This window comes from Phocoena phocoena, chromosome 1 (genome assembly GCF_963924675.1).
Source record: "Phocoena phocoena chromosome 1, mPhoPho1.1, whole genome shotgun sequence".
In the NCBI taxonomy this organism is placed as follows: domain Eukaryota; kingdom Metazoa; phylum Chordata; class Mammalia; order Artiodactyla; family Phocoenidae; genus Phocoena; species Phocoena phocoena.
The window spans coordinates 68,936,153-69,008,241 of NC_089219.1; the positions used below are offsets into that span (position 1 = coordinate 68,936,153).

At 37.4% G+C, this 72,089-nt stretch overlaps 2 protein-coding genes and 1 pseudogene across 2 annotated transcripts; all 3 read left to right on the plus strand.

Annotated features, from left to right (window-relative positions):
• Nucleotides 1-213: 213 nt before the first annotated feature.
• IFI44L (interferon induced protein 44 like) lies at nucleotides 214-29,416 on the plus strand. Its single transcript, XM_065886571.1, is given in 11 exon segments — nucleotides 214-303; nucleotides 305-639; nucleotides 641-696; nucleotides 1,225-1,273; nucleotides 1,988-2,183; nucleotides 8,748-8,877; nucleotides 8,880-8,899; nucleotides 10,352-10,523; nucleotides 13,854-13,954; nucleotides 14,439-14,449; nucleotides 29,239-29,416. Coding segments are annotated over 11 exon segments (1,338 nt in total).
• On the plus strand, nucleotides 3,561-5,213 carry LOC136131256 (chromodomain Y-like protein pseudogene; annotated as a pseudogene).
• Nucleotides 18,246-24,634, plus strand: LOC136131284 (interferon-induced protein 44-like). The gene is given in 5 exon segments (XM_065888106.1): nucleotides 18,246-18,681; nucleotides 23,087-23,123; nucleotides 23,821-24,016; nucleotides 24,174-24,323; nucleotides 24,626-24,634. Coding segments are annotated over 5 exon segments (828 nt in total).
• Nucleotides 29,417-72,089: the final 42,673 nt, after the last annotated feature.

The following is a 72,089-nucleotide window of genomic DNA, read 5'->3' on the forward strand; positions in this document are numbered from 1 at the left end:
TGCATATATATGTATATGTGTTGTGTATTTTATATATATATATATATATATATATATATATATATATATATATATCTTTATAATCCAAATCCAAATAACATGCTTTAAGTAGGCGAGAGGAAAAAATAACTCACTGGAACTAGTATAGCAGAAACCACAATGCTATACTACTCTCTCAAACTATTAATTTTTTCTCTCACTAGATACAGAACAATGGCAGTGACAACCACACTGACATGGAAGGAGGAAAAGAGTCTGCAAAAGCTGCTTGGAAATGTTTCTTTGAGACTTCTTTATAAGTCTAAGTGTCCACGGAAACAGAATTAGAAATATGCATAATAGGTGCATTCGTCAGGGATCCACTATAACAATGATTTATCATCCCAAGAATATTTTTGGTATCTTTATGCTTGGGCATTATCCTGAAATGTCTGAACGTTTTAGAGAGCCAAATAATTCCTTCTGTTTTTCATTTCAAAAGAATAAAACAATGGAAATGACGGCTGCATTTTTAAATTCAACATCGGAAATTAGCGATGACCAACTGGTATTTCAGTCCTCTATTTCTCCCTATCAGTATTTATCTCTAGATTTATACAATAGAATCATTGTTATACATAAACTTTTAGTGGAAAAATTGACTAAAAACTGACTTAGGCTCCCGATTTTTGGAATGTGAAGTTTTTCAAGTGGAAGGTATGTTAAATTAGATAATCCTACTTTCTGGTTCTACTCTTTGTGTTTGGTAGGTCATAATTAATCTACGTGAACAAGGAAAAAGGAGACAGACAATTGAATTTCATGCCACAAAATTTTTTATAAGCTCAAAAATGAAACCTGGAAGGCCTAAAGGTTATGGGGTTATTACCCAGAAAGAATAGGCAGCTTTGATCAAAGTAAGTTGAGAAGTATGAGTGAAGAGATGGAGATGGAGATGGAGAGAGAGAAAGGGTGGGGGGAAGGCCTCAGTATTTTGACAAGTGACACCTTTGGGGTCAGCTCGAGGACCTCTAGGCATAATTATATGAGTTTGCAGAGTGACTTAATGTATAAAGAAGAAAACTTTAGCTCCTCTTCATCTCGTTATGCTGCCGATCCTAACTCCTAACCCAACAGCTCAGCTGGGTTATGCAAAGAAGACTCAATACCCTATTTAGAAGGTAGACTTGGCCACACTAAACCAGACAAGTTTAAACATTATTATGCTATGTTTATTTCCTTTAGGAATTAAGGATGATGCAGGCTACATAAACAGGATAACAAGAGCCACACAGTAAGTTAGTTTCTTGGACTATCTATTACTCACCAACTGTATAAATGGCACCGACAAATAGTAAAATTAAAAATTGTATCACTTGGAGTGATAAAAATCAGTTATAGTGTTCCTGACATAATGTGTTCAAGACAATTTAGAACAACAACAAAAACAAAACCACTACCAACTGAAACTTTTAAGATCCACCTGATGACAATTTGACTTCATGTTTCACTTTGGTCCTGTTACATTCAAAGTTTCCCAGACAGAGTCGAGATGAACATTTTAGATAATTCCTCTGAATCCTTTCCTTGAGAATAAAGTTTTTGGGGAAACTCGAAAAATTTTAAAAACAAAGTCCCTTCTCCCCAGTTTATAGATAAACACCTGCATTGCATATATATTTTTTTATTTCTTCTTAATATAACCTTTTTACTGAAAATTCATCTTCAGTGTTCCTGTTATTTATTAGATTTATATGGTCTAAGGCTAATAGTTTAGCAATGATTTGGTTGCTGGTTAATGTTTAACTTAGTCAGATATAGATAAGTGCATTTTCTTCAAGCACAAAATGTATAACCTTAGACCCTTTCAAGTCATATGATAGATGTTAATATCAAAATAATAAGTAAGCATTAAACCATACTTTTCAGAGGGAAGAAAAGAGCCAGGAGAATTGTATTCTTCCTTATGGAAATTTGTCTGTTGTATTTAACTACTGCATTTTTACAGGCACAGAAATAGTCTCCTAGCAGACCTCAGAGCCTACAGGCCCTATGCAGACTTGATTTCAGAAATCCGTATTCTCTTGTTGGGTCCAGTGGGGTTTGGAAAGTCCAGTTTTTTCAATTCAGTGAAGTGCATTTTCCAAGGCCATTTGACTCACCAAACCATAGTGGGGTCTGATGTCACCAGCATTACTGAGCAGGTAAGTTATTGCAGGATTTCCTGAGGATTTTGTTTTATGGATTACAATTATTATTTTATAAGAAATAACCATGAGAAGCAAAACAGCGATTTAAACCTTCACAGGGGTAAATCAATCTATCAATGCTCCTATAAAGACTATCTTACTTGTAAATAAATAGATTTAAGGAAATAAGTATAATACTAACACCATTTTTTAAAATGTTACCTGAAAGACCTACCAATTACAGTGCAATATTTATCTAGAAACTTCCATTCTGTGCTTGTCTATGTTATCATACAAACAAAAAGAATAAAGGGAATTAATAGAAAATTTCATAATCAAGCTGTGTTTTTCTATGTTTGCTACAGTCTAATATTGTTATCTTCTGATTGGGAATATGTTGTATGTTGTCAATGCATAATTTAGCATAAGACAGCAACAGCTCATTTTAGTTTTGTGTCACATTCAATAACTGAAAGCATTTTCTAGGACTTTCAAGAATCACATCTTATTTCTTGATGTTGGCTATATTCTATCCACTTGAGTGGCTTTATTATGATACATCAGCCTAGCCTTCGGAGCCAAGGCAAGATACCACAACAGCAAATCAGTACATTAAGCATTGATTGAAATGTTTATGTTTGCTAAATACTGTGTTGCAATAGAGACCTAAGTGCAAATAATACTTGGTCCCTTTACTGAGGGATCTCAGGGACCAAAGCAGGTAATAAACAAATAAGTAGTATTCAGTGTGATAGACGCTATAATAGCGGTACTCATCAGGACAGAATTTCTCTGCCTTCTTTTTATGTTGAAAACTCCAAATGCATTGCTTTAAGAGAAGATGTAAGTCCTGAATTCCAAATAGAATGCAAATACTATATACACTGAAGGAAAACAGGACAGAGTATTTTGTGAAGGAAATGGAATATTTTATTGCTCAGAGACCCTTCTTTCTGAAGAACTGAAGTAAAGGAAACAAGTTAATGGTTAATGGCACCATGAATGTACCTATTGATCTTGAAATTTTATAATGTACTTTAAGTATCTAACTCTTAATGATTCATGTAATTCCTTTCATGTTCAGGTACCAGTAATCCCCATTCACTTAGATCAAAATCTCCAGTGGGACTGCTCCTAGGCATTTCATGGAGCAATGGGAGCTTTGACTCCATCACAAATTACAATAGGTTGAGATTCTTGGGAGAACTGAATAAGTGATTGGTTGGGCTGTTGAGCAGGGAAAGAAAATAACCTCTAATTTAAGATATTAGTCATTGTTCTGCCGAGATGTGGCATGGCTTTAACTCCTGATCTGAAGAGTCTTATCTTGAGTGGTACAGACTGTTGAATACCAATCGTTTGGATAAATTTGGAAAAGGAGTAAACTCATGTATGTTGGTCTCCACTAACTCACATCAGGTTGAAAGGATCGTTGACAAAAGGAAAAACAAAAAAAGGGAAGACAGAATATTGGTTCGGTGGAAGGGCTACGACAGTGAGGATGACACCTCACCAGGTGCCGGAGCAGCACCTGGTGAACCGAGAGGAATATATCCACGATTTTAACAGGCTCCACACCGAGAAGCAGAAGGAGGGCACCTTCACCAGCACCAATCGGACCTCCCCGAACAATGCCAGGAAACAGTTTTCCAGACCCACCAACAGCATCTTTTCCAAGGCCTCTCCTAAATCACTCGTGGTCGGCAAAGAGCATGAGCCCAAGAGCAGCCCGCTGTTTGCTGCCAGCCAGAAGTGCAAGAAGAACCCAGCCCCGTCCCTCTTGAACTGGAAGAACATGGACCTGGCCACGGCAGGTATAAAGATCCTCGTGCCCAAGAGCCCTATCAAAAGCAGGACCACAGCAGACGGCTTTCAGAACGAGCGCCCCGAGAAACTGGACTCCGCCAAGCAAGGGCAGGAGGACACGGTGGCGCTGGAGGTGGCGGCCACAAAGCCGGTCGGGGCTCTGCCGGGCCCTGGCGCCGAGCGGCTGCGGATGGGGGGACCGGCCAGCTGACCGCTGACCGGGGATACACCTGCTGGTGCCTCAGGTGTCCGGCCCCCTGACCGTGGCCACAGCCACGGGGCTAGCCATTAAGGGGAAAGGTTCCTCCCCGTTCACGGACGCGCTGACGGCCAACAAGACCACCAAACTGCAGACGTCGGTCACGGGAGTGATGGCTGGATGAGGAAATTCATCGACGACGGACGAGACCAGCCCTTCGACCAGCGGCAGTGAGGCAGACGGAAAGCACCTACAGGTACAGGGACATCATTGTCCGGAAGCAGGAAGGCTTCACCCACATCCTGCTGTCCACGAATTCGTCTGAGAACAACTTACTCAACCCAGAGGTGAGGACAGAAGTGCAGAGCGCCCAGAGCACGACCGCCGCCGAGACAGCAAGCCTGTGCTGCTCGGCGGCCTGGGCAGCGTCTTCTGCTGCGGCCTCGACTTCATCTACTTCACCCAGCGGCGCCTGACCGACGACCGGAAAAGGGAGAGCACGAAGGTGGCCGAGGCCTTCACTAACTTCCCGAATGCTTTCATTCAGTTTAAGAAGCCTATCATTACAGCCGTAAACAGCCTAGCCATTGGACGAGGAGAGTCCATACTGCCTCATTGTGACGTGGTTTGGGCCAATGAAAAGGCTCGGTTCCAAACACCCGATACTATCTTCGGACAGAGGCCAGTTGGCTGTACCACCGTTATGTTTCCCAAGGTAGTGGGAGGAGCATGTGCGAATGAAACGCTGCTCAGCAGGTGGAAGCTGATGGCGCAGGCGGCGTGTGGCAAAAGGCCTGGGCCCCCAGGTGTTCTAGCCGGGGGCGTCCTTCACCCGGGAAGTCATGGTTCCCCTTAAGGAGCTCGCCTCCTGCAACCCGGTTGTGCTCGTGGAATCCAAGGCCCTCGTGCGCTGCAGCAGGAAGCTGGAGCTGGAGCAGGCCAACGAGCGGGAGTGCGAGGTGCTGAAGCAGATCTGGGGCTCGGCCCAGGGCGTGGACTCCATGCTCAGGTACCTGCAGAGGAAAATCGGCAAGCTCTGATGGCCAGGCTGCCCCCAGACGACCCTGGAATCGCATGGCGCAGGGCGGCTGGGGCTCCCCGGGGCCCGGACCCACCCTCACAGCCTGGAGCACGTTCACTTGGCGCTCACGCTTGGAAGCAGGACTTGAAATAGACAAGCAATTAATTACCAAGGAGTTTCTAAGTACTGTAACTTTAAAATAAATAACTACAAAGCTCCTTTGTCCAAACGTCATTATTTTATACTTAATATACACACAAGTATACAAGTATAATGGAGAGCTCTGGGCTGCTCTTTGAGGCTCTAATTTTTGTTATCTTTGGCTAGGACTGTATAAAAAAGAAGTGTGTTTTCCTGGTTTGGGTGTCAGAAAAGTCTGGAATAATGTTTGTTTTCCTTGTTTTTTCCCCTCTAGAAAACAGAATCTAAAGAGGTGTTAGCCAGCCTTGCCTCCCCTGAGCCAAATAGAAATATAGAAAAATCTGAGGCATGCCCTTGTCTCCAAGGAGGTACAAAACCTCAGAGATGGAAAATTCTAAACCAGTAGGAAGTCTTATCTTTCAGGATAAGTATTTCTGATTAAACACCCACTGATGAACATACCCCCAGACTAAAACGCACGTAGGAGTCATGCTGAGAAGTCAATTGATTCTCCCTTTTTTAAAAAATATGTCCGATTCTTACCCAGTTGACAGGAAGAAACCACTCTCTCTAGGGGAAAGCTTGTTTTGCTGTATTAGTGAATCACTGAATAGCGGTAAGTATGATATCTAAGTTATAAGTTAGTGGGTTTATAATTAGTTTTTTCTGACCCTTTTGAAAAATAACTACATGAGTGCTTCTTGTTGCTGGGTGAAAACTACTACTTTATATACAGTTTTGGTTTTCTATTTGCAGATATGATTGATGTATTTCACCAAAAATAAAAGTATTTTTATGTTTATAAAGTGTAATTTTTAGGTTCACTTAGAATATATTTTATTTAATAAGTTAAAATTCTTTTGGCACACTATTAAATGCAGAAACTCCTTTTTAAGAGAAAGAACTACCTTATATTGACGTTTAATGTTCTTGGTCTCTGCTTTCATGTCAACACAATATACCAAGTACAGATTGCTGTCTGAAGAGTGCCATGTGTAAATAAACACCCTCATTCCTGCCAGGAGTGGGGACTGATTCCTGATTCCAGATGTCTACCATTCAGTAGGCTTCTGAGCTTGCAATCGTATGGAATGTAGGAAGAATGAAATAAAATTAAAACCTTATTTTATACAGTTTTGACATTTATACTTAAAAGTGGCCACCTCCTGGCTTCGGAGAACTGTACAGTGTGTAAATCTGCCTTTACCTTGGATTGGTTGGTGCGGTAATTTTGCATCTTTGGGACCTACTTTTTTCGTTCAGTAGTTTGAACTATATATAAAATGTACAATCAGTAAAGTTTTTATAGAATAAATATTCAGCCGTGAAAACTGGTTAAATGAAACTAACATTTCTTAACACATTTGAAAACAAACAAACAAAAACACAAGTTACAGTAGGCTACGGGGGATTCTCCACTTCCTCGTTTAGAGTGGGAGAATGGTGATTATTGTCTGGTGTCTCTGAGAAGTCCTTTTCTTTGTGATTCTTCCCAAATCTTCCATAGTTGTGTCTATGTTGGAAGTGTATTTGACCAATAAATAAAATTTTTTCAGAGTTTTCCTGAAAAATAGTCTTGGGATCAGATTGAGTGTGTCTAGAAAAGAAGCTTTGTTAAAATAGTGCTTCTTAAAATGAGGTTTGTGGACCCCTGAGAGTCCCTGAAACTCTTTTAGGGGATCTGTGAACTTAAAACTGTTTTTAAAACACTAAGATGCTTTTTGCTCTTTCTAGTGTATTAACATTTGAACTGATCAAACAAATATAATTTTTTTTTAATTAATTTATTTATTTATGGCTGTGTTGGGTCTTTGTTTCTGTGCGAGGGCTTTCTCTAGTTGTGGCAAGCGGGGGCCACTCTTCATCGCGGTGCGCGGACCTCTCACTATCGCAGCCTCTCTTGTTGTGGAGCACAGGCTCCAGACGTGCAGGCTCAGTAATTGTGGTTCACGGGCCCAGTTGCTCCGCGGCATGTGGGATCTTCCCAGACCAGGGCTCGAACCCGCATCCCCTGCATTGGCAGGCAGATTCCCAACCACTGCGCCACCAGGGAAGCCCAAACAAATATAATTTTATCTGTTGGCACCTTAACATGAATCAAGCAATGGCACCAAACACTACTACAGTCACTGTAATCTTCCCTACCACTGAGTTTGCAGTAAAAACAAACAAAATGCCACTTTCACTTAAGAATTTCCTTGATGAATCAGTAAAGATTATCGATTCTATTTAAACTCAACTCTTAAATGCACATCATTTAAAAATTTTGTGTGATGAAATGGGAAGTGCATATAAAGTGCTCCTAATACATGTCAAAATATGGTGGTTGTCTAGCAAGGGCACTAGTGCAATTGAGTTGTAAGCGGAACTTTTCTCATGTAACATTTTTGATTGAAAAGACAACTGAAAGACTTGCTGATTCATACTTGGGTATTTGGTAGACATTTTTGGGGAAAATGCACGAAATGAGCCTGTCACTTCAAGGACAACAACTCACAGTGTTTGTTACCAAAGATAGCATTTGAGCTTTTAAGAAAAAATTGGAATGTTGGGAAACTTGTATCCACCACTTTGAGACTGAAAACTTAAGAACTTAAAGACTTGTCTAATGAGATTGATGATGGTATTAACAAATATGATGTTTTAATATTGTACAATGAAATGTGCCAATATTTGGACCATCCAGATAAGCCAGCGAACCAATACTTTCAAATGACCAATGCGTCAGGTTACAAAATCATGGATGGATAAAAGATATATTCAAAGTGTAAGATAGATCAATGAACTTAATGTAATATGAAAATGTCACGGATTTCACATTGCAGCTAATCTTTGAGAAATTATCACTTGTTAGCTTTGATGTATTATTAATGAGGAATGTCCATAATTCTCTGAAAGCTGTTAAATTAAATACTCCCTCCTTGCCTACTACATGTAAGTGTGAGGCCAGATTTTTTTCATATACTTCAACCAAAACAGTATATCACAACAGATTGAATGTAGAGGCAAATATGAGAATCCAGCTGTTTTCTATTAATTTAGACATTAAAGAGAATTGCAAAAAGTAAATCAATCCCACTCTTTTCTATAATGTTTTGGAAAATAATTTTTTTTGTAAAATTGATAATTAGGTTAACATGTAACGGTTCATAATTGTATTTTTAAATGACTTAAAAATATTTAAAATTTTTTGTTTTAATTTCTAGTATGTTACATGTCAATAGATATAACTCACATGAATAAAATAACTTTGGGACCCTCAATAATTTTTAAGAGTCTAAGTTGATCCTGAGACCAAAATGTTTGAGGACCACAATTTATAAATATTAACCAGTTTCTATTTTTCCTATTTTTGTGTCTTGAAGGCTAGTTGAAGAATGAACTTTTATACTTGATGTGTTTTGTTTTACAGTATAGGATATATTCTACTAAAGATGGAAAAGATGGTAAATCTCTGCCATTTATGTTGTGTGACTCCATGGGGCTGGATGAGAAAGAGGGAGTAGGTTTATGTGTGGCTGACATACCCCACGTCTTAAAAGGCTGGTGCCAGACAGATATCAGGTAAGAATCCTTCAATGTCTAAAACATTTCAAATCATTTTCATCAATGCTTTTCATTGACTTTTTACCCCAGGCAGTTTCAGCTGTCATAAAGTGGTTTTAACACCAACCAATACCACTGTACTTTAATAAGTATTCGTGTAAGGAAAGTAGATAACAGCTCTTTCTTTCTCTTATTATAAGAAATATAGCCAAAAGGCAAGAGTCTACTCATATAGGTTCCAGGAAAAGTTCAGGAGGAACTGTGTTTATATCATTCTTTACAATGATGTAAAACAGTAGGAAAGTAGTAGTATAATCTCTTGAACTTTAATAATCAGTTAGGTAGAATATTGAAACAACCACTTTTTGTTGAAGTGTGATGTTATACTGAAAGTAATCAGGCTTCACTACTTAAATACTTAGATTCAAAGGCTGACTCTGCCACCAATTAGGTGTGTACCCATAAGCAAGTTACATACTTGTCTCTGTAAGTCTTAGTTTTATCATGTGTGTGTGAAATGTAGATAATGCTAATCTCACAGGTGGCTAAGAAGATTAAATGAGAAGATGTACTCTAAGTTCTCAAAAAGTTAACCATTATTATCACCTTTCTTTTAGGCACAATAAAATCAGCCTCAGTTTCTAAGCAGTGACTTCCTTTGCCTCTCAATTGTGCTTGATTGGAAACCTTAACTATGCACTTATTTATTTAAAAACTGTTGATTAAAAACCTAATTTGTGTCAGATACTACGCCAATTTTGAATATGAACATAATCCTATCCTCAAGAAGCTCACAATCTAAAAAGACATTAAGATACAGGGCGGAGGAGCAGGGTAGAGAAATGGGAGAAATCATGGCTATATGAGCACCTTCATTTTTCACAGCACAGAGTCAATCAATTCAGTCCAACATTGAAACATATAGTTAAAAAAATAATGAACCCAGCCTTGTATTATGTTTTGTAATTATTTTCTTAACATTGAAAAGATTATTGTCTTGTGGTAAGGAGATGTTAATTTAAAATTTGGTATTTTTTTCACTTTAATTTCTTTTTCTTCTGTAAAATTAAAAGAAATTTTAGTGTTTTAGTTTAAATGGCATTTTCAATATATTTTCTCTTGCCTTTTCTCTCAGTTAGTCCAGTTAAGTATGCAAGAGTTTTGAAATTAGGTTTTAAAAAACATTATTTATACTTTTCTGAAATATTTCCATTATGGACAATTAAGTTATTATCACCATTTTTGCCAAAGCAATGGAGTGTGTTGTTTTATAAAAAAGACATAATGGCGCCATGCTAACAGTGGAGAGGAAGCATGAAAGGGGTGCTACTAACTAATCTGGGGAAGGAGTATTGGAGGGAAGGGAAAGTTTTGGGTTGGAGGTTAGTGGTGGGCATGTTTGAAACATGAATTGTATCTGAAAGAATTCAGCAGAGACTCTCTAAATGTTACCTTATGTTTCTATAACAGTTTAGTCCCCATAAACCAATTACACCCAAGCATCCTACTTTCATCACCTCTCCATCACTGAAAGACAGGATTCATTGTGTGGCTTATGTCTTTGATATCAACTCTATTGACAAACTGTCCTCTAAAATGGTGGCAAAGTTCAAACAAGTTCAGAAAGAAATATTAAACTGCGGTGAGTCTCATTGTACTTATTAAAATATTTTTACTTGGAAATAATGCTATATTCACAGGAAGTTACAAAAAGAGTACAGCAAGGTCCCATGCCCCCTTCATCCAATTTCCCAAGCCCTGGGTTAGTTGGTGGCAACAGCACATGGAGATCATCCAAAGGCTTTACTGAAAGCAGGACCCTAAATCCTAGTCTTCATTCCTTAAAGATTAGAAAGACCATAGTTTTTTTTTGTCATGTGTGATTTTCCTGTGGCTAGATAGGGGAGTCACCTCCCCACATTATGTGACTAGACCAGAAAGATTAAAACCGGGAGATATAACACTCTTATAATGTGTGGTATAGCTTTGTCATTTTGTCACATGTGTAGATTCGTGTAACCGCCACTACAATCAAGATACAGAACTACTCTATCACCACAAGGTCTTTGTCGTGGTATCCCCCAATCCTCACCATCCATAGTTTTTGGCAGCAACTAATCTCTCCTCCATCTCCCTACTTTTGTCATTTTGAGAATGTTATACAAATGGAATCCAAAAGTATGTTTGATTTGAGACTGGCTTTTTTCGCTCAGCCTAATATCCTTTGAATTCCATCGAAGTTGTTGTGTATATCAATTGTTCATTCCTTTTTATTGTTGAGTAGTAATCCATGGTATAGATATTCCACAGTTGTTTTAACCATTCTTTATCAAAGGACATTTTGATTACTTCTGGTTTTTGGCTATTGCAAATAAAGCTCCTTTGAATATTAGTGTGCAGGTTTTTGTGTGGACATAAGTTTTCATTCTTCTGGGATAATTCCCTGAAATTGTGATTGTTGGGTCCTATGCTAAGTGTGTGTCTAATTTTTTAAGAAACCACCAAACCACTCTTCAGAATTACTGCACATTTTATATTTTAACAATATATGAGAGATCTAGTTTTTCTGTATTCTTGCTAGTATTTGCCATTGTTGCTATTTTTAAAAAATTTAACTCTTCTAATAGGTGTATAGTGATAGCTCATCATGGTCTTAATTTGCATTGCCCTAATGATAAATTACGTTGAACATCTTTTAATGTACTTATTTGTTTGTATGTGTCTTCCTCAGGGAAATATCTCTTCATGTCTTTGACCTATTTTCTATTCGGACACTTTGGTTTTTTACTGTTGAGTTTTAAGAGATCCATAAATTCTAGATATGAGTCAATTATCAGATATATGGTTTGCAAATAGTTTCTCCCAGTGCTAAGTTGTCTTTTCGTTATCTTAATAGAGACTTTCACAAAACTAAATTTTAAAAATTTTGGTGAGCTCCAATTTATCATTTTTTTTCTTTTAAGGATCATGCTTTTCATTTTGTGTCTAAAATCCATTACCAAACTTTAAGTCCCCAAATTTTTTCTTTGTTTTCTTCTAAAAGTTTTATAGTCTTATTTTTTACATTTGAATGTATGATTAATTCTGAATCACTTTTTGTGTAAGACGTGAGGTATAGGTCAAGGTTTATTTTATTTTATTTTGCCTATGGATATTCAATTGCTCCAGCACCACTTGTTGAAAAGATTATCATTGCTCCATTGTATTGCTTTTGCACTGTTGTCAAAAATTCATTGTCCTTGCTTTTGTGCATCTATTTCTGGGTTATGTATTCTGTTCCCTTGACCTATGTGTTCATTCTTCTACCAACACCACACAGTCTTTATAACTGTAGCTATATAGTAATAAAAATATAGGTCTTAAAGTGGGTAAAATAATTCTTCCCATGTTATTCTTATTTGTCAAAATTGTTTTAGCTATTCTAGTACCTTTACATTTCCATGGGAATTTTAGAATTACCTTGTCTATTTCTACAAAAAAATCTTGATGGGATATTGATAGTTTGTTAGCTCTAGGAAGATTTTTTGTTGAATTCTTAGGATTTCATACCATCTCAGATGGGGACAATTTTATGTCTTCCTTTTCAATTTGTATGTGTTTTATTTCCTTCGCTTGTCTTACTGTCCTGGCTAGGACTTCCAGTACTATGTTGAATAATAGTGGTGAGAGCAGATACCCTTGCCTTGTTTCTGATCTTAGGAGGAAAGTATCCAGTGTTTCACCACTATGATGTCAACTATGGGTTTTTAATAATAGTTCTTTATTAAGTTGAGGAAGTTCTTCTTTATTCCTACTTCTCTAGGAGTTTTTTTTTTTAAATCATGAATGGGTGTTGAATTTTGCCAAATGGTTTTTCTCCATAGATTGATATGATCATGGGAGTTTTTTTCCTCTTTAGCTTGTTTGTATCGCGGATTATATTGACTGAATTTGAATCTTAAGCCAACTTTGTCTCTCTAGGAAAAAAAACCATGTGTTCATGGTGCATAATTCTTTTTATATATTGCTGAATCCTGTATGATAATATTTTATTAAGAATTTTTGCATCTATATTTATGAGGAATATTGGTCTGTCGTTGGGTTTTTTATTTATTTATTTTTTAATTTCTGCGGTCTTTGTCAGGTTTTGGTCTCAGGGTAATATTGGTGTTATAAAATGAGTTGGGAAGTGTTCCTTCCTCTTTCATTTTCTGGAAGAGATTGTGTAGAACTGGTATTAATTTCTTTTTAAATGTCTGGTAGAATTCTCCAGTAAAGCCATCTGGGCCAGAAGATTTCTTTTTCAGGAGTTTTTAAAACCACAAATTCAATTTAAAAATAGTTTTAGAGTTATTAAAATTATATATTTCATATTAGATGAGTTGTGCTAGTTTGTAGTTTTAGTCTATTTCTTCTAAGTTGTCAAATTTATGCGTGTAGAGTTGTTTGTAGTATTTTCTTATTGTTTTTATGTCTTTGGGGTTTGTAGGGATATCCCCTCTGTCCTTACTGGGGAAGCAGTTATTAGTAAAGCAGAACTTTGATTCGGTTAGGATTTACTCATCTGATCTCTGCGGTTTGAGGGAAAAGGCAAGAGGTCCTTAGTAGAACTGTGAAATCAGTGTACTTTGCTTTTATAAATGCTCACACATGACCCTCCTCACTTTCTCTTTCTTGGGGTTCTTTTGTTAGTCTTTGAGATTCAGCAACCACTTTTACCCCTGGACACTTTAAAACACACTATTTGAATGGGTTAGTAGCTGATTGCAACTTAGTGTGAATTTAATTGCATTTAGAAATGATCTCTCACTTTGGAAGGAATCATTTCTCCTGTTAGAAGAACTTCAAGTCCCATATTGAGATTTCTTGGGGATATTGCATTCTCCTGATCTCAAATTTACATTACAGAGTATTGTTTTCACACATATTTAATTACCTTGTTGACACACTGCTGTTTATGATATAAAATAACTGATGTATCTATTTGGTATAGGTGTAGCACATGTAGCATTGCTTACTAAAGTGAATAATTGCTATGCAGTTCTTCAAGACAACTTCTTAAAGATGAATAAATCTATGATTTCTCAAAGCCAGGTTAGGAATACTTTTTGCAACTAGATAGTATTGTAATAGTGTTGTACTGTGTGTGTGTGTGCACTCACACTACATATTCACGGGTAAATGAAGAAATGGATTAATTGCCTGGAATAATATATGGAATATTATTAAGCCATAAAAAGAAGGAAGTCCTGCCATTTTAAACAAAATGGCATATGCTAAAAGAAATAAGTCAGATAGGAAAGACAAATACTGTATGACATCACTTATATGTGGAACCTAACAAAGCTGGACTCATAGAAACAGTGGAATGGTGGTTGCCAGGGGCTGAGAGGTGGGGGAAATGGGGAGATGTTGGTTAAAGGGTACAAATTTCCAGCTGTAAGGCGAATAAGTTCTGAGAATCTAATGTACAGCAAGGTGACTATAGTTAACAATACAGTATCATATACTTGAAAGTTGCTTAGAAAGTAGTTCTTAAATGTTCTCACCACACATACAAAAAGTGTAATGATTTGAGGTGATGGATGTGTTAACTAACCTTATTGTGGTAATCATTTCACAATGTATATGTTTATTAAAGCATCATGTTGAACACCTTAAACTTACATAACATTATATATCAATTATATCTTAATCAAGCTTGAAAAAAAGTAAAAAAACAAAGTGTTTCTTTCTGGCAGAAATTGGTAACATTGTACAAATTCACCCAGTATCTACCTTAATAAGAGGGGTAATTACAGTGGGTGATGTGTAAGGCTGTGTCTTCTTTAGAAAACTAATCTTAAAGATTATCATATTGCTTCTTCATAAAAAAGGCATAACTAATTTCACAAAATTGATTGGGGGACTCAAGTAAGTCTCAGGTGCTATAGAGACCACCTGATGAGTAATCATCTTGTAGGGACAAAATTCCATCTGATGCTAAAGTAGCCACTTGATAGCAAGGCTGATCAAAGTCTTTAGGTGTTCCTAAAAGCTGTGGGAATTTGGATGTCCCCAAATCCCAATCCTAATGTGACGAGTGTCTGGGCCGATTTATGGAGAAGAGTAGATTAAGTACATCCTATTTTTGCCATCAATATAAGCAAGATGGAATCTTGCCTACCAGTTGCAAACCACTGCAAAAAATTTTTTTCTGGTGTTGAAGAAAATGCAGGGCACTGAGGTCAGCCAGACAATAGTTTGGATAATAGCCAATATCCAGCTGCATGCCCCTCACATGGATAGATTCAAGCTATTCCAGGCCCCAGGGAAGAAATGTCAGTGTAAGCAAAACTGCAAGTATGGGTTGCAGGAATTGGGATGGGGTGGGGAAAAGACTAACAAGCTGTGCTCAGTGGTGGGTAGATCAGTATAGTTTTTAAAGTGTTTTAAACAATTGATTTCTTTGGAATATTTCATGATAACTCCAGTCTGACATCAATAAAAAAATGCAAAACAACCCCATACATTGAAGCCTTTGAGCTCATTTGTCTTCCATTTTGGTGTTATATTGTGAAAGTAATTCACATGTGAATGGACCACTACAGTTTAAATAAGCATATTAAGATATATACAGTTATGGTATTCTGAGTGTATCAGACCCTGTTCTGCCTGATAGGCAATCAGTGGTTCTGTTCTCAGTGCAGGTTTATAAGGGAGGATTGTCAAATCCCCATGACTGAAGAGTCCAGGGAGAAAAAGAAGTAGCTCATCTGCATGGTAGGACTTCATATATTTCAAATGGGCAGCACATGCAGCTAGATAACTTCTTAAAATAGTAACTTTTATATATATTTTTTGTACTTCCCTGTGTATAGTTTGTCCCTCATTTCCCAGAGTCACTCACATTGTTTTCTTAAGAATTAAATTAAGTTTATTTAAACCAGGGGGTGAAAAAAAACTGAAACAGTGTTCAGATTTTTTTTAAGTTTCGTAGTAGACCCTTGGGAGTCCAGGCCATGAAAGGATCTGAACACAGAATTTATAGAATTGCTATGTATTAGAAAGGTAATAGAGGGATGCAGTTCTGTAGAAACTATAAGGTTGTCACCCAGCCTGGGAAGAAAGAGGGAAGAGAAATTGTCCATAATTCTGGTAGAAGAATGAAAGAAAGAGAAACAGAATTGAAGGGACCAAGAGGAAGTGTGTGGTACACAAAGGGGGAATTCTCAGTACCATGTGAGCAGTTACGACACTGACTGGAAGCCAGGGCAATGTGTCCAAAGTCTTCATCCCTATTTGAAGAAGCCCCACACTTCACAAGGTAAAGAAGGAATGTGACTTGATGGTCTTGTCAATGTGGCCTGTGGGCCTTTCATTAATAATGGACTGACTGTCATCTGTAGACTATCCAACAGAAGGACACACCTCTGTTCTGAAATTTAGCTGGCTGAGACTGTCTGAATAGTTGGAGCATATCTGCTTTATAAAGACCTGAGACATTCAGAATACTCCCAACACATAAGGTTGACCCTTGATGCTAAAAGGACCAGTGGGAGTATGCAAAGGGGGACACCAACACAGGTTTTTGGATGGGACCTATCATACCTCTGAGCTCATATAGAGCATCTATGTCTTCCAAAGTCTCAAGGAAAGGAAAGCTGGGAATATCAATTTCTTGAAGGGACTGGTTCATTCAAATGACATAATTTATGAGCAAGGGCTACCTAAGTTATTGGGTTATTTGTATGTGTTGGGAGTGGGGAGGTAGGGGGCAGGTTTGAAACTACATCTTGATAAATGCCAATTCTAAAGTATCTCTTAAAAGAATTTGGGGTAAGTGCTGACTACCAAATGATCTCTCCTCCCCACTTCATGTCTTGTTTCTTTATCATTAAGGAGCTAAGCTTTACTTATTTCAGTTCCATTGATGATACAAGGAATGTGTCAAAGATTACCCTAAGATTCCTAGCTTTCTAACCGAGCTGACAGCTGTTTTCCAGGTGATGTTAGACCCTCTGGCTCCAGTCTGAGTTCTTAAGGCAGTCTTCAAAATGGAAGAAGAGATCTTCTGCTCTTTTGAGCCTTTCAGGGAGCAGTGGAACCTGACCATAGAAGGAATTCAGACGGTGATGACTGTGTTTAACCCTCGCTGATCTCTGCAAACCTTTTGTTTTACCCAGTGTTCTCTGCTTGAGGCTGCTCCTCCCATCACAGCTTTTCAGAAACCTTCTCATGTTTCTTTGCTGGAGTCAGCTTTAAAGTCTTCCTTAACACCAGCAGCATATAAAGCAGTGGACGCTGATGCATTAAGACCCTCAGGATTGGCCAATTTGGCAAGAGACCCTCTCCACTGACCATGAAAATAGGGAAATGGAACTGCTCACCCTTGAAGACTCACTGAGACCAGCGCGGGAGACCTCCCTCCCTGTTGCTAGCATGGACCACAGCCTCACTCAGCTCTGCAGAGTCAGCTTCTCTGCAGGTTCACTTCTTTATTTGCAGCGGAGCTACATTCTTTAGCACTTTCCAAGCAGGAGATAGTCGCCACCACCTAAATGCCTGCTCCCCATAGTAAGACAAGACCATCCCTCAAATTCCCAGCTACTGAGGAAGAGAGTGAGTCTTTCCAGATGTATAAATGGAGGAGGTGTGGAAGGGAATAGTTCCACCATTTGATGCAGCTGATCACTTCCCTACTTTTCTGGCTTTTCACTGTTGTGGTCCTCTCACTGTTGTGGCCTCTCCCATTGCGGAGCACAGGCTCCGCACGCGCAGGCTCAGCGGCCATGGCTCATGGGTCCAGCCGCCCTGCGGCATGTGGGATCCTCACGGACCAGGGCACGAACCCGTGTCCCCTGCATCGGCAGGTGGACTCTCAACCACTGCGCCACCAAGGAAGCCCCAATATTATTTTTATATGACTTTGCTATCTAAAATTAGCTGGATTCCTTTATGCTTGCTCACTGGAGGGAAATGGGCACACTACCAACTGGGCTGGGCCACACTGAGTTTCAGTTTGCTTTTGTCTGAGTCTGAGAAGCCTCAAGGTTGCTGAGAAATTTTCTGCTCCCACTTTGCGCCTGCCTACCTGTCCAGAGAGAGCAACTACTCTCAGCTTCAGCCCTTGTATAGATCCTCCAAACAGGTAAATGACTTACTGCTTTCCACTTTTCCCAGCCTCTTGCAAACAAGTCTTTTTTGTTTTTAATTTAAAAGGTAATTATTTAGAATGAAAAACTAGCTAATGACTTTTCTTGCTATCTGTTCACCCTCCATTTACTCATTTCATTTGTAATGTAAAGTAAATAAAGGCATAAATGCAAACTTCGTGGCAGTACATACTATCTGTTTTGCAATATTTAATGGAAAATGGATTTGATTTTCCACCAGATTGAGAAGTATGGCAATGACAACTTGTTTGACGTGGATGCAAGAAAAAAAGCTGCAAAATTATTTTGGAGACAAGCAGTTTAGCCTTCTCTATAAGGCCAGTGTCCATGAATTCTCTAGTGAAAGTTTGCTTCAGAGATGCTCTAAACAAGGACCTACTATAACAGTGATTTATAGTGAAGATCATATTGTTGGGGCATATGTGCAAAAGAGCTACCTGGAAGACTATTTCATTATCCTTTTTGCCTTTCAAGAGACTGAAATTTCAGAATGCAAAATAGGGCCATGTCAACTATCTATGTTGTTTCGTGAAAGTGATAGAAATTCTGAATTCAATATAAACCTAGAGAAAAAAGAGGTGGCTATTAGCATAAATACAATGGACAAACTTGGACTACCTCAATGTTGTATTTCCTTCCAGGAATGTGAAATTTTTCGATGTGAAGGTAGGTTTAACCAGATAACGCTATATAGAGTTCTCTTTATGTTTGGAGGGTTCTAGCTGACTCATTCCTGTAAGAAACAATAACTTTTATACTTGTCCTTATCTCCAGGTGGCCCAGACTGAAACCTGGCCACAAATTGTTTTCTACAACACAACCATGGTCAAAAGTAGAATATACAGAGTTTTCTGTGGAGTGTGGGGAACAGGTTGGGAGGAAGCAGGAGTGTGAAAGGAAGAGAGAGAGAGAGAGAGAGAGAGAGAGAGAGAGAGCACAGAAAGCAAACTTGAAGATTGTGAGACTGTCAGAAAGAAACCAGAGCTTGAACTTCTTTTGACTGGTAGTCAACCCTTTCTGCTGCAGTTTCCTGTTATATCCATTATATCAAAAGACCAAAGTTAATTTACCTATTTTTCTACTAAAGGACATTTAAATTATTTCTTATATTTGCTGTTATAAACAATGCTCCTGTAATACCTGTATGCATATAACTGTGCACAAAAATACTTCTCTGTGGTAACTCCCCGGTAGTGGAATTGCTGTTTAAGAATTATGCACATTTGCATTTCGATAGATCCCTTTCAAAAGCTTCAGTTGTCTGTGCTATCCCCAGGAGTGTTATGGAAATAACTCCGTGTATCCTTGCCAGTCTTTGCTACTATCAATATTTAGAATCTTCACCAATTTGATGGTTAAGAGATGGTTTCTCATTTTATTTTTTGCACATCCCTGATTGTTAATGAGTCTATGTGTATTGGTTATTTATATTTCTTCTATGAAATACTTGTTTATATCTATCCACTTAAAAGAAGGGCTCCTGGGAGTAGTATTCCCTGAGCATTTGCGTTTCCAAACTAATTGTGGTTTTTATACTTAAATGACTAGCAGAGTACGTAATTCATGGATCACGTTTTATTCTGGGGGATACTGTAATGTTTCCACAGCTTTGGTGTTACTGTGGAAAACCTTAGGCCAGATTTATTTACTTGCAGTATTTTTTTATTGTTTCTCTTTGAGTGATTTGGTCTTTCTTCTGGCTGCCCCAAACAGCTTAAAACTTTTTGTTGTTGTTGAAGTCTGATAAATTTACATGGATGCATCATGATGTTGACCCTAACTGATCAGTTAAGTAAACTTTTTATTAAAGTATAACATATAAACAGAAATGCACAATTGATCAGTATACCAACTGACAAACTTTTATAAAATGGACACAGTCATGTAACCAGTACTCGGATGAAGAAATAGATTATTGCCATCGTTTCAGAAGACTCCTTTATGACTCCTCTCAGTTATTACTAACCAAAGGTAATGATTATTCTGGCTCATAGTAACATTAATTAATACTTATTATTTTTCAATTTTATATAACTGGAACTATACCAAAGTGTGTGTTCTTCTGTCTGGCCTCTTTCATTCAATATTATGTGTGAGAGGTTGGGCTAATACAATGGATTGGATTATAAAATCAGACCTCTGCAAATCAGATGTCTTACCTAGTATCAAGTTTTACTAATAACTTCAAGAATAAAGGCTCTCAAAAATCTCAGAGAAGTCAGGAAGAGTACTAAGATATTCTGTGTGGCTCCTAATTTTTTCCTTCCCATATTAGACATATGTTTTCTGGCTAAGAACAGAAGGCAGCCTTTTTAAATGAAGTTTGTGGGCCATCTTACATATTGAAGAGTGGTTAGATTATGGAACATTTATATGCCAGTGATATGGGCTCCCAAATTACGATTAAGGCATGTTGAAGCCCTAACCTCCAGTGTGAGTATACATGGAGACAGGGTCTCTAGGAAGTAATTAAGGTTAAATGAGGTCATAAGAATGGGACCTTAATCTGGTAGGGATAAAGTAAGTTTCCATATAAGAAGGGACACCAGGGAACTTTTTCCCTCTCCCCACAAATCCACAAGAAAAGGACTTGTGAGCACACAGCAAGATGGTAGCCACTTTCCTACAAGCCAAGAGGAAAGGCCTCAGAATGAAACCTGCTTTGCCCACACCGGATCTTGGACTTAGCCTCCAGAATGCGAGAAATAAATTTCTGTTGTTTAAGCCACCCCGTCCATGGTAATATGTACAGCAGCCTGAGCAGACTGAGACAATCAGCTTATGTGACATTCTAGGAAGACATGCCTCATAAATCCATAAAATCTGGATTTATTTACTGTAAGTAATTCTTAACCAGGAACATCCTGTCAAAGACACTCAAGAGACAAATACTCTCCTTGTAGCAAATATCATTAGTTTATTTCCCAGGAGACAAGGTTATTAGCATATTTATAAGAAAATTAGTCCCAGTCACTTTTTTTTTTCTTTCCCTGGTAAAGTAAGTGAATGTATCCCAGGCCAGCTATTTTAACCTATAACTCCCTAGTGATTCATCCATAGTATGATATGTAGTAGTAATTTTTTCCTTTTAATTTTTATATAATATTCCATTGTAATGATTCTATCACACTTAAAAAAAAAATCAAATCACTTTTGGTGACCATTTGGGTTTTCCAGTTTGGAGCTATCACAAATAATACTGCTATAAATATTCTTCTGTGTGTCTTTTGGTTCGTGTATATACATAATTTTTTGAAGAGTATAAGTATGAAATTTCTGGGTCATTGGGTATGTGTATTTTCAGTTTCAGTAGATACTGGTAAAGTTTTCCTGATAAAGTTTTCCAACACTGTCATACCATTCCACTACCACAAGCAGTGTATGAGACTTTCTGTCACTCTAAATCTTTCCCCAAACCTTCTTTCACTGGTTTTACAATATGTAGCCATTCTGGTATGTGACCCGTGGTGTGACATTTTGTGAATTTGGCTTTCTTTGATTAGACTAGTTAGTAATTTATTTATTTCATATTTTAAATTAATTAATTACTATATTAATTTATCCCTTTTTTCAATTTATGAATTTGTCTTTGTATCTTTGTTATTAATATATTATTATATTTCTAAGGTTTGTTCCCCTCTATTCTTTTCTATTTCTTTCCTGTTATTCATGAAAGGTACTTTTATCCCAAGATTGATATGAAACATTTATATTGTTGTTATTTCCTATATATTTACTACTGTGATTTTTAATTTCCTTTTGGATGTTAAAGTATCTAAAAAGTGATTTGTAAAATCCTAAGACATTGCCCTTCTCTTTGTTTACACTTGTTCTTTTCCAGTTTTACTATATTGCAGTCATTCAATGCAGTTCTTCACTATTTCTACTTTTGGTAATTTAAAGAGGCTTTCTTTGTAACCATACATACAGCTATATTTATAAATGTTCCACACAGTATTATTTTTTTGTTGTTTAGAGAATTACCAGCATCACTACACCTAATCCTTTCAGTTTTAAATGCACCATAAAAGAGTATCTCTTTCCAGGGCTTCCCTGGTGGTGCAATTGTTAAGAATCTGCCTGCCAATGGAAGGGACACGTGTTTGAGCCCTGGCCCGGGAAGATCCCACATGCCGTGGAGCAGCTAAGCTCGTGCACCACAACTACTGAGCCTGCGCTCAAGAGCCCGCAAGCCACAACTACTGAGTCCACATGCCACAGCTACTGAAGCCTGTGTGCCTAGAGCCTGTGCTCTGCAACAAGAGAAGCCACCACAATGAGAAGGCTGTGCACCGCCAACGAAGAGTAGCCCCTGCTCGCCGCAACTAGAGAAAGCCTGCACACAGCTAGGGTGATCAAACACAGCCAAAAATTAAAAACAAACAAAAACCAAACAAATAAATAAATTTATTAAAAAAAAAAAAGATTATATCTTTCCAAGAAACAAAAGAATTCCGGGCCTGAGTCTCATTGGTTCAAACGATGACCTAAGCCCACCCCTGAACCACTCACTGTGCTCTGATTGGCTATGCACAAGTACTATGCACAAGTACTACATTCTCTTCTGCACCAAGAAGAAAATCAATTGGATTGGAAGTTCCAGGAAACCCAATTGTTGATAGTAGGTTTTGGAGAAAATCTGGTGCCTGTGGTTTTTTGATTTGTGTGTCCTTGCTCATTATCCCTTTCAGACCGATTGAATTTATGGAGGAGAAAATATTTTAGAGAGTTTCCAGTCTTTCCCTAGCCTAGACTTTGCTTCTCTGATTCAGAGAGGACTCCAGCCCTCATCTCTCTTATTGGAGTGGGCCACCCACTACTGCTGAGTAATTTGGTGAGAAAAGATCTGCTGACACTATAGTCTTGCAGCGCCTGCATTGAGTCTAGCTCTGGACTCTTCAAATGAAATATGTTAAGATTTCCCATAATTTTCTCCACTTGCTTTTCATCATACGGCACTGTTCCTACAGAAAGGCTATTTTTATATTTTTTCCTAGTGAATTCATGCATTCATTCAGTGCCAGTCATTCAACAACTTGTAATCTTCATTATTCTTTGATTATTTCTCTAGATTTATTGGACAAAAGCAGGATGGATGGGGTTACTAAGTCAATGTTCTTAATGTTCTATTATTCTATTCATTATCTTAGACTTATTCTACTATAGGTTTTGTCAATAAAATTCATAGTGCAAATTATAGCAGATAACTTGTGGATCACCAAGAACAAGTTATATTTATAATCATAAAATATTTCATAATAGTAATGTTAAAATAAAAATAGCACTGAGTGGATGAAAGACATTTCTAATGTTTTTATATACTTGAAAGGAAATAATTATTTGGCTGAAATCCTACACTTTTGCTTAGAATTCTTACAGCTATGGTTGGTTTCAACTACTTCAGGGCAGAGGTGGTTGGCAGGTGGGGAATACCTATCATGAACTTCAAGAACATGTTAGAAATTTTCTACTTCTATAAACCTCAAAAGTCACATATTATGTTGTGGTTTTTGAAGTTTATTATTGATAATTTATTTTCATGTTTAACATAATTGCTGTTTATTCCAAAGTTTATATATGCTTAAATCTGAAAGGTTTTATGTCTGATTGTCTTTAGTTAAAACTGTTACTCTTACTTCTTTTACAATAGGATTTGAGATAAGATATTTTCATGTCTTTTTATACAAGATACTAATCAAAAATAAATAATAACATATGAGAAAAAAGAATGAATTCTAGGAAAATTTATGGTAGAGTCTTGTGACCTAACCTTAGTCAACTGCTAAAATTGTCTTGTCTAAACAGGCTCAAGGAGAGCTTATTGTCTGCTATAAGAACTTCTGAACCATATGGAGGCCTGGTTCACCAAATACGAATTCTGCTTTTGGGTCCAATTGGAGCCGGGAAGTCTAGCTTTTTCAACTCAGAGAAGTCTGTTTTCCGAGGCCGTGTAACAAACCAGGCCTTGGTGGGGTCTAAGACAACCGGGGTATCTGAAAAGGTGAGTCTGTTCTAGGTCACTCAGCCTTTGCTTCTTTGTTCAAGTAAATTATATTTGAAAAGTCTTTTGCTGATCAATTTCATTACATGTAGACTTCATTTCAATTTACAGTTTTTTAGAAAATGAACTTTTAAAGTTACTTTTTTTTCCTCTGCAGTACAGAACATATTTCATTAAGGATGGGAAGGATGGCAACACCCGGCCATTTATTCTGTGTGACTCAATGGGGCTGAGTGAGAAAGAAGAAGGGCTGTGCATGGATGACATACCCTATATCTTAGAAGGCTGAATTCCTGACAGATACCAGGTAAGATTTGGCTAATTATTGAGAAAGTATAACTGATACTTGAAATGTTTATTTTTGCCCACTATCGACAATATTAGACTCTAGTGCACTGGCATTTATTTTATTAAACTACACTTGTTCAAGATATTTTTCTGCTTTTTGATATTTTATTTTATAAAGAATTAAAACATCCATAGGGTTCTTCTCTCATAGTTGTTATAACAACTCTGAATGTTGTTATACATTCAATTGCTTTTGGCTATGTGAAACAGAAGTCTAACTACATCAATTTACTCACAAGGGTGATTTTTCTTATGTAACAGAAAGTTTGAAGGTAGGCCGCTTTGGGCAAGTGTGGAAGGTTATTAATTTCATGTGTCCTTCTGACTTTCTGTTCTGAGATCCTCAGCATAAGGCTATGGATGTAATGTTTGCCCCCCACCCTCCATTCACATGTTGAAGCCTTAATCCATAGTGTGATGATGTTTGGAGACAGAGCAAGTTTGGGAGGTGATTAGCTCATGATGGTGAAGCCCTCATGAATGCAATTAGTGCCCTTGTGAGAAAGAACACAAGAGAGATGACCTCTCTTGCAGCCATATGAGGACACAGCAAGAAGGTGGCTGTCTACACAACCAGGGTCTAACCACACACAAAATTTACCAGCACCTTGGTCTTGGATTTCCTAGCTTCCAGAACTATGAGAAATAAAAGTTTGTTGTTTAAGTAACCCAATACAGTAACTTGTTATAGCAGCCCAAGCTGACTAAGACATGTGGTTTTCATCTTTATGTTCTCAAGATGTTCATGCTAAGCACTGTTGGTATTCCAGGCAAGAGGAAGGAAGAGATGAAAGAGAAAAGCTACTTTAGTCTGCCTTTTAAAAAATCTTTCTAGTTCCTTTTTATAAACATTTAGATCTTAAGTTAATTATTAATTCACCTTGTTCCAAATGAATAGGTGAATGTGCTAACATATTTTATTGAAAGTTGTATCTTTCCCTTTAGTTTTGCAATCTATAGTTTGTCCTATTAATGTATTTTTCAATTCCTTTATAATATTGCTTTTCTTACCATATTGTCTAATTGTTTTAATCGCCATAGCAATCAATTAGGTCTTGATAACCAACTGGATGTCATATTCATTATTCATTTCTCACATGTTTTGGACTATTTTATACATATACTTTTCCTTTTCTAAATGAACTTGTTAGTGTTTTATTTGATTGTTTGTATTTGTGTTTGATTTGTTGGTGCTTTAATTGAAATTACATTAAAATTATATATTGAGTGTTGATATACATCTTTACATATCCAGTGTTTTTATCCAGAAACAGAGCATGCTTTATTTTTATATTCATGCAAACTTCTTTCATTCTTTAAAGTTATCTTGTAGAGGTAGTTAAGTTTCTTTTAAAATATTCTTTAAAAGAAATATTTATTTAGAGAATGTTAAATCTATGCAAAAATGGACAAAACATTTAATGAATTTGCATTTACGTAGCTTTAACAATTTTTTATTTATAGCCAATCTTGTTTCATCTGTGCCTACCCACTTTCTCCTCTCCTGTATTATTTGGAAGAAGATCTGAGAAGTCATAATATTTCATCCATAAATGAATATGCATTTAAATATATATATATTTAAATTAAATATATATACACATAAGGTCATATGTGTCTTTTATTAAACATAGGCATGATATGCTTATCACATTTAAAAGTAATAGCTGCTCTTAATGTATCAAATATTACCAATTTCTATTTCTCTTTTAAGTATCATGCACCTTTTATAACAGTTTGTTCAAAAAATTATTCAAATAAATCTATCCAGCCTCTTTTACTTTTTTATTTCTTTTATTTTTTTGAAGGAACATGCTAGGTTTATTAAAAGGGTGACAAGAACAGAATACATAATTACATTTTTTAAACGTTTTAATTGGAATATAATTGCTTTACAATGGTGTGTTAGTTTCTGCTTTATAACAAAGTGAATCAGTTATACATATATACATATCCCCATATCTCTTCCCTCTTGCATCTCCCTTCCTCCCACACACCCTATCCCACCCCTCTAGGTGCTCACAAACCACCTAGCTGATCTCCCTGTGCTATGTGGCTGCTTCCCACAAGCTATCTATTTTACATTTGGTAGTGTATATATATCTATATATACACTACCACTCTCTCACTTTGTCCCAGCTTACCCTTCCCTCTCCCCGTGTCCTCAAGTCCATTCTTAGTAGGTATGTGTCTTTATTCCCGTCTTGCCCCTAGGTTCTTCATGACCATTTTTTTTTTTTTTTAGATTCCATATATATGTGTTAGCACACGGTATTTGTTTTTCTCTTTCTGACTTACTTCACTCTGTATGAGAGACTCTAGGTCCATCCACCTCCCTACAAATAGCTCAGTTTCGTTTCTTTTTATGGCTGAGTAATATTCCATTTTATATATGTGCCACATCTTCTTTATCCATTCATCTGTCAATGGACACTTAGGTTGCTTCCATGTCCTGGCTATTGTAAATAGAGCTGCAATGAACATTGTAGTACATGACTCTTTTTGAATTATGGTTTTCTCAGTGTATGTGCCCAGTAGTGGGATTGCTGGGTCATATGGTAGTTCTATTTTTAGTTTTTTAAAGAACCTCCATACTGTTCTCCATAGTGGCTGTATCAATTTACCTTCCCACCAACAGTGTATGAGGGTTCACTTTTCTCCACACCCTCTCCAGCATTTATTGTTTGTTGATTTTTTGATGGTGCCCATTCTGACTGATGTGAGATGATATCGCATTGTAGTTTTGATTTGCATTTCTCTAATGATTAATGATGTTGAGCATTCTTTCATGTGTTAGTTGGCAATCTGTATATCTTCATCGGAGAAATGTCTATTTAGGCCTTCTGCCCATTTTTGGATTGGGTTGTTTGTTTTTTTGATATTGAGCTCCATGAGCTGCTTGTAATTTTTGGAGATTGATCCTTTGTCAGTTGCTTCATTTGCAAATATTTTCTCCCATTCTGAGGGTTGTCTTTTCATCTTGTTTATGGTTTCCTTTGCTGTGCAAAAGCTTTTAGGTTTCATTAGGTCCCATTTGTTTACTTTTGTTTTTATTTCCATTTCACTAGGAGGTGGGTCATAAAGGATCTTGCATGATTTATGTCATAGCGTGTTCTGCCTATGTTTTCCTCTGAGTGTTTGATAGTGTCTGGACTTACATTTAGGTCTATAATCCATTTTGAGTTTATTTTTGTGTATGGTCTTGTGGAGTATTCTAATTTCATTCTTTTACATGTAGCTGTCCAGTTTTCCCAGCACCACTTACTGAAGAGGCTGTCTTTTCTCCGTTGTATATTCTTGCCTCCTTTATCAAAGATAAGGTGACCATATGTGGGTGGGTTTATCTCTGGGCTTTCTATCCTGTCCTTTGATCTATATTTCTGTTTTTGTGCCAGTACCATACTGTCTTGATTACTGTAGCTTTGTATACAGTCGGAAGTCTGGGAGCCTGATTCCTCCAGCTCCGTTTTTCTTTCTCAAGTATGATAAATAGAAATGATTAAAAATAATATGCTTTGAAAGTTTAGAGAAGGAAAAAATTGTATTAAAGTGGATGGGGGAAGATTTCATTACTGGGGTGGTACTGGGAAATGGCTTTCAAGGAGGAGGACTACTTCAGTAAGTGAAGGGACAAAAAGGCGAAAATATTGAGGCCCCGGGGGCAGCATAAATCAATACATCAATGAAGGAAAAGGCAGCGTGTATGGGAAGCATGGAGTCATTTAGTTTAGCGGAGGGCTGGATCTTTGGAGGGGGAGAGAAAGTGAGAAAGTTACATTTGCATGAAGAGGTTTTATTAATTAGGTGCATTATGTGGAATCACAGCAATGTTTTTTGAAAGAGTAATGATGTGACCAAAGTTAAGCTTCACAAAAATTAATCTGCTGCCCATGTGCACAATAGACTGGAGTCAAAAAGAACCTGGAGGTGGAAACAACAGTTGGGAGGATATAATGATAGCTAATATTTGTTGAGCACTAAATATGTGATAGATTTTCTTTTTTTAAATAAAATCTTTATTGGAGTATAATTGCTTTACAATGATGTGTTAGTTTCTGCTTTATAACAAAGCGAATCAGTCATACATATACATATGTCCCAATATCTCGTCCCTCTTGCATCTCCCTCCTTCCCACCCTCCCTATCCCACCCCTCTAGGGGTCACAAAGCACCGAGGTGATCTCCCTGTGCTATGCTGCTGCTTCCCACTAGCTATTTTACGTTTGGTAGTGTATATATGTCCATGTCACTCTCTGTGATAGATTTTCTTATTCAATACTTATAACAACCTTATGAGATGGGTACTGTCATTACCACATTTGATAGATAAGTAAACAAAAACACACAGAGTAAAGCATTTGCCAGTTTACTGACAATGTTAGGAAGTGACAGAGCCCTACTTTGAACCCAGGCAGTGTGGTTCCACAAATAAACTAGTCCAGGCATGAATTAAACATCAACATTAAACTAGTCTAGTAAAATAGACTTATCCTGAGAATAACCTTTAAAAGGAAGCTGAAGGAAATGATAGATTCTAATATAAGGGTGTTAAAAAATTTTCAATTTCAGAGTTTGTATTGATCTATTAGTTATCTTGTATTGATCTATTAGTTATCTTTAGTTTGTAATTCATATTGAATCTATTATGTGTGTTCTAAATGAAAATTAGCAGTGATATTAGAACTTGACTTGCGAAGTTCTTGAAGAAATCCCTTTATGGGGCCAGATCTCTGTCTCCACATTCTCCAACAGGACAAGTATTGCCAAGCTCCTACTTTTTGATATTACTTTCATAATTTATATCAACATAAAATTGTATTTTCCACTGTTTTAAGATTTCTGGGTTTTAAATTCTGTATTGCAGCTAGAGGCAGTTCACAGAGAACTTGGATTTGTTCTTCTGACATCTTTGTGGTTAGTAATTATACCTCAGAGTGGGAGCTGGAGCCTGTCATGGATGTTCTGAACCTCTCTGCATTGAGACAGATACTGTGGGCTGCAGATGACTTCTTAGAGGATTTGCCTCTTGAGGAAACAAGTAGATGTTTTTGAGGTGTAGAAGCTTGAAGGTGTCAGCTACATGGCTACTTCCGGTTTGGGTACATCCTAGAGGATCTATACTACTCCTCATCCCCCTTGTCTTATTTTAAAATGAAATATTTGAAATGATTGACCTCTGTCATTCCCACTGTCTGAACATCCCAAGCTGTATCCTTGCCCTCTTCTGTTAAAATGGGCTTTGTTGCTTGGGACCCAGAATGGGATTGGCTCAGCATTGTTTCTGATCAGATGTGATCTTTGATTATCGGTTCTTCCTTCAGACCTTATACTTCCACCATTATTGACTTGACTTTTCAATGCCTCTCCCTTGTCAAAGTCCCTCTTAATGCAGTGTGGTCAGTTCTGGGTAGAGGTGTGTGCCTTTCCTGTTTACGACCTCAGATTTTAGTGTTATGTGTATTTTCTGTTATCAGCCTGTGCATAGTACACACTGCACTGTTCCAATCAAAGATCAGACAGAAGTATCAATCTAAACTCAAATCTTATTTTAGCTTGTGGGAAATCAGAGTATCATATCATCTCTAGTCCTCTCTCACTCACAAACTCCTGGGAAACTCTCACACTACTACTTTTGCTGTCCTGACTCTGCCACCTTTGTTTTTCTATTCTTTCTCTTCCTCATGGTGCATATATTCCCAAAGTCAGGGTTGGCTTAGACCTCCTGTAGCCCAATGTTTCTTCTTCCTACTGGTTGATTTTCCCCAAATAATCCATCAAGAATACTTTGTTTCTCTTTACTAAGAGATCAGAGGAAAGACATGATCAGGCGTAAGTAAAGAAAATAAGTGAATGCTTTGCATATTAAAAAGTTTTTAATCTCATCATAGAAGAGTAAACAGTGTGAGATGAGAAAACATAGGAAAAAGAGAAGTAGTTGAACCTGAGGGGGTATTTTATTTAAGTCTGGAATGAAGTTACACATACAAGATCATAATACCTACAAAGAGGAACAGGACCATTTAAAGTCATTAATTGTAAAAAAATATATATAATTTATTTTAAAATTATGTTCTGTACCTGTGAAAAATTAAAGTTTCTTTTTGTAAAACCCGAGTCTAACTTGAGTGTGTGCATATGTGTGTGTGTGTGGTATGTGCATGTGATTCTGGCAAAGCTTATTTTAATATGACTTGTCAGCATCTTCTGATCTTCACCCAAGTCATCTTAATTTTGCTTTCTTATGTTACTTCTAACTTGCTTGATTTTATTCTCTTTGGGCCCCAGTTAACATTGTATTCTTTAACCTAAAGCCATTTTTATTTGAATATCTGAACACTTCTTCAAGGATGTGGCAATTAATATTAATGAGTTCCAGAGGACTAAAACTGAGAGGGACTATAGTTTGATTACTCTGTCAATTACGACTATTTTAATTTCAAGTGACAAAACTCAACCTGAACTACATGAATAAAAAAGAAGACTATAGTACTGGATCAAGTAATCCAACAATAGAAAAGGCTGGGATTGAATTGAATTGGCCTCAGGAATTGTTGAATCTAGGGATTCAAAAGCTATTCAAAAGCTATTCTTTCTCTCTCTCTCTTTCACACACACACATACACACACACATACACCACAGCCTTCTGATTCCTTCTTTCTGTATATTGCTGTCATTCTCTCACACTAGCAATCTTGATAAATACTTCATCTTTTGAGTTCAAGCTTCAGCAGGCTGACATTCATTCAGTCTTGTGACCTGGAAAGAAAGGACTTTTCTTTTCTAGTTTCATTGTGAAATACTCCCCCAAAATGACTGCAATTGATCTAGCTCAAGTCATACACCTAACCTCCCTCCCCCAGGAATAATTACTTTACCAAGAAGAGCAAGGAAGTATGATTAGCCCATCTTAGGTCATGTCTGCCCAGGAAGAGTGATTTATTATTATTAGAAGAAAGTTAATCATGGACATGGCTACTGTTGGATTAACTGAGCTGGAGAGGCACCATAATATGTATCTCATAGATCAGGAAGTTTTGTATCTAGTTCCTCATTTAGATTAAAAAGTTTGCTAAAAAAATCTTATTAGTAAGTCTAAAATGGTTAAATTAAGAAAAACTTTTTAAACTTTAATAAAAAGCATTTTGTTAAAGTACCATATACACATAAAAAGTGCACGGTTCAAAAGTACAATATATAGCTGGATTTATTTTTACAAACTTTACAACTCCATGAAATTAGAACTCACATTAAAAATAGAACATCACCAGCATCAAATAAGTCCCGTTTATGCCAGGTCTAGTTATCTAGGATATCCACTGTTCAGACCTTTAATTGCAACATTATCTACGATCATACCTAGGATACCCACTATTCTGACTTCTAATTGGGTAGATTGATCTTGTTCTTATTTATCCCTCACATAAATAGTATTATGCACTATTTATTCTTCTGAGTCTGATTTTAATATGATAATGTATTTGATTTATATTATTGTACAATGATAAAGATTATTCATTCTCATCTATTCTACCTTTGATGGGCAGCTGGGTAGTTTCCAGTTTGGCACTATTACAAATAGTGTTACTACAAACATTCCAGCATATGCCTTTGTAGAACATATGGAAACATTTCTGTTGGATATATATATAGGACAGAATTGCTGTGTCATGGAGTGTGTACATGTTTAGCTTTAATCGATAATACCAGCCCCTTTTTAAAAGATATTTGAAAAATGTTTTGGTTTTATCTAAAAATTTAATAAGTCAAGACTTCCAAATTTTTAAAACTTCATCTTAAATTTAATATATTTAATTTCTGATTTTATCAATTCTATTGTTTGACTAAACCTTCCTGAGTATTGAAAGATTCTTACAGATCTAGTATCTTGATCTTAGAATCATAGTGAACCTAAAGTTATTCTAAATTTCCAAATATATGATGAAAATGTATTAAGATTTCAACTTAAATCCACAAGTTCAAATTAAGTACTTAATTAGATATTTTAAATGAGAGATATAAGAAATTTGACCTATCAGTACTTTATTTTTGGTTAACTCTCGCTGCCTAAGAAGTCAAACTTTAGTGCCTTCAATAAGAATCACTTATTATCATCTGTGTCTGAGTCTGGCTAAAGGTTGGTTATCCCAGCTTGGGATCAGCTGAAAGGTTATACTTCAGGCTATGGCTGCTGGGGTATGTTGGCTAGGGCTGTTCCACTCCATATCTGTGCATTCTGAAACTGATAAGACAGTAGCTTCCTAGGGACAGCTCTTCCTGTTGTGTGGCAGAATTGCAAGAAGGCAAGGGGAGCCATGCAATGTCCCTTAAAGCCTAAGCGTACAACTAACACATCATCACTTCTGCCCACTTGCCATTGGCCAAAGCGAGTTATATGGGCAAACCAAAACCAAGGGGCTGAAAAATTCACCCCTCTCTCCCAGTGAGGTCATGGCCAGTGTGTGACTGCAGAAGAGAGTGAAGAATTGAGACCAATAATAATGTATGTATATGTCTATCTAGTATATACATATAATATACCATATTACACAATTTGTTTTCCATTCCCATATCAAAAGAAAGCCAGGATTAGTTTGCTTGCTCATGGGACTAACAACAGTATACATTCTCTATCCTCCCTCAAAAATACTTATATTCTCTAGTATACTGTCATAACCTAATAAGACAAGATTTATACTTGATCATTATCAAAAGTCAGTTGCTTCATAACGATGATACTACCATGATAGTTTCTCTAAAGGAAAAGAAAGCCAGGGAAAAAATGAGAATTTTGATAGTTTATTCAGTTCAATTTTGAGTGAAAAACATGGGCTGTAATCAGAAGAGACTTTCCAAAGACAGTACATAATATATGCCAGGGCTTACTACTTAGAATGAGGCTCTATGGCTTTTAAGGCTATTTGAATCTTGGAGGGTACATATGTTGTACCTAAGATGTTATTATCCTTTATATATCAAGTGACCAAAGAGAAATCTGAGTTTGAATGGGATCTGGAACAAAAGAGACTTTGATATATTTACAAAGGAAGAGCTATAGCTCAAATAGCAAAATCAAGTCCATGTAATGTTGTCACATTAATTATTTTGAAAATATCTACTATGCAGACATATGCAGACTAAATTCTCAGGAAGAAGTCTATAACTGCTCTCACTTGGTGACTACTGAGATATTTGCACCTGCAAGTAACCTGATGGCAATAGCTAGATATAGTCACTCCAAGAGACCTTTGTTGTCCTGAAATTGGGCTTTGATAGAAATAGCTCCCATCACTGAAAGACATCAAATATCCATTATATTATAGGTAATGTCAGAGAGCTATTCTAATAATGATGGATCAGATCCAGTGATGGATAACATAGAAATGGAACAGTAACTAGATGTGACTCTGGGAAAGTACATGGTATCCATGAACAGGGTACAGCCCCACCTTTGGAATAGAGGACAGAACCACCAGAAGAATTCTTAGTTTCTTATTAAAAAGGGTGAACCTATGACTTTTATCCTACTAAAGTAACACTTTAGGATTGGACAATTAAAAATACCACTGTGAAGAGAATTAAATTATGGAAATATGTGGAAATTCTGTGGAAGAATTACAATGGGTCATATCAATGACCACCAGATAAAACCTGGCTGCTGGCTCATATGGGGTTAGAATACAAAGACTGATGCATTGGTCTATTCCTTGGATGTTATCTCCTTGGGTACATAAAATAAATGGGGATATTTTTACTTGAGCTATAAATATTGGATGGAACAATGACATCCTCCTTTACGGAAATTACTGATGTGATAATATGCTATCCGGATTGTGAATGGGAAAAGAATTTCCAAAAGATGACTTTGGGTAAGATTCCTCAAGGGCAGGGAATGGCAGTTGACAACACTGGACCCTTGCTGGTAGCCCAGGTGGCTTCAACTGGGTCCTGACTAGAATAACCACATATTAGACTTTGACTTTGCTTATCCTTTGGGTGTAACCATGGCTGAGGATACTATTAAAGATTTGGAACAATACGTGAATAAACTCAGTCTCCTAAGTTACATTTTATCAATCAAAGTATACTTTTCACTGTTGCCTGTGTACAAAAATGAGCTAAGAGACATAACATCATATGGACTTAGCAAATTCCATATCACACATATAGCAGCAGTTTGAAAAAGACCTGGAATGGGTAATTAAAATATATGTTGATAAAGACTGGTGATGCTAAGGGCATGAAGAACTGGCTGGCATGACTGGGTCAATCTAACGTAGAAAAACCATTGGAGGGTAGTTCCTATGTGAATGTAGGGGTAAAGATAACAGTGATGGTGCAATCACACAACTCCAACAGAGATTTTTTTTCTTTTCTTTCTTTTCTCTTCTCTTCTCTTCTTTTCTTTTCTTTTCTTTAATATGGAATGCTTCACGAATTTGCCTGTCATACTTGCATAGGGGTCATGCTAATGTCCAATTTTAGTTGGAACAGAAAATTTATTTTATCTTGCCAGATTCACCTGTATTGTGTTCAAGACTACACTACCATATCCCAGCAAAGGGAGGCATTGATACTCAGAAAACTAGTTCAATTTCTCTGAATTTGACTGCCATGTTGGTAAAAAACACAATGGACTTGATAGTGACACCCCTCATGTGTCCTTAATTAGGACTGACTGTAAGTGCTGCCCTGTTGGTGACATGTAGGATGGTCCCAGCACTACTTGTCTTTCCTTCTTGCTGGGAGTGGACAGAAGGGGAAGCCTTGGCAGAGTGATTCCAGCTATCTGCCCTTGAGGTAAACAGTATAGAGACACACCCAGGGAATGAAATATGGTAATAAGTAAGTAACAAATGAAAACAAAGGGGGAATTGTGGCAGATGGAAAGAAAGCACATAAATCTATAGTGTTGCATCACTTTTTTCCTGAGTGTCTCAGAGCGAGAGAAAAACACTTTTAACTGTTTCTCCCAGTTATAATACCAAGTTATTGCTAATTCAGAGAGAAGAGCCTGGATTTTCTCCCCCCTCTGGGGAAGAGAATGACACTGAAGCCAAACTACAAGACTAACCTAAGAACTCTGGTTTAGTTATTTACTGAAAAGACATCAACTACCCTTGATGATCCACCTCAATAGGAGTTAGTTGCAATTCTAACTAGAGTCACATTTTGTTGATTATATTCATCATATTGGTTTTATCATGTCTTGGAGAAGGAGCCTACCTTCAAACTGAGCAGGATATGTTGTGACTCTAAGCTCGGTGTGGGTCTGAAGGGAGATATGCCACCACTGGATTTCCAGTAGGTCAGAGTCTCCTTTTCTCTTTTGACTAAATCAGATATGAATGTGGAAGGAACATTAAATAAGTAGGGTAGTCAGGAAATCAGAATGGTGTCCAAAAGAGTGAATTATGCCTGACTTGATGAGTAAGTATCACTGATGGAATTTGTCTCTGAAACTTTGAAAAGGATGATTATGAAAAACCTATTCCTATTAAATTGAACTGCAGCTAGAAGTCAACAGTTTCAGCTGATGGTCTCCTAGAATAGCAATATTTTAGGTGCCTCTTATATATTTGAATAACACTCATAGCACAAGCAGTTAATGGCAACTATACTTGTAGTGGATTAACTAAAACTGGTCCCAACATACCAAGAGAGATTTGGGAGCCTTGGGAATCAGACTTGGTGTGTTGAATCGAGTGCAGATGGCTTTTCTGGAAGCTCACCACCATACTGAGAGGAATTTTAACTCAGATAGGGACACTGGAGTCCTCTCTCAGGAAACTTGTCTTGCTAGGTAGGCCATCTAAAAGATGATGAAGCTATCTGAAATTGAAAGAGAAGAAAAGGGGTTGAGGGAGAGGGAAAGCAGTAGCTGGGTGGAATAGAGGCTTAGGCTATGCAATCACTGGGTCAACCTAATATGGCAAGCCATCACTGGGAATGCAGTCTGCTACTTCCCCATAATCAGTGTACCCACTTTTAAAACAAGGTCATGTCCCTCACAGTAAAATTGGTTGAGATTGGACAGGATCAGGATCACCCACCTCCTCCTAATGGGAAGCAGATGCTACCTAGAAGCTTCTATCAGTAAAAACTTATTTTTATTTATGGTATTTTTTTTTGATGGCTGGCATATACCTATATGTATTTTTATCCAGACCGGAGGCAACCAAAAGTTACAGAGCAGTGGCCTCTGGTCACTTCTCCAGCTATGGGAAAATATATGGCATACAGAAAACGTCATTTTTACTGGAAAGGGTGGTAAAATGTCACAGTAGTAGTATTAATGTGTGGTGTAGTAGTATTAATGTGTGGTGTACAAGCATCATTTAAAATCCTACCATAACTATCTAGTGTAATAAAGGATACGCAGGCTCATTTACAGATGTAAATGAAAATAAAACTTACAAAGACAATGAACCTCCAGGATGAAATGATTCCCCCCACCCTAATTTGGTGTATTACCCATGGAAACTAATTACCCATGGAAACTAATTTTTCATTTTGGGAAGGTTATACATTCAATATCTATCAATACATATAAAAATATAGTAATATTGTACTACAAGTAATAGTGAATAAAAGAATAAAATAGTCCACCTGGTTCATCTATGTTGTTGCATGTGTCAATAGTTCCTTCTTTTTACTGCTGAGTAGTATTCCATTGTGTGGATATACCACGTCTCTTTGCTTATTCACCTGTGAATAGACTTTTGTTTCCAATAAAGTTGAAGATATGCAGACCTGATAAACTAGCAAATTGACTCAGTTATATATCTTAGGGACAATTTTTATATGTGAATCAAAAGATGTGTGTAGGGCTTCCCTGGTGGCACAGTGGTTGAGAGTCCGCCTGCCGATGCAGGGGACACGGGTTCGTGCCCCGGTCTGGGAGGATCCCACATGCCGCGGAGCGGCTGGTCCTGTGGGCCGTGGCCGCTGGGCCTGCGCGTCTGGAGCCTGTGCTCCGCCGCGGGAGAGGCTGCGGCGGTGAGAGGCCCGTGTACCAAAAAAAAAAAAAAAAAAGATGTGTGTAAGAATGTGTGTAGTAGCCTTATTCATAACAGTCCCAAACTGAAGACAACCCCCATGCCTATCAATAGTAGAATAGATAATAAATTATGGTATATTACATAGAGCATTTCATTTTATGTAGCAATAAAAATTAAAGAACTGTAACTATGTACAACAGTATAGATAAATATTACAAATATAATATTGACCAAAAGGAGAAAGACATGAATGAATCGGTACACCATGAATAGATTTATATAACTCTCACAAAACTTCTAAACAAAAGAAAGGGAATGATGATCATAAAAATGAAGATGGTAATTACCTTCCAAGGTGGAGGGGGTGTTGTGAAGGGTGAGTAGCTCATCTGGTGCTTCTGCAGGAGCTAAAAGTGTTCTTTGTTTGGGTCAGGGTGGTGGTGAAATGGATATTTGCTTTATTATTATTTTTAAGTTGAATACTTGTATTTTATGTACTTTCCCGCACGTACTGTATATTTCATAATTAACACAGAAAAAAAGAAGTAATATCACACACAAACTTTGGAATTAGACAAAACTGGGTCTAAATCCTTATGCCACATAATCTGTGATCTTTTAAAAATCTTTAATTTCCCCATCTTACAGATGAGGATGGTAACACTTTATTCACAGACGTGTTGTAAGAAAAAATTTAGGTAATATATATAACTAAATTATTAGTGTAGGCAATTAGAAACACAAACCTAGGTTCTGAAGGACATTGCCAATCTTCTAGAATTATGTTGATGATGATTCATGAACCAGCCACATCTTCACTCACCAATGTTAGTATCTGATGGTAACCAACTTTTGCCATCTGAGATGGGAATTTTCGTGAAGAGTTTTTTTTTTTTTTTCGCGGTACGCGGGCCTCTCACTGCTGTGGCCTCTCCCGTTGCGGAGCACAGGCTCCGGACGCGCAGGCTCAGCGGCCATGGCTCACGGGCCCAGCCGCTCTGCGGCACAGTGGGACCCTCCCGGAACGGGGCACGAACCCGCGTCCCCTGCATCGGCAGGCGGACTCTCAACCACTGCGCCACCGGGGAAGCCCCGACATTGCCAATCTTATAACAAAAAAGTAATAATTAACTATCAGTGTCTCTATTGTAAATTTAATTTTATTGTAGTTGAAAACAAAGATAAGATTTGGACTTGGTAACTCATAAGAAAACAAAAGAGACTTAAAATTGAATTGTCAGTTTTTTCTTTCTTTCTTTTTCTGTTTGTTCGATATGCAGTTTTAAAGAAAATACACCTTTGGCTTCAAGAGCATACTGCATCTCGATTCAAAATCTGAAATAGCAAATAGGAACATATTAAATGGCTTTGTCATGTCTGCCCCCTAGTGGTCAATGCTCTACTAAATGAAGAGGCTGCTGAAGGTTGAATCTGGAAGCTTGAATAAAAACAAAGACTTCTAATTCTTAAAAGAAAACTATCACAACAGAAAAAATTTTAAACGTGTAATTTTGTTAGAGGTATGCAATATTGAATTGGAAGATAATTTTCTCCTGGTGTTGAATATATGATAGTATTTGGAAATGCTGTGTTCTGTGCTACATTTTGTTATTCCTGGCATTATATAAGACGTATTATTGATGTATTTTTGCAATTTAAGCTACTATTAATCTCTCCTATTTTAGTATGTTTGTCAACCTGTAGAATATAAATTTGAATGTATAATACTCAAGCCTTATGGTGATCAATGAACACATGAAGTGGGTACTATTGTCTTTTGTTTTTCAAAAATGTTATCCCCAATTACATTACTTTTGGTTAATGAGGTTTGAACCCGTGTATACATGAGTTAATTTGTGCAGTCAAATTACACTCTTGTAGGGCTTCCCTGGTGGCGCAGTGGTTGAGAGTCTGCCTGCCGATGCAGGGGACACGGGTTCGTGCCCCGGTCCAGGAAGATCCCACAGGCCGCAGAGCGGCTGGGCCCATGAGCCATGGCCGCTGAGCCTGCGCGTCCGGAGCCTGTGCTCCGCAACGGGAGAGGCCACAACAGTGAGAGGCCCGCGTACCAAAAAAAAAAAAAAAAAAAAAATTACACTCCTGTAGAACAGAAGACACATTATGCTTCAAGAGCCATGTTCCTCCCATTTTAATTTATATTTGATTTAACATTATTCTATATGAGTAAAGAGTTTGCAAATTAGTTACTATAGTACCTTGCTACAAACATCATGACAATGTGCCCTGTTTCCCTGGCAATTCTTCCTTCAGAGATTTACAATGAATTCCCTTCAGTTACATGGTATTATGTCCAAACTTCTTAGGACAGTTTTCCTAAACTGGTCATATTTGATCTCAAACAGTAAAGCAAGAGCTCCACTGAGTGGATTCCCCTTCCTGACTATTTTACATGCATTGTCCTATCTCCCATGCTGTTGTTTATATTTTGGGACAGTGACTTAATTTCTATTTATAATACATGGTTTTCTCATCTGGCAAATGGAGAGAATTATAGTACATACCTCAGAGAGTTGTTCTGAGGATTAAATGAGAGAGTATATGTAAAGCACTTTTCGAAAAGTGTCAGAAACACAGTAAGCAGTAAATAAATGCCTATTATTATTCATCTTTCCCTTGTGTAATATTCTACCCCATACACCTCTCTACCACCTGACAATCAAGAATTGATTTCTCAGAGATTGGTTCAAGATGGCAGAGTAGAAGGACATGCTCTCACTCCCTCTTGCGAGAGCACCGGAATCACAACTAACAGCTGAACATTAATCCACAGAAAGACACTGGAACTCACCAAAAAAGATACCCCACATCCAAAGACAAAGGAGAAGCCACAATGAGATGGTAAGAGGGGCGCAATCACAATAAAATCAAAACCCATAACTGCTGGGTGGGTGACTCACAAACTGGGGAACACTTATACCACAGAAGTCCACCCACTGGAATGAAGGTTCTCAGCCCCACGTCAGGCTTCCTAATCTGGGGGCCTGGCAACGGGAGAAGGAATTCCTAGAGAATCAGACTTTGAAGGCTAGTGGGATTTGATTGCAGGACTTCAACAGGACTGGGGGAAACAGAGACTCCACTCTTGGAGGGCACACAAAAGTAGTGTGCGCATCGGGACACAGGGGAAGGAGCAGTAACCCCATAGGAGACTGAACCAGACCTACTGGCTAGTGTTGGAGGGTCTCCTGCAGAGGCAGGGGCTGGCTGTGTCTCATCGTGAAGACAAGGACACTGGCAACAGAGGTTCTGGGAAGTGCTCCTTGGCATGAGCCCTCCTGGAGTCTGTTATTGACCCTGCCAAGGAGCTCGGGTAGGCTCCAGTGCTGGGTCACCTCAGGCCAAACAACCAATAGGGAGAGAACTCAGCCCCACACATCAGCAGACAAGCAGAGTAAAGTTTTACTGAGCTCTGCCCACCAGAGCAACAGCTAGCTCTACCCACCACTAGTCTCTCCCATCAGAAAGCTTGCACAAGCCTCTTAGATAGCCTCATCCACCAGAGGGCAGACAGAAGAAGCAAGAAGAACTACAATCCTGCAGCCTGTGGAACAAAAACCACATTCACAGAAAGATAGACAAGATGAAAAGGCAGAGGGCTGTGTATCAGATGAAGGAACAAGATGAAACCCCAGAAAAACAATGAAATGAAGTGGAGATAGGCAAACTTCCAGAAAAAGAATTCAGAATAATGGTAGTGAAGATGACCCAGGACCTCGGAAAAAGAATGGAGGCAAAGATCGAGAAGATGCAAGAAACGTTTAAAAAAGACCTAGAAAAATTAAAGAACAAACAAACAGAGAAGAACAATACAATAATTGAAGTGAAAAATACACTAGAAAGAATCAATATCAGAATAACTGAGAAAGAAGAAGAAATAAGTGACCTGGAAGAGAGAATGGTGGAATTCACTGCTGTGGAACAGAATAAAGAAAAAAGAATGAAAAGAAATGAAGAAAGCCTAAGAAACCTCTGGGACAACACTAAACATAACAACATTTGCATTATAGAGGTCCAAGAAGGAGAAGAGAGAGAGAAAGGACCCGAGAAAATATTTGAAAAGATTATAGTCAAAAGCTTCCCTAACATGGGGAAGGAAATAGCCACTGAAGTCCAGGAAGCACAGAGAGTCCCATACAGGATAAACCTAAAAAGAAACACACTGAGACACATAGTAATCAAACTGGCAAAAATTAAAGACAAAGAAAAATTATTGAAAGCAGCAAGGGAAAAACGACAAATAACATACAAGGGAACTCCCATAAAGTTAACAGCTGATTTCTCAGCAGAAACTCTACAAGCCAGAAGGGAGTGTCATGATATACTTAAAGTGATGAAAGAGAAAAACCTACAACCGAGATTACTCTACCTGGCAAGGATCTCATTTAGATTTGATGGAGAAATCAAAAGCTTTACAGACAAGCAAAAGCTAAAAGAATTCAGCACCACCAAACCAGCTCTACAACAAATGCTAAGGGAAATTCTCTAAGTGAGAAACACAAGAGAAGAAAAGGACCTACAAAAACAAACCCAAAACAATTTAAAAAATAGTAATAGGAACATACATATCGATAATTACTTTAAACATGAATGGAATAAATGCTCCAACCAAAAGACACAGGCTCACTAGATGGATACAAAAACAAGACAGATATATATGCTGCCTACAAGAGACCCACTTCAGACCTAGGGACACATACAGACTGAAAGTGAGGGGATGGAAAAAAATATTCCATGCAAATGGAAATCAAAAGAAAGCTGGAGTAGCAATTCTCATGTCGGACAAAGTACACTTTAAAACAAAGACTATTACAAGAGACAAAGAAGGACACTACATAATGACCAAGGGATCAATCCAAGAAGAAGATATAACAATTATTAATATATATGCACCCAACATAGGAGCACCTCAATACATAAGGCAACTGCTAACAGCTATAAAAGAGGAAATCAACAGTAACACAATAATACTGGGAGACTTTAACACCTCACTTACACCAATGGACAGATCATCCAAAATGATAATTAATAAGGAAACACAAGTTTTAGTGAACCTGATTCATGAAAATCAGTTGAGAACAACAACAAAACAACTACAGTAGACCCTTGAACAACACAGGTTTGAACTGTACAGGTCCACTGATACGCAGATCTTTTTCAATAAATATACTGGACATTTTGGGGGAGATTTGCACCAATTTGAAAAAACTTGCAGACAAAACCGTGTAGTCTAGAAATATCAAAAAAAAATGAAGAAAAATTAAGTATGTCATGAATGCATAAAATATATATAGATACTAGTCTATTTTATCATTTACAACCATCAAATATGCACAAATGTATTATAAAAAGTTAACATTTATCAAAACTTATTCATAAAACACCTACAGACTATACTTGGTGCCATTTGCAGCCAAGAGAAATGTAAACAAATGTAAAGATGCTGTTTTAAACTGTAACTGTGTAAAATTAACTGCAGTACATACTGTGCTATCATATTAATTTCATAGCCACCTCCTGTTTCTGTTTAGGTGAGCTCAGGTGTTGCGAGTATTGTGTAAAACGCCAAGTGATGCTAATCATCTCTGCATGTGCAGTTCCTCTCTGGTAAATTTCGTATCGCGGTAAAAAGTGTTCTCTCCCAGTTCTTGCGTGGTTTTCATCATGTTTAGTGCAATACTGTAAACCTCAAATAACACCATGGGATCCATACAAAGTGCCACTAGTGAGGCTGGAAGTGCTCCCAAGAAGCAGAGAAAAGTCATGATATTACAAGGAAAAGTTGAATTGCTGGGTATGTACCCTAGATTGAGGTCTGCAGCTGCTGTTGCCTGCCATTTTAAGATAAATGAATCCAGCGGAAGGACCACTGTAAAAAAAGGAAAGGAAAATCGTGAAGCCATCGCTGCAGCTACATCAGCAGGCAGGAAAACCTTGCACTTTTTGCAAAATACCTTTTTATCTTGTATTGAAAATGCAGCTTTTATGTGGGTGCAGGCATATCTACACACTCTAAAATGATTAAAAAAAAAAGTGAAATCATTATATGACAACCGAAAGCCAAAGGAAGGTGAAGGATCTAAAGCTGTAGAATTTAATGCCAGCAAAGGATGGTTTGATAATTTTAAGAAGAGGTGTGGCTTAAAAAATATCAAGATAACAGGAGAACCAGCTTCTGCTGACCAAGAGGCAGCAGACGAATTCCCAGACGCCATTAAGAAAATCATTGAGGAGAAAGGATTCTCCTGAATGGGTTTTTAATGCAGATGAAAGTGCCCTATTCTGGGGAAAAAAATGCCACAGAAGACATTTATTTGTAAGGAAGAAAAGTGAGCACTAGGATTTAAGGCAGGAAGGGATAGGCTAACTCTACAGCTTGTGCAAATGCTGTCGGGTTTATGAGAAGTACTGCCCTTATCTATAAAGCTGCTAATATCTGAGCCTTGAAGGGAAAAGATAAACACCAGCTGTCAGTCTTGGTTGTACATCAAGAAGGCCTGGACCATGAGAATTCTTTTTCTGGATTGGTTCCATCGATGATTTGTCCCTGAAGGAAATACCTTGCCTGTAAGGGGTTGCCTTTTAAAGTTCTTTTGATATTGGACAAGGCCCCTGGCCACCCAGAGCCTCATGAGTTCAACATCAAAGTTGCTGAAGTGGTCTCCTTGCCACCAAACACAACGTCTCAAAGTCAGCCTCTAGATTAAGGGGTTGGAAAGACCTTTAAGGCTCATCACACACAGTATGCTATGGAAAGGATTGTCAGTGCTATGGAAGAGAACCCTGATGGAGAGAACATCATGAAAGTCTGGAAGGATTACACCTTCCACTGAAGATGCCATTGTTATTATAGAAAAAGTTGTGAAAGCCATCAAGCCCCAAACAATAAATTCCTGCTGGAGAAAACTCTGTCCAGATGCTGTGCACGACTTCACAGGATTTATGACAGAACCAATCAAGGAAATCCTGAGATTGTGGCTATGACAAAAAGGTGGGAAGTAAAGGCTTTCAAAATATGGATCTTGGAGAAATTCAAGAGCTAATAGACACCACACCAGAGGAATTAACAGAAGATGACTGAATGCCTCTGAACCAGTGCCAGACAATGCAGAAGAAGATGTAGAAGAAGCAGTGCCAGCAAACCAACTGACACTGGACCTTCCGTCGAAAGGGTTCTGATTTTTCAAGACTGCTTTTTCATTCTTTTACGACGTGGATGGGCCCTTCTATGAAACGGGTACTGGAGCTAAAGTGAAAAACAGTAGGGGGATTGATTCCATCTAGAAACAGTTTTAGAGAAATGAAAAAGCAAGAGTCAGACAGAAATTACCATGTAGTTCCATAAAGTTACACGGAGTGTGCCTGCCTCTCCTGCCCTCCCCCTCCCCCTCCTCCATCTCTTCCCTCTCTGCCGCTGCTGAGATAGCAAGACCAACCCCTCCTCCCCCGCAGCCTTCTCAACGTGGAGACAACAAGGGTGAAGACCTTTATGATGATCCACTTAACGAAGAGTAAATGATCATCATGCCGTACAGTTAATAAACTTATCTGCTGTGTACGTGTGAGTGTCTTCATGTGAAAATCTAGTGACCGTATGACAGGAACCATAGGAGACATTTTGTGTCATCATCATCAACATCACCTGAGTATTCATCGGGTAGAACATGGTGAACCAGACTTGTATTGAAGTGGACAGCATATCTTACATAGGCATAAGGTTAGTAATATTTAACATAAAATTGACAGTGCGTTAGTTTTCTTACTGTTTTATAACTTTGCTTTCAAAGAATTACATTACCATACAGTATGCCTCTCTCTCTCATTATTGGAAAAACTGTGTATCAGCCTATCAACACAGGTAGGTGGTTTCTAAAAAAAAAAGTAACAATGTTTCTAATACTGTCTTATGAATAAGACTATAGTATTGTATGCCATAAAATTTTATAATGATTCATTCACTAGTGCATAGGCTAGGCTACCATGAAGCAATCATACTGCCGCTTCTTCATTATCAATGCACAAATCATTATACTTATAAATAAATATGCATTTTTCACATTATCTTTTCATTTTGAAGTCTAGTGATAGTAATACATAGAACATCTATTGTGTTTTGTATCATATAAGACAATATTGATGTACCTACTGTCAGACCGATGATTCATCCTGTAAACAAACCATGTAAACATATAGTATCGGTAAATCAGTACAGTACTGTATTTTTCTTCCATATAATTTTTTTAATTTCTTAATAAAATTTTCTTTTCTCTAGCTTACTTTATTGAATGAATACAGTATATAAAACATATAACATACAAAATATGTGTTAACTCTTTATGTTATTGGTAAGACTTCCACTAACAATAGGTTATTTGTAGTGAAGTTTTGGGGGAATCAAAAGTTATACTCAAATTTTCATCTGTGTGTGTGGTCTTGGCACCCCTAACCCCTGCGTTGTTCAAGGGTCAGCTGTACTTTTAAATGTAGAGGACTAAGGTAGGGAAAGGCAAAGAAAGGTGGAGCAAAGTCAGTCTTAATGGCCATCTGTACTTATCAGACTCCTGGCAGAAAATAGAAGCAACTCTGGGTCTTTTAAGCAAAGTGATGGGAATCCTGGGAAGTTAAATGAAGGATAGAGAAACAAGCCATAGGTTAGACATTTAGGGGAGCCAAAACTTTATCTTTGCTGATTTTAAGTTTTCATCTGGGGTTCCTTAACAAAAAGATTTACAAGAGGAAAATAGTTTATTTACCTGTGCTGTGCACATCATGGAGGAGAAACCTCAATGAAAAGTAACTCAGAACTGTGGCTTAGAACTCCAGCTTCTATAGCATCTTCAACAAAGAACAATACATTTGTAGAGAAATGGCAGGACAAAGGAAAGCAGTTTTAGGCTTCTAAGGATGGCAAACTGTGGGAAGGTAAATATTTAGGAGGGAACTAATAAAATGAGGTTTGTTTGCAGATTGCTCTGGTGCTGTCTCTGAGCTGATAAGAGTCTGTCTCCAGTAAAGGGAGAATTTATATCCTGTCTTCATACAGAAAAGGGGAGTGTAGAGAGAGCATTTCCTGCTTCTTAGCTGTCTTTAACTCAAAATAATTTTTATGTCAGAGAAGTGTATTTGGAGTGAAATATCCTGATTTCCTTCAGGTGAAAGAGGAAGCTGCTACTACCCTTAGGGCAGAGAGGACAATGTGATGAGATGGTGCTACCAGAACCAAGAAGCCAAAGCTCTTTGGAGGAAATTCAACTAAGTGGGGGCTTCCTGGTGAGAAGTGAAACTGCACAGTGTCCCGTGGAAGCTGGAGACATGAAGACATAGTTGCTGTCAGAGGTCACACACAAGAGTGAGAAAGGAGCAGACAGAGCCCTGATCTCTGCATTACTGACCTCCAGTCTCTAGCAGGTATCTCCCACTGGCCAAACTCAGCTGTAAACTAGCTGAGGTAGGAGCCTTGATAAAGCAGTCTGCTGGGGCAGGCTTTTCTATGATATGGAGTGGAACTGGATGCAAGCCTGAGGAATAGATCTGAAGGCAAAAGCACAGCTGACCATCTTCTAACTTCTTTTCTTCCTCACAACTTACATTCCTACCTCTGTTTTTCTGGCCATTCCTAAACACAGGGTAACTGTTCATGCCTTTACTACTATTCCTGCAGCACAGAACACAATCTCTATGCTTTTTCCTGTTAGAATTTAACCAATTGTTCAAAGCCCAGTCGGAATGCCACACCATTTTAAAACTTTCCTCTTACTAGCAGTTAAATAGTGTATTCCATCGGTACTTTATAGTACTTTATGTTTCTCTTGTAGCAGTAATTTTTGCCTTACAGTATAGTGATTTATGTATAGGTCCTTTTCTCTTAATATTAAAAACATATTTGGCTATTGCTTGACTAAAAATCCAGACAGGTTCAACAATTTCTTTAGTGCCAAAATCAGTGTGGACTGTGAACTGTGAGGGTATTACCTAAGTTGGTCTTGCCTCCACTTATAGCCCGGGGACCATGGCACATACTATCTCCCTCTGGACACCAGGAAGGACTTCCATTAGGTCAGAAATGGGAGCTAACTTTCTCCCTGAGGCATGGAGAGATTGAAACTAGAATGGATGTCAAGACTTTGTCCTCACCCTCTTTGGAGAATTCAGCATCCAGGCATGAGTCTAATTTATTTAGGGGAAAAAAAAGTGCATTGAATTTTTTTTAAAAAGATCATTTTCTTCTTCTAAATACAGAAGGTTTCCATCTATTTTTCAAAACAAGGCTACAGAGGGTGAGAAAGTTATGGCCAGTATGCTTTTCCTTAACCAGTGGTTATGATGTATTAACACAAATGTTAGGGTTGGTCAGTAACCACGGTATCTGTAGCTTCAAACCACATATTTCCCAGTGCATTGAACTACAATTTTCCAAGCATTGTAGGAGGAGATAAATTCACCTGTTTAATACCATTCCTTGTTGAGCATCCATGTACCATGAACTGTGCAAGGGTCTTGGGTAGGTCATTCTGGACAAAGTTCGGTCACGCTGATAGCTGGATGGTGAACCAGTTGCTTTCAAGGACTGGAGCTGTTGAGGGCCGTGCTTAGTTTAAAATGACATAGTCTAACTGCATCATAGTAATGCCAAGGGCATGCATTTCAACATACAGTCCTCAGTCATTCCAAGATCTCAGTATCTAGAACCTTGCAACTATTCTGTAATCTCCACAAACTTGAGATATTCTTCAGGAGTCTCAGACTATTGGTTTTTGAGACTCATTCCTTTACTGTTCTAATTTTGCTCCTTTCCCAGGCATATTTTGTTTTTAAAACATTTAGCATTCATCTGGGCTACATTTTCTATGCATTCCATATGCATGGAAAATATGCTTACCCTGAAAATCATGTAAATCATAAGTTATAAGAATGGGCTCCTAGCTGTATTCAAGAAAATTGATTCCTTCCAACCTTCATGATTATTATTCATTAGAATCTCCACTGTGTAGGGTATTGTTCCAGATTCTAGAGTTTGAGGGGGTGTAACATTAAAATTGTACTCTGGAAGCATAGGGTCAACATTTTGCTCTATTGTTAAGTAGCTCTGCGATTTGAGGTTAATTTCTTTACTTCTGTAAGATTTAGTTCTTTCATTTGTAAAGTTAGGAGCTTGGACTTCACAAGATTAGTTCTAAGCTCTTTTCCAGGTCTGAAAATCTATGATATTATAATGATAAAAATCCTGATATAAATATTTTCATATATGGGACAGACAGTTAAAACTATAAAGTATATCCCTCTGACACATGAGGTTCTAAGTGATATAACTTGATTTTGAAAGTATCTTCACTGTGCGAGTGATGGGAGAAATCCTTATAAAAAGACATTGACATCTGTAAGTTACAAACCATCCTTCTGTGACTCTTCTCTCACCTTTTCATAGTTTTCTATTCAAAACAAGTGTTATCACAATTTGTGGCCAAGTAGAATCAAAGTAGGGTATAAAAATCGATCCATATTTATACTGTTTTCATACATCATTTAAAATTACCAAATGATGCACCAGATATCTGTAATTGGGTCCAGTCTGTCATTTATGGGCTCAAATGACAACACTGTATGTCCAGAGAAGCGAGAATATCATATCATTACTTCAACCAGGTTAAGTCTGTGACCAAGAAGAGACAAGTTCATAATTGGCAATGAGACCTGGGCAGGGGGAGGAGAGGAGAATGACAGTCCATGCAGAGAGTGAGAAGAAGGCAGAGCAGTGGGAGAGACGACTGGGGAAACTGGGAACCCGATTGCACTGAGAAAGAATGATCTCGCAGCTCCCTGGGAGCTTCAACAGTGATCGTTGATCAGGATGATGGCTAGGTGGCTCTGTTCAGCTGCTCATTTCATGTTTTCTCTTTTTTGCTATTAGTCACAAAATGAATTGGTTGCTTTAGAGCCAGTGTAAATCATAAAACCACAATACATTAACTATGTTTTCCCTGCACAACATTTATTATTGCTGTTTTCCCTTAATGCCAGTTATTATACATATATTGCAGAAATTTAGAATAATATACAGGATTATGAGACAAAGATGCATAAGGTCTAATTGTAATCCATCCACTCTTTTGAATCATCATTTATTAATTTACATGACGCTTCAGGGTAATCAAATCCCCTTACCAAAATCAAAGATAAGGAAAGTGATCAGTGCACTGTAAAACTAAGTTTAAATATCTGAAGAAAAACATCATTTACTTCATTCTTCTCAGGTGCCTGCCACAAAGTACCTGCGTATGCCAGCAGTGGAGAATCAGGGGTCTTGGCTGTATCAGCCTTCAACAAAAACTGTCTCCATCTCTGAGAGTCCTTCCTAAAAATGACTCATTAAGAAGGTTTCTACCTAGGCTCAAATGGGTGACCCATTGTTCTAATGTGGTATTTTCTTGCAGGAGTTATGAAAATGCATCAGAAAAGGCACTCACACTTAAATGCTCAAGTGATTTCCACTCAATGTTCCAAAATTATTTAATGGGAAAATATAGCCTTTAAAAAAACAACCCTGGAATAAATGGATAAAAAAATGCATGGGTAAAAGAAACTCTACCTCACCCCATATGCAAACATGAACTCAAAATGAGTCATAAAGTTAAATGTTAGAGCTAAAATTATTAAATTTCTAGAAGAAAGCTTTAAGACAAAATCTTTATGACATTGAGTTAGTCAGATTTCTTAACAGGATCCAAAAATCACATAAGAGAAAAAAAAAAATGGAAAACTGATTAGATCAAAATTTGTTCAATTTCTTTGAACCTCATTAAGAAAGCCACAAACTGAGAGAAAAAAATTGAAACTATATCCACAAAAGGCTGATATCCAGAAAAGTAAACAAAGACCTTATCCAGAGCATATAAAAGACTCTTAAAGAGAAGAAAAATTTTAAATGGGCAAAAGGTTTGACAGACACTTCACAAAAGTGGCCAATAATCACAAAGTACAATCCACATCAGTAGTCATCAAGAAGATGCAAATGAAAACTTTAGTGAGATACTACTACGGACTCCCCTGAATGACTCAAGTGAAGAAGATGGACAATACTTCTGACAAAGATGTGAAGCAACGGAGACTCCCATACCTTGCTGTGGAAATTCAAAATAGCACATTAACTTAGGAAGATAGTATGGTATCATCTTATGATATTAAACTTATATTATTATCTGATCCAGCAATCCCACTCTAGGTATTTATCTAATGGAATGAAAACATATGTCCATACAAAGACTTGTATACTCATGTTTATTGCAGCATTTTTTATAATAGCAAAACCCATCAAATGATGAATGAATAAACAAATTGTGGTATATGTAGCATATCTATATATGATAGTTCTTTTTATGATTTGACTGGATCATGAGATGTCCAGATGTCTGGTTAGGCATTATTTCTGGTTATGTCTGTGAGACTATTTCAAGAAGAGATTAGCATTTGAATCAATAGAATGAATGAGGTGCATTGCCCTCCCCAACATGAGTAGACATATTCCAATCTATTGAGGGCTTCAATAGAATTAAAAGGTGGAGGAAGTGGGGATTGCTCTCTCTGCCTAACTGAATCCTTAATTAAGCTATTAAATTTTGTAAAGTAAACTCATCCACAAAGAAAACCCCATTCCCAGATGAATTCTTCAAAATATCTTACATACTTTTACACACAGAAAGGATAAAGTGGGAATACTTCCAAACGTGTTTTATGAGGCCATAACAAAATTAATTTCAAAATCTGTCAAAGATAAAACAATAAAATTAAAGGCCAATATTTGCCACTATCACCGTATATCTATTTATATCTTCTTTAATTTTGCAAAGTATTATAGTTTTCATTGTACAAATTTGGTCCCTTATTTTTGCTTAATTTATTCCTAAGTATTTCATATCTTGATGTTCTAGTAAATGATGTTAGTTTCTAATTTTACTTTAAAATTTTAAATTGTGATTATACAGCAATAAAGTTGATTTTTGTACTATTGACTCTGTCCTTGCTAACTTTATTAGTTCTAGTAGCTTTTGTATAAATTCATTGAAATTTACTGTGTATATGATAATGTCCTGGGCAAATAAAGACAGTTTTCAGTCTTCCTTTCCAATATTTATGCCTTGCCTTTATCAATCAGTCCTCTATCTCTATCTATCTATCTATCTATCTATCTATCTATCTATCTATCTATCTATCTATCATCTGTCTATCCATCCATCCATCTATCTATCTTTGCCTGGTGAAACTGGCTAGCTAAGACCTCCATCACAAGGTTGAACAGAAGAAGTGAGATAGACATCCATTTGTGATCTTAGCTAGAGAGCTTTGAACCTTTCACTTTCAAAAATATTAGCTGCAGGTTTTTCAAAGATGCCTTTTATCATGTTGAAGGAGTTCCCTTTTACTCCTAGTTTTCAAAGGTTTTTTTTTTTTTTTTGCGGAACGCGGGCCTCTCACTGTTGTGGCCTCTCCCGTTGCGGAGCACAGGCTCCGGACGAGCAGGCTCAGCGGCCATGGCTCATGGGCTCAGCCGCTCCGCGGCATGTGGGATCTTCCCGGACCGGGGCATGAACCCATGTCCCCTGCATCGGCAGGCGGGCTCTCAACCACTGTGCCACCAGGGAAGCCCTCAAAGTTTTTTTTATCATAAATGGGAATTGAATTTTGTCTACTTTTTCCCCCTTCATCTATTGTGATGATCATATGGGTTTTTTTCCCCTTTATTTTATTTATATGGTGATTGATTTATTTTTGAATGTTGAACTGATCCCAGTATAAGCCATTGTTGGCCGTTATGCATTTTTCCATTTATATATTTATAAATTTGTGGCTTTGTTTATGGGAATTTGGTATGTAGTTCTTTTTTCTGGAGATGTCTTTTGTCTGATTTTGGTGCTGTTACATGAATTGGAAAATGTTCTCTCCTCTTTGATTTTCTGAAACAGTTTTTGTAGGATTAGTATTATTTTTCCTTTAATGTTTGATAGAATTTACCATTGAATCCTTCTGGGCCTGGAAGTTTCTTTGTGGTAAGGATTTTGATTATAAATTCTAATTCTGTAATTGTTATAGCACAATTTTTGTTTTCTATTTCATTTTGGATATCTTTCCATAAGTCATATCTTTCAAGTATATTGTCCACAGGCCAACATTACTGGCATCAAGCGGTTCATAATATTTCCTTATTATTCTTTTAAAATGAAATTAAGGTCTACAGTGATGCATCTCTTTTCTGATTTTTCTTTTCTTTTTGATCAGTTTAGCTAGATTTTAATCAATTTAATTAATCATTACAAATAATAAGCTTTGGTTCTACTGATTTTCTCCTTAGCTTTTCTATATTCTATTTACTTGGTTTGTACTCTTATCTTTTGTTATTTATTTACTTTTACTTACTTTGAGTTTAATTTATGCTACTTTTTCTTGGTATGTATCACTAGGGTTTTATCAGTTTTATTAGTCATTTAAAAAAAATAGCTTTTGGTTTTGTTGATCTTATCCATTATATTTTTGTGTTCTATTTCACTGATTTCTGCTTTTACCTTTACTATTTCTTTCCTTATACTTCACCAAGTATGAGCCTATTTCTCTATTGGAATAGTGACAGATCTATTCCATCTATGAAAGTATTACTTGTTGTGGAAGATGTTTCAAGTTAACAGCCTTTTTATAAGGTTAATTAAAGAGTTTCTAGAATTTCCATGAATCAAAACACTCACTGCCTATGACTAGCTTACAGCAAGGCCTGCCTTTAAGAAATCAACTAACCACATATTGAAGTTTTCCACTTCCACAATTTGGGGAAATAAACATTCTATGGTTACTGTAAAGTAGGAGGTAATAGTGGAGAGAGAAAGATGGAGGTAATTCAGTTTTGAGTACTTTGTCTTGGAGCTCAATATCTGCATGAAAACATGATAGAAGGGACAATTGAGGGCATCCAATGGTAATTCAGATGTGAGTAGTTATCATAGATTTACAGTCTCTCAATGGTATTTTACCTTCTAAAGGTGTCCTTGGGACAAAATTCTGTTCTTATGTAGGTCGTAGTCTGGACTCCTCTGTGGCACACAATTACATTATCTCTGCTATTGTAAAGTGCATTCCTTGGACACTCAGTGAAAATATACTTTATACTAGGAAGACATCTCCCAGGATTTCGAGCCTAAAGTCACTTTTTGTTGGAATGAAGCAGACAGATTTATCATTTGGCAATCCTAGTAGAAAAAGACTTGAGACCACTATTTCCTTTAACAAGAGAAAAAAAAAAAACAGTTCTACCTCTGGTTTTAAGAGAGTCTCTTGCATCAGAACAAACTTCCTGTCTTGGAACAAACAATAAAAATTGGACACAATAAGAAAAGAAACAATTAATAAAGACACCTATTTAAAGGCACTGGAGAGAAACAAAGTCAACCAGAAATAAGAAAAAAATATACCAAGGTGAGCTCTTCTTTCTCTGCATCTTTTACTCCTTGAGGCACTTGATGATTAACAGTTTTAAAGGTCAAAAGCTAAATAAAAGCAGAGGCTTAAAGCTTGATTTAGTCTCACTGGGCTAGTAATATAAAAAGGAATTCACAGAAAACAAGGAACTCATCACTTCATGGGAAATGCCCTGAAGAAAATGGAACTATGGAGAAATAAAACCGTCTATCTGCTTGGCTTTTGGCCTCATACTATACTACACAATGACGAAGGACCCTACTTTGAAGAACCTTAGCTTGTTTTCTGTGTATGTACCTGGGGCTTTTCAACTCTTTGTTTGGACCTAGCCTCCAGAGACCTGAGATTTGTAAGGGGTATACCTAATAGAAGCCCTCTCTTTTTTGCATGTGTAGTTCAAGGTAAACTAACACACCATGGGAACAGCAATAAGGGAACCTCAAGATTCTTGAGAGCAGTGTCTGACGATGAATGGACTAAATGTATGAGGAAGAAAGAGCAGTAGATTTTGAGAGTGAGGGTCTGGCTGCACTGGTTCTGTTTTTCCTGGAAGCCCATTCATTGGTGTCTCGGGTTGGAGACTCTACCAAGGACTTCGAAGCACCTCGCCTCTCTTTCATCAGTTTTGACCTTCAGGTAGGAGTCAGCAACCTTTTCTTGTGGAGGTCAGTTAGTAATATTTACAGCTTAATGGACCATGTAGCCTCTGTTGCAACTACTGAGCTCTGCTGGTGTATTATTAAAGCAGCCAGAGACAAAAAGTAAATCATTGGGAATGGCTGTGTTCCAATAACATTTTATTTATGGACAGTGATATTTAAATTTCTTATAGTTTTCATGCATGATGAAATCTTCTTCTTCTTCTGATATTTTCCTCCACCATTTAAAATGTAAAACAACATTCTTCACTTGCAGGCTGTACAAAATTGGCCCATGGCTGGTGTTTGCTGACCCTGTCTTAGGACATCAAGTCCTTCCTGATATTCAGGAACCTCAGGAGATTCAGTACTCTTTTCCCATAACAACAGTATTATGGTAATATGGGGTTTCGGGGAAATATTCTGCAGACAATCTGTTCCTGGAATCAATTTCAGCCGCTTAATAACCACCTCATCATCAAGGAAGAGAAGATGGCTTGTCGGTTTCGTGGTTATTCTCAGTGCTTGCTCCAGAAATAACTTGCTTGATTTTTCTCCTTCTTTAAGTGGCAGACACTGAACATGAATGAGAAATGATTTAATATGATGTACTGTTCTGCCAGGAAGGGAATGTGGAATGAGACATGATTTTTTGGTTGTTGTTGAAATTTTACCATTGTTAACGAATGATTTCTTCTTATGAACAAGTCTAAGACTTGACTAGATTCTTTCACACGTTCAGTAATGAAGTAAGTGACTGGCTGTCTGGCTGAAACAGCACTACAAATACCGACATTTATCCTTTCTCTATGAGTCGAGCCAGAGAATAGTCTGAAATATGAGGAAATTAAAACAGAAAGACAGGGGAAATGACAATAAAATGATAAAGGCATTTGATAATACACATCCAACTGTGAGTAAGGTTGTTATAGTTCAGAAATTTACATGAAAGTTAAAAAATAACTAGAAATTCACCCCCAAGATTATAATCAGTTTACACAAGTCTTTTTAATTCAAATGGGAAAGTGTTACAAATGCATTTTAGGTGTCTATAAGGACACCCCAGTTCCAAGGCATGTTTCCAACTTTGGAAAACAAAATAAAAGCTGATGTGTATAGCAAATTTGGGGAACGATTTCCTTGCCTCTATCAGAAACTGCTTTCTGTTTCTTCCCTGAAAGAGTACTTCTAGCAAAGGAATTAATTCTGCAGAGTTTCTCTAACAAAAAAAGCTTAAGATGAAACAGACCAGTATGGGGGCAAGAGGTTGCTTCAGAGAAGATACCTTCAGCAAGCAGTGGAGTATTTGAGTGAAAAGACTCACAACTGGCTCCCAAATAATTATAAAGTTGTCCAAGTCAAACAAGAGTTTTAGAAAAGCTATTAATTGATAGGACCAGTAGATGGCATCAATAAGTCAGGATAGACTCAAGGCTCAAGGAAAGAAAAAGGGCAATTTGGTAACTCCTTACTTTCATGTCTAACCCTTCTGTCTAACCTAGTGCTATTTGCCTCCCTGATCCTATTTGACACTCTGAGCTACTGCTTCAATTTTAGTCCACACTCAGCAGAGGTCCATGAGCACATGCTGAGGGACTTAGGACAAAAAACCCAGTGAAATGATGTGCTCAGAAGAGAGTTATATTTACCATTATAATTTTCCTGCTTCTGTCTCCATGCTCATTTTCCTTTCTTCCTCCCTCCCTTCCTCCATCTCTTCCTCTGTACCTTAGGGGCAAATATCTGACTTATATTCTGCTCACCATCATCACAGTTTGAAAATCCCTCTCTCTCTTTTTAAAAAAATTTTCCCTCTTTTCCTGGACTTCCAAACTGATCTCCCCATAGGTATTTATGGAATGTAGTTGATACCTATGCTTGACAGGGTATGTACATATGTAAAATATGTAATGTTTTGTGCATGTATATATTTTTAATTTTTATGAAAAGTATTAGATTGTTGATTTTTGTTTCTTGTCTTTCCTTTTTCACTCAACAATATGTTTCTAAAAAATGTTCAAGTTGCTGTTACTTCTAACTGCTACCTACTATTATTCCATAGTATTTACCTGCTATATTTTAATTGGCTATTCCTTTAGTGATGGACAAAACTAGACCTTGGTTGTTTGGGGGTAATCTTCTATTTTTCTCTTTCCTTCTCTCAGGGCATGGTCAGACTTTAGAAAAAATACATTTTGTAAAACAGCTTTTAAAAATGTGATAAACAGTGAATAAAACTGAGGAAACACGGTGTTTGTTGGGAAAAGCATTCTCAGTCTCTGCTACAGATTGGCTTGGTTCCTTTAAGACTTCTAGAAGAACTTTCTGATTCTCATTATTACTAATTTTTACATTTTTTACCAAGTACAAGTATAAAAACCAAGGAGATATTTGAATTCATTCCACTCTTAGATTTATTTTCTCTTGTTCTAACAATGTATTTTGAAGAGAGAACAAAAATGAGAATGTTACAAAATTAACATAACTGGTTCGTGTTTTATAATCAACATCATGGCTATTTCTAATCTTACTCCCCTCTACGTATATAACAATTTTTAATGGAAAATGCAGCATTAAACACTGGTAAACTATCTGTGCCAGACAGACAGGCAATACCATATTCTTTGATGGTACAAACTGAACTGTGCTCCTCTAAATTCGTGTTGAAGTCCTAACTCTCCACGTGACTGTATTGGAGACAGGGCATTTAAGGAGGTGATTAAAGTTAAATGAGGGCACAAAGGCAGAACCTCAGTTCTCTAGAGCTGGTACTCTGATAAGAGGAGGAGGACATACAGAGTGTGCTCTGCACCGTGTGAGGACCCAGCAGGACGGCAGCCTTCTGCAAGCCAGAAGGAGGGCCCCCACCAGCATCTGACCTACTGGTACTCCGATCTCAGACTTCCAGCCTCCAGAACTCTGTGAAAATAAATTTCTGTTGTTTAAGCCACTCAGTCTATGATATTTTGTCATGGCAGCCCAAGCTGACTAATGCAAAGGTGCAGATAATAAATATTTCAGGCTTGTGTGCCAGGACCAGCATTACAAGGTTTACTCCAGAATGCCTTTCTAAGAAAGTGACAGTTGGCTGAGAAATCAATCATGAGCAGGATCCAGTTATGCAAAACTCAAGGTGGTCCTGGCAGTGAAAACAGTAAGTGCAAAGTCCTCAAGGTGGCATCCAGCTTGTGGCAGGGATTCGGGGGGCTCAGGACAACAACAAAAAGACCAGTGTGTCTGACATAGAATCTGGTGTAAGAGTGTGAGATGTATGAGATAAGGAAGGATAATGAGGAGGGTGAGAACTTGGAAAGGAACTTGGACTTTAGCCTAAGGGTTGTGGGACACTTTTGGAGTGTGTGTGTGTGTGTGTGTGTGTGTGTGTTTAACTTTGTATTTCTTTGGAGCACTTTAAAGTCTGAAAGTAACTTGATCTGATTTATGTTTAAAAAAATCACTTTGGCTACTAAATGGAGAGGAAACTGGGAGTCTAGTTAGTAGACAATTGTAAACTTGGAATATCGATGCTGGAAAGCGTGGGTAGATTTCAGACATTATTTACATGCTAAATCATCAGGATTTGTTGATAGATTATGAATAGAGGGCAAGAGAAAGACAGGATGACACATCGTTTTTTGGTTTCAATAACAACAAGAGGGGTGGGAAAAATAGAGAAGGAATAGAGTCTTTTTCGAGGGGAGGGAGGCAAGAGTTTATTTTGGAAATGTTGCATATAAGATGCTTATTAGAAATGCATGGAATTATTGTGCATGTAGTTATATATACAAGTCCACATCTCAGTAGAGAATGGAGGTTGGTGTGTTACCTTCAGCATAGAGATGGAAGAAAAGCCATAAGACTGAGTGGAAGCCCTTAGAGCAGGAGTGAGCAAGAGAAAAGAGAAAAAGAGGGCCCAGGATTGAGCATGGGGGCATTTATAGGCTGAGCAGTGGAGGAAGAGCCATCAAAGGGCACGAAGAAGAAGCTTCTAGGAAGGTAGGAAAAACACTTACCACAAGATGGCAGTCATTTTGGAAAAGGTCAGAGAAGGAAAAAAAGGCCAATTGCTTTGAATGCTGATAAGAAGTTGTGAAGAATGAAGACAGATAGTGACCATTGGATTTGTCAATGGAGGTGGTCAGTGGACCTGACAAGAGCTGTTTCTCTAAGAGAAGAGGATGGAAGCCCCAATGGACCATGTTGAGGAGAGAGTGAAGGTTTGGATTTGGAGGTTAAGAAGCAAATAAGATGAGCCCTGAGCTTGCCTCATAAGATCTGAGACTGAAGTTGATCTCTGTCATGTACTAACTGAACCATCTGGGAAAAATCACTTAATTTCTTTGAATTTCATTTTGCTTCTCTGTAAATTGGGGATAAAATGCTACACACAAGGGTAGTTATGGAGATTAAATAAAACAATGTAGGCTAAGTGCACATAATAGACAAGTATTTCCCTTTTCCTCTCATATTCTCTTCCCTTGATCTAACCCTTCTGTAGGTAATGAATGTTTCCAATGTAAGGATCCACAGGTGGCCTTAGCAAGTGCCACGAAACTTGGGTTGTGAGTACAGAAACTACTAAAAAAGACTTTGCTGCTCTAGTTTCCTCACCTGTGCTTGAGGTGCAGTAAGTATAAAGGTCTATACCTTGGTCTCTGAGGGCCACCAACCTGGGAAAGCAGAAGGATATTTGCAACATATCCCGACAACTCCGCTTTAGATCTATCAAAACGTTCTGATCTAAGGTCTATCCACATCTCAGATGGACTTTCCTACAGTCTATGAGTGACAAGAGAACATGTATAAGTCAAGGATGATGCACTTTCACCCAGAAAAGCAAGGTTGGCATTGTCAAGTGGAAATCTGAGGAGTTCTAGGAGCTTGTAATATGTTGCTATCTAATTGCATTGCACATGCCCTTACCCCCATAGTAGAAAAATGGGTTGAGTGGAACCATCCAGTGGTCTTACTTGAGTCTTCTACAGTGCTGCTTCCCCCAGGAGATTCTGTTTCCTAACAAGTCACACTGATGTCACAATCAAAAGAAAGTGAGTTATAATGGAAAAGAATATAAAAAAAGAAATGTACATATATGTGTAACTGAGTCACTTTGTTGTACAGCAGATAGTGGCACAACATTGTAAATCAACTATACTTCAATTTAAAAAAAATAGAATAAACTTTTAAGGAGATAGGAAAAAAAAAAAGAAAGTTAGTTATTCCAGTTGAGGGACCTGCCAACATTTTACCTTCCTTGAAACATGTCTCCTTCTTTCTCTGTCCTTCTCCACCCCTGCACCTGTCATCAGGAAAAAATATTCTCTTTAAGCTTCATAATTTAAAAATGCTTTACTAATTAAAATATTTGTTTGTGTAATAACAATAACTAATTACACCCAGCCTGATGAGTTGTATATCACATTTCAGCCAAGTAGAACTCAAAACAGCTGAGCTATTAAATCCTGATAAGTGATAATGGAAAAGACTGCACAGCCTTAACCCTAGTGATGCTACCAGCAGCACTATAATTATAATTTCCTCTTTCATTAAGGACCATAATTTGCCATTGATTTTTATGTAAAATGCCATTGACTTCAATGGGAATTCTTTATGCATAGCAAAGGGAAAATACGGCCTTTGTTATTTCCTGGAATGTTTCTAAAACTTTCATTCTTTACGGTATGATTGGATGCCATATCACACAAATTTTCATCTTATTCTTTATATTTTATCTTCTGTTAGAAAATATGCATAAAGTTACTACAATTCAGCTTAGAATGTTTGTCATTTTTGAAAAAAGTTAGCAGAGGATCATGTTCCCAAGAGAATTATAACACAAGTCATGTCTGTATGAAGATAGATTTAAGTTCAAGAGAACAATCTTTACAGAATCTACAGAATCCCTTTTCCCAATTTCATGACACATTTTGCCCTGTTTTATTGTTGTTTTTGTTTATTTGTGCATATGTCTGTGTGTGTGTGTGTGTATTGATGATGTCTGAAGTCTGTGAACTTCCTGGGTTATTTTTACATGGGACATGAGACATGTTAGAAAGAAGGCAAATTCCCTTTTCCTCCCAACTACCCACTCACCATTCCAGACAGCCATCCTTCCACAGCCCCACCTCCTGGCTCCTCTTAAGACTAAACACAGATCCTTGCACCTAGATGTCTTTTATTACAAGGGCACAACCACAAGCATGGTGCCAAAAATACTATAATGACCATCAAGCTTTTGGTTCATTTCATTTGCTATCAAAGCATAGAGCTGAAGAATGGTAACATTATATTCTTGTCAGTATTCTTTATGTCCCCTCCCTCTTTTACTTTTCTTTTTTCTTTTCTTTTTCCTTTCCTTTCCTTTCCTTCCCCTCCCTCTCTCCCTTCCTCCCTCCCTTCCTTCTTCCCTTCCTTCCGTCCTTTCTTGCTTTCTCTCTTTCCCTTTTCCCCTGGTAAGTGCTTGATTCTCACTATTGAGAGAATTATACACTCTCACCTTGTTAGTTAAAGACAAGGCAGGAGTAATCTTCACTGTGCAAGGCAGCACCCGCTCTCTAGAGCTTACTGACCATCGTATAAGAAGATACTGGGGTTTACTGTTGGCTCTGGATCCCACCTTTAGGAGTGATGCTGGCTCCAGGCCCATGCACTGTGTGGGGGGAAGTGGAACATAGTTCTCCCTTGCTTATGATTTTCTAAAGCAAAGCATGTCCATGCAGTTCAGGGAAATGTGGCTTCATGAGCGTGTATCAGTCCGGGTATGCACAGAGTTCAGCCCTGCCACTGTCTCAACAATGAATGGGGACAAGTTACCCAAACATTCTGGGCAAAGTTACTGACTATTATTACAAGCTAAGGGTTAAGAATCAAGTGACTCTAAGGTCTTAGGTCATCAGCTTTTGTTGTTTAAAAAACGAATCAAAAATTTAGGTGTCAAACAATTTATTCCTGCCCATGGGTGGCCTGGGGGTGAACAGATCTAGGGTGAGTGCAACAGGCGGCTCTGCTTCAAGCTGTGGATGCCACTGGAATTGGCTGCTCTCAGAGAGCTTAACCCAGATCTGCTCCATGTGCGTTTATTCTGGGCCCAAGCTGAAGGAGCAGCAGGTAACTCTGGGGAAGCTCTTCTTAGGGTGATATCAGAGGCACAGTGAGTAAGCACAATTTCCCAAGTGCCTGCTCAGCCTTGTTTTGTGTCACATCTGCTAACATACTGTTGGTCAAATCAGGTGGTGTGGCTTTTCCTGAAGTGGGGCATGGAAGATAAACAACTATTTGTTAACAATGAGATTAAAAGCAGAGTTAATTTTCTCTAGATAGTTATGTTTCCATTTTATATATTGGTACCTTCAGAGAGGAGGGCTTCAAAAGAATACATTTTGGGGGGAATTTCTAAAATTGTGGAGATGGGGTGTTGAGAATAAATGAAAAACAAGGCTTTCAAAATATGAATGAAATAAAAACCATGGAAAATTTCCCTGTAATGATTTTAGTGTTTCTTTCTTTCTTTTAAAATTTTTTTCAATTGTTTTGATAATATTCATGGACTAGGTAAATCATTAGAAGCTGTGCTAATGGGTCCAGAGAAGATAGATGCACACAAGAAATTTGGAGTAGAATTTTAGAGTGAAGCATTAGTATTCCATTTTATATAATGCTGTCTTATCAGAAACAGCAGCATAGCAAATATTAATTTTCACAGAATATATAATCATTTGTACAAAAATATAACTTTATTTTCTTATAGCTGATCTTAATTTCTATTTCAAGCCATATCCCATCTGACGATAGGGAAGGTTTTTCTTTTCCTCCTTACACTTGCAGGTAAATTCAGTCCAATTCAGGGATTCTTTTGAAGATCATTTCAAGTTTTGTTTTTTTTTTAACAACTTTTTTGGAGCATAATTGCTTTACAATGGTGTGTTAGTTTCTGCTGTATAACAAAGTGAATCAGCTGTATATATACATACATCCTCATATCTCCTCCCTCTTGTGTCTCCCTTCCACCCTCCCTATCCCACCCCTCTAGGTGGACACAAAGCACCGAGCTGATCTCCCTGTGCTATGCAGCTGCTTCCCACTAGCTGTCTATTGTACATTTGGTAGTGTATATATGTCCATGCCACTCTCTCGCTTTGTCACAGCTTACTCTTCCCCCTCCCTGTGTCCTCAAGTCCATTCTCTATGTCTGAGTCTTTATTCCTGTCCTGCCCCTAGGTTCTTCAGAACCATTTTTTGGTTTTTCTTTTAGATTCCATATATATGTGTTATATGTATAACATATGTATATGTTCTATATAGGGTATTTGTTTTTCTCTTTCTGACTTATTTCAATCTGTATGACAGACTCTAGGTCCATCCACCTCACTACAAATAACTCAATTTCATTTCTTTTTATGGCTGAGTAATATTCCATTGTCTATATGTGCCACATCTTCTTTATCCATTCATCTGTTTGGACACTTAGGTTGCTTCCATGTCCTGGCTATTGTAAATAGAGCTGCAATGAACCTTTTGGTACGTGACCCTTTTTGAATTATGGTTTTCTCAGGGTATATGCCCAGTAGTGAGATTGCTGGGTCGTATGGTAGTTCTATATTTAGTTTTTTAAGGAACCTCCATACTGTTCTCCATAGTGGCTGTGTCAATTTACATTCCCACCAACTGGGCAAGAGGGTTCCCAGCATCTTGTTGGGGCATGCTGGAGATCTGTAGGGAAGCCTTGAGTATTCTTCTTGGGTATTTCTATGTAGCTGCTCCGTCTGCTTTCCCCCATGACTCCAGTAGGGTAATGCGACACATACCTCTCTGCCCATAGGTCCTCAGTTTATTGTGTTGGCATTTGTTCATTCTTCCCCAGGGACTCTGAGGCTATAGGCAGGGCATAGGCCACCTGGCCAGTTACTAAGGCCCCTTCTTTTCCAAATCTTTTTTCTTCCATACTTGGATGATTTTTATTAAGTGGGCCATGGAGACAGAAGTAAAGGGGTTTCCCCAAGTTATTTTAACTATTTCTACTGTTTCCCATGGATTTACCAAAGGACTGGGCTTTTTGACCTTTAAAACCAGAATTTGACATTTTTCTTCTCTCATACTTCTTGCCCTTGAGGTGATGAGCTACCCTAAGGAAAGATGATCACAAGAAAAAAGGAAGGAAGAGAGAGAATAACATGCCAGTTAATATCTCATCATATCATCACATCTCAGTGGTCTTAGGAGATGAGAAAATTATACTTTAACAACAATAATGGTTTACAGTGGTAAGAATTCTCAGTGTTTTCAAGTATTTTCACAACATCATCTCATTTAATTCTCACAATGACCCTCTGGGGTTGAACACATTTGCAGCTCTGGAAGTGTGAATATATTTCATCACTTAATGAGCTGTGTCTCCTGGGACCGTCACTTTAGCAGGGTTAGGAAATACAAGTATCCATGAAGCTGGAGCCACCCTAGGGAAAATGCTGCACCTTTTCATACATCTTTCTTTTTTATTTGTAAATTTGAAATTGCTAAATAACACTGGATATTTATTGAGTCTTTGCCAGCTGTACAGAAAGATGCTTCTATTCACAGATATTTAGCCTGTCGGAAAACTTCAAGGATTCAACATAAAAGGCAGTTATTTAAGTTCACAGGAATACCATGCTTTCTCCTCTACTTTATGCTTGCCCACTATATTAGCTTACAAATGGGGGTGTCCCAGTTGAACCTACTCCTAAATTTGGAGGGGCTGGTCCGTTGACATGTTGGCTCCCATATCCTCCATTTGGCTTTTGTTGATATGGGGTAGAGCAGGTGACCTCTGAGAAAGAAACTTCATGAAAAATCCTGTTATAGAAGTAGGAGAGACAAGAAAACGGAATAGGATGAAACAAGCAGTAAAATGAAAAGGATTAATTATAAAGTAGTCTGTTCCCTGGTCTTGCCCCTTTGACTAGTTCGGAGCTTTAGAGAAAGAGAGCTGTAATGAAACAACTGAAGAGAGCTTTTCTTGGGAGGGACTTTGTGAGATTTTTGCTTTAGATCCTAGGTGGTAAAATATGCAGAATGGGGTGTTCTCTCAGTTTCTGCCTGGAGCAGCCTAACTTCATCTTAGCCAACACTCAAAGCTATAATTGTAAGTAAAGCCTAATAGTTTTCATGGAAGTCCATCCTGGGTTCAGCCTCCTGCATAAGTATGGAGACTAAAAAGGCTGCAAAGAAAAACTGAGAGAAAAATGTTGCTTAGCATTGTAAATCATTATAGGGCACAAGCCCATCAGAGTTTCATAGAAAGGAAAGCAAGTCATTCTCTTGCTGCAAAAACTGGTATTTAATAGAGCCTAGTTTAAATCCTGTGCCCACAATGTATTTATCACACTTGCCGTGTGATCTTAGGCAAGTAATTAAACTTTCTGTGGCTCAGGTCACTCATCTCTAAAATGGAGATAATAAGAACAACACTTCATTGTTTTTTTTTAGGATTAAATGAGAATATTTAGGAACTGGACAATTTGTGGTTTTAGGGAAAATATGGCCCTGTATTTCTATCATTATAAGGAGTTGGACACATTTTCCTTCTTCTTTCCTCCCTTCCCTCCTTCCTCCCTTCCTTCCTTCTTTCCTTCTTTCCTTCCCTCTTTCCTTCCTCCTTTTACTCCCTTGTTCCTCTATTTATTTGAAATGACCATCTTTCATCATTTTTCTGATCAATTAAGATTGTTTTGATTGGCTCAGTTGACCCCTCAAACATTACTGATATTTCTCAATTTTATTTCCATACTAAAAAAATAAATTTTTATTCTGGTATAATTTTAGATTTATAGAAAAGCTACTAAGATACTAAAGAGAATTTCCCACATACCCTTTACCTAGTATTCCCTAAAGTTAACATCCTACCTAATCAAGGAACATTTGTCAAAACTAAGAAATTAACATTAGTATATCACTATTATCTAAACTAAACGTTCTATTTGGATCTCACCCATTTTTCCATAAGTGTAATTTTTCAATTACATGATCCAATGGAAGTTACCACATTGCATTTAATTACTTCTATTTTTAAGAGAAAAAGTATCTTCGTAAAATATAAATATCCAGAAAAAATAAAGTCAAACTCTATCAATTTGTTTATAACACAATTTTGATAAATTAGGTAATAAGGTGACAAGAAATTAGAAAGTTTTGACTTTTAAATCCCATTAATATAACTGTATTCTTTCTATATATAATGTCCCAACCCTCTTTTATAATTCTAAAATGCTGGAGAAAATAAGTAGTGTAATCCCAGAAAATAAAATTGTTTATTTAGTCAGTATCTTTTAAGGTAACTTTCAGGAGAGATATGATATATATTATATATGCTATTTATTATATATAGTCATTTAAGCATTTGAACTTTAGTTTTATCAGGATAAATGCTACTTTTTTAGTTTTAATTTATATAACTATGAATAATAAAAATAATATACAACTTATCTTATTAGGTCATAATTTGGCATTAATTTAATTTTGGTACTTAAGTACTGGGTGATCTTGGTAAAGTTACTTCTCTGTGCTTAAATTTGCTTATACAAAGGTAAAGAGATTGATTTAGATGGACTCAAAGGTCCAGTTGACTCCAGAAATCCTCTACCTATGTTTTACTTTGGTATGTTTTTTAAAAAGTAGCAACTCCATGAGACCGGTAAGGCCTGTGGCCCATTGTGGTTAAATGATTCATGATGTCACCCAGTGAGTAAGTGGCCAGCTCCGAGGCAAAATAAGGCCTTAGGACTGCAAGACCAGTGTGCATTCCATCCCATGGAGTCCTCTTCTGTGAAATACTTTAGAAACACACATACACATAGCTCATTAGAGATGGAGAAACACATTTATTTAAAAAAAACAAAAAGAGCTCTGGATTACTCACTCCACAGCAGAATTTTGCTTCATTTACCTCAAGATTCAGAACTGTTATAATTGTTTTATCGTTGTCAAGGTTATTTCTATGATTTTGTTTATTTTTGAGAAAATAATCTTTCATTTAGCCCATCTAGATCTTAGTCTTTAGATCTAGATAAAGACACTCTATGACTAATGTTTTTGGAAGGGAAGTTGAAAAGTACAAAAATTAAATACCTTTGACATCATCACCCAAGAAACCAGCGTTTCACCACTGATGAGACGGCAATTCTCTGAGTTTACTCCTGTGTACATTCTTAATCCATTGCTAATGACCCTCTGCTTTTTGCCTGGTCTCAGCACGCTAGTTGCAAAGCATTACATAGTTAACTGTGTAATGTTAACTTTACAGTTAAAAGAGACACTCTTTTTCTTTCCCTGAAGGTCATGAGTGCAATAGTGGGGCACTCCTATTACTGGGAAAACAAGGAACTAGTTGTGTTTTCAAATGCCCATTTGGGTTCTCATTTTCCACAGAAGCAAATGAAGATCTAAATTCTGAGGCTTGTGTGGGATGCACTTGGGTTTCATTATGGCTGATGGACTGATGCATTCATGCAATCTGTCTTTCTTATAAAGATGTGCGGTTCATCGCAGAGCAGTGGCACTAATGAGCCTTCCAAACAACCAGGACCACACTCTTTAATAAGGATTGGAAAATGCGACCTACGATTTTTTGCTTGTCAGAGAGAAAAAGGAATATGAGAAATATATGGAGTCCTGCCTTATGTAAATTGGTACTTGCCTTTCCAAATGACATGTTTTCTAGTAAAGTACACAAAGATCTGAAGTCAGGCTGCAGTGAAGTGGGGGTAGAAGGAAGTAAAAGCTGTTGTGTATTATTTTGTCTTTCTAAAGATTCCCTTATTCCCATAATAATAAACCATAATTTTGACTGCAGGAATGCTACCAACATTTCAGGCATTCTATAGAGTCTGCCTAACTATATACTAAAATGAACCATGGCTGACTTAACCTGATAATTAATTGTTTATCAATTGAATGGGGCTTTAAATATACAGAGGTATGAGGATAACCAGCAATTAAAGGTCATTTGTCCAAATGAAAAATAGGAGATCAGAGGGGACCACATTGCCAGCACCCAGTTTAATCCTCAGTTTGAAGACAGAATCTTGATTTTAGCTGAAGAAATGCTTTGGGCAAACTCTGTTAGAGAAATGCGATTTGGATGCCTATCATCTCATACAGTGGATATGGGTTGTTCAATCTGACAAATGGAGAAGAATATTAAAAGAACAAGCACAGAGTCAAATTCTTTTAGAGATCAGGAACTAGCATTATGTCCATTTACTGACACTCAAAATATGGTCCTTGTAGCACAAAAAGTCCCTGAATGCTTCAGGGTAACTCTAACCAGTCTCAATTACTGATCTATATTATACTTTAAGACTAGTTCCTGAGTTAGGTGTAAAAAGCTGCAATTTTTTTCTCTTCTATACTGGGAAACATGAAAGAAAAAAATGTGTGCAATATTTTCAGCAGGCTAAATATGAAATACTTTATACAATGAAATATTAAAGGTAATCATTTCTTATTTCTTTTCATCTGAGCATGATTTAAAAAGGGAAGAATGTGATTATATTTTTGTATAGGATGGAGCAGAATTTCTGGGTAATCTTATGCTCAGCTTTATTGCTTTATTGATAAGAAAGGAGGATGTGTGGATGTATATTTTATGAGTAATGCATTTATTAAGCACAGACTGTACATAATACATTAGGCTTTATGTGAATTGCATTGGATTTATCTTTATTTTAGAGTATATTTAAAAAATGTTTTACTGTATCTATTATAATCCCTTTATAGCTAAGATGTCCCTTCATGGTAATAGTGGTTTAAAATCTTAAGAGTAACTTGTGAGATGATAGTCAAGGGAAAAAGCTCACTCGGGCATGTACAATTAATAATTAACATCTCATGTCTCCCCATTTCCCTCCTTTCCTTGAACAATGCTTCTTTTTCTCCTGTAATCTTCCAGTCAGTCAAGTTCACTGACAAATTTGTGAAGAAAGTAAGATGATTATAAATAGTAGGAGATATAAACAGATCTAAAAATAGTTTCTAGAAGTAGAGTCAAATGTCTCAGTCCAACAAAAGTAGCCTAAAGTTTGAGAGTGTGTCATGTTCTCTGACAAAAGGAAGCATACTCCTGATTGCTCTTTGTTGAGAGCAAACAACCTCTGCAAGGAACCAGAGTTGGCTTCCACAACCAGCCTTAAAAAGGAGACCATTATACAAATTATGCACCAGCCACCTGTTTTTCCTTAATCACTGCCTGCATATTAGCTAATATATTAGCTCTAAATTTAAGTTCATTCCTAAGGATATGATATTTGGAGATTTTTTCAGACTTTTATAAACTCCTAATTAAAATTTCCCATATATTCTCAAATCTGGCATGGCATTTGTCAGTTTTAGCATTAACCCGACCACACGGCTTTATCATCTGCAGCATGAATGAGCCATATCCTTTAATGCTGAAATAATCTAAATGGAATAATATGATTCATCCTCCCAATAAAAATTCTCATGGAGGTTTATCACGGTATAGAGATGAGAATTAGAGCCTCTATTTGGATTAAGTTTGTACAACTAGAATGTGCAAAGCTTCCTAATTTTTTTTTCCTGGCTTTGCTATTTATGAGAAGTATATTGCATACGAAGAATGTTTAAATCCATTTAAAACAATCCAAATTACACTGTAGATTTGAGTTGGGACTCTCAGCATCATCTATTTGCTGAATCAAACAATATTAAGGTCATCTTAGAATTACACTTTCCTGACCAACCTGACCCACAGATTTCAAAACACCATAAAATGTCATACTAACCCAATACGGTGTCTGTTATTCACAATTTAATACAAAGAAAGAGATGTCTAAGAAACACTAGACCTGATTGCAAGATTCTGAATTGTCTCATTCACCTGGTCTTCTTCCCTACTGTTCTTTAGTATAAGTTCTGACTGAGATCAACAGGAGAGTACATGTCATCATTGAAAAGGAAATCTGTCAGCTATTTCCATCACCATTTCTGTAACAATGATTTTTTTTCTAGATCCTTATAATAACGTCTACTGTTAGAGGACATCAGGTTGTTCATAGACCTGCCTGTTGTCAGCACATTTCCAGTGTGTTAAATTCAATGGGGGCCAACACTACCTGTTTTACTTACCATCAGCTACTGGCTGACACAGTGACTGGCACATATTAGGTACTTAGTCCATATTTATGGAAATGTATGAATGAATGAATGAATGATGTAGCTGTTCTCTGCCTCAGGGTGATTGTGTAGAATAGAGGTCTGTTTCATTTACTCTGTCTGTGTAACAAACCCAAAGCTTAATGATTTAAAACAACATATTTTATTGTGCTTAAATAACAAGAATAAGCAGTCTGGGCTGGGTTTGGTAAGGACACCTAATTTCCTTTTCACTCAGTATGGCTGAGGCAGTACAATGTTTGGGAGCTGGAATCCTCTGAAGACTTCTGAATCATGTGTCTGAAGGCGGGACTGGGAAGACTCAAATTGCCCAGGGCTAGAACAGCTGGGGTTCCTTGGGCATTTCTCCTTAGCTCGAAGTGGTCTCTGCTGAATTAACTCTTCATTATAGCTCGTCTCTTATACAGTGATTCAGGACTTCAAAGGCATGAATCTCAATAAGGAAATAGAGGCTGAATTGTCTTTTGTAGCTTGGCCTAAGAAATCACATAGCATCATTTCTGCTGTACTCTATCAGTGGAGACAGTCACAAAGGTCCACCCAGATTAAGGGGGAAGACACATAGACCTCAAGTCTCCATGAAGGAGCGTGAATGTCATATTTTAAGAAGAATATGTGGAATGGATTATGTAAGGGTGCAGACGTTTTTGGAAAAATACTATCTGTCACAATACTCAATCTTGTGTTATCATTTTACTTGGAGAGCTAGGAAGATTCTTAATCAGAAACTTACAAATCCCTTTTTTCTAGAGATGAAAAATAGCTTAAGTGAATAAATAAAAGCTTAACTGAATAATAATATTATTTTCAAAAACCATTTAGAACATTGGCAAATGTGAATTTCTCATTTTATGTTTCTAGGAAGATGAAAGATTATCTATATTTTATTAACCCTGAAATACTTTAAGTTTTGATTATTGGTCAATTCCAGTTTTTAGAAGTGGAGAAAATGAAATAAAAGCATTCAGAATCTACTTTCTTATTATCTGAAGACTGTGAAGTACAATATTATCTGAAGAACATGAAAATTTGATGGCAAACTTCAGAATCATTTTCTACTGTATTATTAGTCCAGTTCCAACCCAATCCTTGAAAATATGTCATAATCCTGTGATAGTCTGCATTATTATTATTATACCCTTGGGCTTTACACAGGTCAAATCATATTGCACAGATCTTAGTGTCTCTGATCAGAAAAAAAATTCTTTATTAATTATATTATATTTATATAATTATATAAATAATTATATTATCTACAAATATCTTACCACAATTAGAGTCTAGAATAGCATCTGTTAGATCATATTGTAAATAAATGCACTACTTACACAAATTAAGTCACTAAGTCATAATAACTTAGTCCACTGACACTGATTCCAGTAAAACCAGGGAAGAGTTTTTTAAAGGCTGCCTATTTTCTATTAGTTTTTTACAATTTCAGAGGATTCATTTTTAATTGCTCTTAATTTCCACATTTGAAATATGAAGTATAGAGGGTTCTCCAATCCGAATTTTAAGCAAAAATCTTTAATAGAAAGGCAAGAGTACTCAAATGATGGCAGAGAGTTAGGTTCAAGTCCCCACCAAACCACAAACTCCGCAGCCCAGGCAAATCGCTTAACCTCCTGTAGACCTGCTTTTCACACTGAGTAACAGAATAAATGGCTGGATGAATAAATGAAAAACTTATTAATGAGCAGTCCAGGAAGAAAGCTTACAAATTCAAAACCCTAAGAGACTCTCAAACATGGCCAGGGTGCTAGAACCTTAATGAAATAGAGTAAAATGAAGAAAATTGCATTTGTCAGTATTTCTCAGGAAGAAATTGAATGTGGATGAAAGAATGCAATACTTTGATAAGCCCCTTTGGTGGGGCATGAAACCTCACAAGAGCTGGAAATGGCATTGTATTTTAAGGTGGCAGGGCTTTGGTTTTGTGGGGTGAAGATTGTGAGGCGTGTTCAAAGTATTCAATTTGGTGGCATTAATAGAAAAATTGTTAAGCTCTGTCCCAAGGAGATCTCATTCTCTACTTTTCCCCAGTGCCGTTCAACCTTCCCCTCCCTCCCTTCCTTCCTTCCCTTTCCCTTTCCACTAACATTTATTGGCCAATTATTTTGTGCCAGTTTACTGTTTTAAGAACTTTCCATATAGTAACCCATTCATAAGTAACTGTTGGACACTTACTTGATGAACATTTATTATTCTGAAGAGGCACTGCGTTGGAGGAGACACATCTGCTGCCTCATTTAGTCAGAGACTTTCACTTTTGTCCTCTTCCAGGTCTTGGGTTTACTGGGATCCTGTGCTGGTGAACAAGAACTTCTCTTAGAGCTCAGCTTGTTCACTTCTTCAGGTTTTCCTTGACGACTCACCTCTTAGGTCCTTGACAGGTTAAACTCCTAGAAACCAAAACACCAAGAATAAAGAAAACAAAAACAGAG